General features: G+C 41.6%; 3 protein-coding genes across 4 annotated transcripts in view; 2 read left to right on the top strand and 1 right to left on the bottom strand.

Annotated features, from left to right (window-relative positions):
* The first annotated feature begins 501 nt into the window (after positions 1 to 501).
* Positions 502 to 36,693, top strand: LOC114663036 (tetraspanin-8-like). The gene is made up of 8 exons (XM_051927466.1): positions 502 to 617; positions 5,908 to 5,967; positions 9,518 to 9,637; positions 15,092 to 15,166; positions 17,426 to 17,521; positions 20,356 to 20,475; positions 24,575 to 24,658; positions 36,621 to 36,693. Exons 1-8 carry the CDS (start codon positions 558 to 560, stop codon positions 36,681 to 36,683), a joined length of 678 nt encoding a protein of 225 aa, XP_051783426.1. The 5' UTR covers positions 502 to 557; the 3' UTR covers positions 36,684 to 36,693.
* A 6,560-nt stretch (positions 36,694 to 43,253) lies between these two features.
* On the top strand, positions 43,254 to 57,187 carry LOC114663142 (piggyBac transposable element-derived protein 4-like). The gene is made up of 3 exons (XM_028816927.2): positions 43,254 to 43,837; positions 53,399 to 54,142; positions 56,111 to 57,187. Exons 1-3 carry the CDS (start codon positions 43,384 to 43,386, stop codon positions 57,091 to 57,093), a joined length of 2,181 nt encoding a protein of 726 aa, XP_028672760.1. The 5' UTR covers positions 43,254 to 43,383; the 3' UTR covers positions 57,094 to 57,187.
* A 13,059-nt stretch (positions 57,188 to 70,246) lies between these two features.
* Positions 70,247 to 72,089, bottom strand: part of LOC114664474 (uncharacterized) — a 15,245-nt gene continuing 13,402 nt past the window's right edge. For both annotated transcript variants that reach the window (XM_028818590.2, XM_028818597.2), the window contains exons 3-4: positions 70,761 to 70,895; positions 70,247 to 70,595 (exon numbers count right to left, since the gene is read on the bottom strand). In XM_028818590.2, the coding sequence (XP_028674423.1) occupies positions 70,339 to 70,595; positions 70,761 to 70,895 (392 nt within the window). In that variant the 3' untranslated portion in view covers positions 70,247 to 70,338. The remainder of the gene's footprint in view (positions 70,596 to 70,760; positions 70,896 to 72,089) is intronic.

Raw genomic sequence — 72,089 nt, forward strand, 5'->3', positions numbered from 1 at the left:
AATCAAGCAGTTGTTAGAATATCATGTATTCAATGGGATGTGTTATTTTATATTGCTTGTTGGAGCCTCATGACAGACTGCAGTTCCACTCTAGACGGAGATACCTGCATGCATGTAACATGCCTATCTTATCTATCTATTGTATTCATAATATAGCTTAGTTTTATACTTAAATAAATATATATATTTATGTATACTTAAATTATATATATATATATATATATATATATATATATATATATATATATATATATATATATATATATATCTTTCTTACTTATCTAACCTATTCCTATCTATTCCTACCCATCTGTTCATTCAAGTTTCTTTATAGACTTTGTGTTAGTTGTTCTGTTAATGGCTGCACAACACCATACCTAGACTGTCCATCAATGGACCATCAACCATCAATGATACAGAATAATAATAGATTCCAATAAATGTGCCATCGTAATACTGACTTCAGCTGTATCTCTACCTGCAAGGTGTAAGGAGCTGAGAACAGACAGCTGTATTACCAGAACCATCATCCCACCCCATTTTCAGAGAACAGGACAATGGCTGGTGTCAATGAGTGTATGAAGTATTCAATGTTCTATGTGAATTTTATGTTCTGGGTAAGTCATATTGTAAGTAATGGTAATAGTTGCACATATAAATTGCACATATAAATTATTTTTTAAAAATATATATTTTAATCAGTGGGGGCACCACCGAGCCCCAAACCATAGACCCAATAATATTCACCATAGTCGTCATCTTATTCTTTGAGCTTCTCCCATATTAGAGGTCGCCACAGCAGATCATCTGTCTCCATCTATCCCTGCCTTTGCCTTTTACATCATGTTCTTCCACACCGACTGCCATCATGTCCTCCCTCACTGCATCCATAACCTCCTTTTTGGCCTTCTTCTTTTCCTCTTGGTTTCCTTGTTTCCTCTTGTCTTCCTCTTCTCCTTGTCCCTCACAGTCATGGGTGTAAATAAGGGATTGAGTGCTCACCCATACTAGTTCACCTATATTGTATGGTTCATGAGATGTTTAATGTCATAAGAAGACTTTTGTTTTACACTTGCAGTAAAACTATTTTGTAAAGTCAGCTTAAAAGTAGTCTCCAACCGACTCAGTATTCCAGAAACAAACATAGATGGGGATACATCAGTCAGGACCTCTGAGCAAAGGTGACCAAAGCAGACATCTGAAGGTATCCTAGCCTTACATCCATGTGTGAGGTAGTGTGGAGTATATCCAGTACTAGAAGTGCTGTATGCAAAAGCAACTTGAGCCAAATAATCATGTCCTTCACCAGAGCAAGATAGCGAGACAACTGATCTGTCAGAGTTCTGTTGAATCTTTCAACCTTGCCTTCTAACCTTGGATTATATGAAAAGGTACCAGTATTTTTAATACCCAAATGATGACAAAGTAGTCTTAGCAGTTCAGACTCAAACTGCCCCCAAGGTCTGTAGGTAATATTTCTGGTACCCCATGTTCACAAATGTAATGGTCGAATAGGTAATTTTCTACTATAGTAGACTTTTGATCAGGAGAACCTAAAGATTAACACATTTTGTAAAATGTCCTGCACTACAAGTACATGACCATTACAGGCAGCTCCAAAGGATTGGCCATGATACATCGAAATGGATGGACAACAGGAACACCTCCCATGGGTGTCCAGTGTTTGGGCACTGGGGATTTTTGTCTTTGACAGGCATAGCATTGCTAACACCAAGTGTCTACGTCTGTGCTTGGTTGGCCAGTAGCATACTCTGTGAGCCTCATTAAGCACTTGGCAGGGAGAAAAGTGACCAGATAGAGGACCACCATGCAAATGTTCCAGGAGTTCCAGCACTAAATTATTGGGGACAACTACTTGGATCCCTTGTGTTTGCATATTTTGGGCTGTATCTATACCATATAGGATTCCAGCGCAGGCAGGCGATGTAGTGTAGTTGTTAAGGCTTTGGACTTCATACCCTGAGGTAATCCCACAACTGTTCCTGTGTGATGCTAAGCAAGTCACTTGACTTGCCTGTGCTCCAATTGGAAAAACCAAAAGAAATGTAACCAATTGTATCATAAATGTTGTAAGTCACCTTAGATAAAGGCATCAGCCAAATAAGTAAATAAAAACTGTATCATCGATTAAGGTGAGACGTTCATACTCGGCCCAGAGTCGAACCAACGTTGGTGATGATGAAGATGATTCTTCACGTGCACAGGTCTTTTCTCAAAACAAGGCATCCAATTAATCAAAGTGCTTATATCTAGTTCTATTTTTTCAGGTTGTCTGACATCTGTGTCATTGTGAAATAATAAATCAATGACATTGTGGTTTGGTGGCATTCCAGCAGACAAGAATGGTTCATTTCACCCAGCTGGCTCAGTTGTGAGCAGCATTTATGGAGTGTCAGCAGTATCGCAATTAGAGTTGGAAGAAGGTCTTTTCCAACAAACACTAAATACAGTGAAACACATTCAAAACCATACAAATAATGAATGTTTTTCCTCTCCTTCCACCACCAGTTGAGTGTCACCTGATGCCTTACCTCGAGGAGTCAGAATCGACTCCTTTTATGCTGGACACAGAACAGCTTCTGGTGACCCGACATGACTTTTGGGGAGTACTTCCAGGTTGTATGAGAACAAGGGTAGTTCTTCCCCAACAGCACACTCTTGCATCACCCAGAGTTTCCCATGAACCCCTGTGGGGGGTGGAACTTCTCTTCACCTATGTCTTCTGCTTGTCCATCCCCAGGCACCTTCCATTTTATCCTGAAGTCATGCCATCGTCCAGCGGGGACGCCCATCTGTCCTCTCCTATTATGGCACTCACAATACATTTTGCACATAATTCACAACTTTCTAAATGGGTTTTCTGTCCTGTGAGGTTAATGCTACTGTACCGCATCACTAATTCTTACAGTACTATAACCAAAGTCTATCCTTATCCCTTAGTTCGGTAAACACTTCTGGAGACTCTACCAAAAAATGAAATTGCACTTGTGCCTTTTACAGAATGGTTTCAGTATTTCTGGGGCTAGCTGAAGTCATTGGAGATCTGTAGCCTAATGAATCAGAAGAGTCTAACCTCCAAAGGTCATGCAAAATGGCAATTTCTCCCTTCGGGGTTACAAAAAAAAGATACAGACAAATTTGCCATAGATGTTTTTGCATCTCCCAAAGCTGATTTTTGAGTTGGTAGAACAACCAATTCCAAAGTCTGGAAGCAGGATTAAGATCCATAGAAGAGGCCTTCCTATGGATAGCAGGAAAGTAGTCTAATCTAATAAGCTAAAGGGACATTCCTTGTGCCAGAAGAAGGGAGAAGGAGCACACCAGTACAGGTTGATAGTGCTAACCATTTTATCATTTCTGTATACAGGCTTCTCACAGGCTACTCATCAAGGTATTTACTGGGTGTGATGGGCAAATCTGATGTTGTTCACTGAACAGGTTCTCAGAATGAGGCTTTATTAAATAAATGTTGTTGTTGTTGTTGTTACTGAGGACTGAAGTATAAGCTTTGTGTTTTACTTTCTGGGACAGTGGCTGTACAGCTGTCACTTATCAGGCAAAAGTAACAATGGCTGGTGTTGATCACCCCATTTGCCAAAAGGGGCACCTTATAAACTTTCTGTGTAATCTGCCTACTCTTCAGTTTGGCTTTTCTAACTCCCTTTTTTTCCTCAGGTCTGTGTTTCACTTCCTTGCCCTTATTTGTCTGCTCAGTTTTTCTAACAAACCTTTTTAGAGCTGAGAACTTTATCATTGTACTTTGTACAATAAGCAACAACAGCTATGTGACACTGGGCTAGACTGAGATAGACACCCTTCTTTAGTCGGGTTTAGGTTATACAGAGCCTTTAACAGCTATCATAATGTCAAGGTGCTTTTTAAAACACAAATACACCCCACTGTGAGAGCAGCACACAGTTTTTGGTTGGTATGCTGGTGCAGTGGTTAGTGCTCCTACTTCACAGCTGGCTCAAGTTCCAGGCCCAGGAATCACCCTTAGTGAGTTTTATTACATTCTTAGGGCACTTAGTTTTTTCTTTGAGATTCCAGATATATGTAAGTTAAGTTAATTGGCCATTTTAAATATGTTATGTTTATGAATCTTCTGATGGACAAGCACTCCACTCAGGGAACATTTCACCCTTACGCTTGATGTTACTAGGATACGTGCTGCCTCCATGTGACCATTAATTGAATTATGAATTAAGTGGTTAGAGATTATCATTAGTAGTAGTAGCTCTCATTGACACTATCTGTTGATAGCATCACTATGCTTTTACATTTATTTACTTATTTGATGCCTTTATCCAAGTCAACTTACAACATCTATGATACAATTGGATCCATTTCTTTTGGTTTTCCAATTGGAGCACAGCCATGTCAAGATGCTTGTTCAGGGTCATACCGCGTCAGTGGTGGTATTTGAACCCACAACCTCAGGGTTTGAGGTCAAAAGCTTTAACTACTACACCACACTGCCTGCTTTTGATTGACCATGAGCACTATAGCCTGGTATCTATGGAGTTGCACCTATAATTTTCAATCTATGCCATTGACTTATTGCTTAACCCTGATGAAGCTGTCTTTGTTCCAGTTACAATAAACACATAGCACTCTTATGCTTTTACCTCAGAGCTGAGGGTGGCAGAGTTAAAGATGCTTAAAGGGTTGGCTCAGGTTGGATGGCTGGGAGACAAAGTCAGAGAGGCGAGATTGTGTTGGTTTGGACATGTGCAGAGGAGAGATGCTGAGTATATTGGGAAAAGGATGTTAACGATTGAGCTGCCAGGCAAGAGAAAAAGAGGAAAGTCTAAGAGAAGGTTTATGGATGTGGTGAGAGAGGACATGCAGGTGAAGGGTGTGACAGAACAAAATGCAGAAGACAGGAAGAGATGGAACAAGATGATTCGCTGTGGCATCCTCTAACGCACAGGTGTCGAACTCCGGTCCTCGAGGGCCGTAGTGGCTGCATGTTTTCATTCTAACCATCTTCATTAGTGAGCCATTTTCACTGCTAATTAACTTCTTTTGCTTTAGTTTTAATTAACTTGACTCAGGCCCCTTATTTGTTTCTTTTTCCTTAATTAGTAGCCAAACAAGCCACCATATGACCAGCTTACCTGTGCCCATCACACAATATCTGAAAATAAAGAAAGGTGAAGGTCTCAGTAAGGTTGATCTCTCAGGTCACCAAAACATTTTGACGGTGTTCTTAGAAAAAACAGAAAAAAAATCGACAAATTTGGAAATGTCTGCTGTGGTAGAATGAGAGCAGCAACAAGCCATTGAATTAAATAACGGGCTTAATTAAGAGCAAGAATCAGCTTCTCATTAAGAAACTGTTTGGAGTGAAATTGGTTGGAGTTTGATATCCCAGTTTAGCTGGTCATCTGTTGGCTCGTTTCATGTCTCATTTCTGTTTGGCTGCCATTTAATGAAGAAACAAATCAATTCAGAGGACTGAATCCTTAAAAACAGGGCAATTGAAATGAAGGGAAAAGGAGTTAATTAGCAGTGAAAACTGGTCGCTTATTAGGAAAAGGGTTAGAATGAAAACCTGTAGCCACTGCGGCCCTCCAGGCCTGGAGTTCGACACCCCTGGTACGGGAGCAGCCAAAAGAAGAAGAAGAAGAAGACTCTTAACCTTTAAACTCAGTTCCATTATTGTGTCTTCAATCAGGCTCTCTTTCTCGAATATTGCATTTTCTTTACATTTCTGAGGTGATTCATTGTGTGATATGTGCAAAAACAATGGAGATTAGGAAGAGGGCACATCATTTTACACAGTACTGTGATTCTGTCACTTTAAAATCAGTCTGTGATATTTCTTGTGCAGAAAGAACAGACAATACATAACAATGTATTTATTTGTTTTCCTTTATGTAGCTCGTTGGATGTTTTGTACTTGGATTTTCACTTTGCCTGAGAATGAACATAAATAGCCACGTAAGTTGGCAGCTACTACCTGCCTCACTTTATTTCTGTAACTCCTTCTTTGTGAAGCTTAGGTCATTCTCTTTCCGATGGTTGGCTTTGTTGTTCTCATAGTGCTAAATTCATTTGTGATAATGAAATGTGTTCACTCGCCATCTACTTGGACAAACTCCTTTCATGCCAGTGTTAAAGTCTTTAAGTTTGTGTTTTGACACCATGTTGTTGGTAGCAGACACCCAACATCTTTTGTGATTTTACTCCAACAGAGAGGGCCAATGATTGATCCAAAACATCTCACCTGAATGAAAAACTTTTAATACTGAATTAAATTTAATATAATTTTTATCATATATCATGAACAGTCACAAGACAAGGAGAAAAGAAACTACTTTTAAGGGCCGGCCATTTGCTGCTCTGCTGGCCCAATATGGCTAATGTTAGATATGAGGTATTATTGAAGAACTGTATGTTGGAGAACTGATCCTATTTTTGATATCTTTGATTTGCTTTTGAAACAGAATAAAAATAAACACAAAGGTAGGTATACAGTATTTCTCCATCATTTCTTTTTATTTTACAGGTATTGAGTAGGTATACAGTACTGAATTGGTCATGTTTAGTCCATTAGGTGCTCAAAATTTCCTCCAACAACATTGCATTATTCCTGGAACCTGTCCCTGACACTGTGACACAGAGCAACACACAAATCTTTAGCATCAAAATCCATAAATGTTTGCAAGATGAAGTCCTTCAATCTGTTCATTGTGTGGGGCCTTCCTCTCAAAAACCCTCTCCTTTACTACGCCCCCAAAAATAAAGTCCATAGGTAAGTATGAAAAAATACTGTATACCTACATTTGTTTCACCATGTATAATACTATATTAAAGCATATAAAATAATCTGCTATGATTCCTGCAAGGCTCACAAAACTCAAAATAAAATGATTCCTCACAACTAGGCATCAGTGAGGCCAGACAATAAAGTAGGCCTTAGCCCAGACTTGAGGAGCAGGCTTCTTGGCCTGCACAGAGCAAAACAAGGTTAAGGGCTTCAAAATGCAAAATTAACTATGAAGAAGAGGGAAAATGTGGAACTTCTGACCTACAATAGCAAAATGGTTATATTTAAAGATTTTTTTTGGCAAACATTCAAAAACAAGAACAAAAACAAGAGGATCAAAACATAGAGTTGAAAGGCAAACCAAAAACAACCAACACCAATTCCTAGATGCAGTAATCTTAATACATAAATCTGTCTTAAAGCAGAGTTAATAATAATAATAATTCATTACATTTATATAGAGTTGGACCAGACTCTATTACTACACCCTCTGAAGTACTACTTGGAATATATTGCACTGCACAATGGGAAGAAAATGGCAATTAACAAATTAAATGAGTCAGAGCATTATTACCTTTAGAAGTGTAGGCCTGCCATTTAGAAAAACTGCACAAAAAAATCAAAGTATCAGTGAATGTCATGGTGTCCAACACAGTCCAAAGGCAATTGGAATCTGGAAGAAGCTCTGATAGGAAGAGATCTGGCAGACCCAAAGTCAAAGCCCAATCAGAAGACAAGTTTCTGAGGGTCACCTGCTGGTGTGATCACAGACGCCTCACAGACAACAAGAGCTTCAAGCACAGCTTAACACTGCAGTCGAAAAAAGCAGATCTCAGTTTGTACTGTGAAGAGGAGACTTTGTGCTGCAGGTTTGACAGGGCGAGTGGCAGGAAGAATGCCATTCCTTAAAGGACAAAATAGGGCCTTGAAATACCAGCTGTGGACTACTGCAGACTGGAAGAAAGTCTTACGGACCAGTGAATCAAAATTTGAAATCTTCAGTTGCCGTTGACTTGGTGAAAGGATGGGTGCTCAGTGTGTGACACCAACTGTCAAACATGGAGGAGGACGTGGGATGGTCTGGGGTCCTTTTGCTGGAGGCAGAGTTGGTGACTTACACAGAGTGACTGGCATTCTGACTCAAAATGGGTACCACAGTTTGGCTGTTATATCAGCAAAAGGTGGCTACTGTGATGAATCAAAAATGTGAATAACATTTTGTACACTTAATGATTCCTTGACTTATTTTTTTATTTGCCATTGTTTATTTGTTCTATGTCAGTGTAATATTGTCCAAGTAGTACTTCAGAGAGTGAAATAACAGTCTCTTCCAACTCTGCAGACAGAGGTTTTAATTTTAAGTTTTAAGTAATCAACACAAGTTAGGACATCTGTGCAAATTGTTTGCTTCAACTTACAAGGCTTAATTTGCTTTAACTGCTGCAGAACATTAACCTTTTAGCTGTTCCCTAACAAAGGCCCATTTGTAATATTCTGTAATTGCCTTTTTTCAGTTTTTGCAAACTTAAACTTTAAATTTAGAAATAGAACGCCTTTATTGTCATTGTAAAAAAAAAATGACAACAAAATTAAGAGCGCAACTCCAACTGGGTATAACAAGCAAAAATACTGTAACACATGATAATATACACAAGAAGAACAACATAAAAATAACGAAATGTTAAAAACAATGATTATGCTAAAGGATACTGCACATTTAGCCCATTTTATAGATAAACAGTATATTATATGTAAAATATACAGTTAAAAAGAAATTAGATTAAATTAATCTATCAGTAATAGAATAAATAATACCATTTCACTGGTGAGTAGCGGCACAAGAGCAGCAGCAGTATGTATGAGTCTATTTCCCAGCAATGACCAAAAACCTGCTTTAATTTGATTATTTTTGTTCAATGTATTTATGGATAAATTCGTCTGTCCATGCTTTCAAAGATCTATAACGCCGACTAGTGGGTAACAGTTCAAACAGATGGTGACCAGGATGTGAAGAATCCTTAATGATATTTGAGACTCTGTTGAGAGAGCGGAAGTAAGCAATGTCTTCCAGGGAGGGCAGACAGCAGCCTGTAATTGTCTATGCTGTGTTTATGACTCTCTGGAGAGCCTTCTTGTCTTTTGCTGTGCATCTGGTGTAACACACTGTGACACAGTTTGCCAGGATGCTGTCAATGGTTGAACAATAAAAAGCCCAAGTTGTTTTTCCTGAGCACTCTCAGAAAGTGCAGTCTCTGTTGCACTGTTTTTGACTGTTGCTGTGGTGTTTTCGGACCAGAAAATGTTCTCTAAGATGTAGGTTCCCAGGAATTTGAAGGTGTGCACCCTTTCCACATGGTCTCTGTTGATGTAGAAAGGAACCAGTCCTGTGCTGTGCTTTCTGAAATCCACAAAGAGTTCCTTGATTTTTTGTGATATTCAGTGTTAAGTTATTCACTGAACACCATTCTGTCAGTCTCGGGACCTCGTCTCTGTGGGCCGACTCACCTCCTTGTGAAATAAGCTCTATTACAGTAGTGTCATCTACAGACATAATGATATTATTTGTGGGATGGGTAGGAGTTCAGTTATATGTATACAGAGAATAAAGTTTGCAGTTTGCTGCTTACCTTTTCACCTGATACCTGTTCACCTGCATAGTGGGGTACAAAGTTAAATAAAATGTCCCCCCAGTAACTTGTGCTGCTTCTTTTTCTGTTATAGGTCCTTTCCTCAGACATTCCTACTCTTGACCTTCTGATCGCTAGTGGATTTGTGATCACTTTGCTTGGCTTTCTTGGTTGCTTTGGTGCCATTACAGAAAGTCGATGTATGCTGCTTCTGGTAAGTGATAATGTTGTGATGTCGGATTGTGTCAAGGAGCTGTCTTGTGTGACAGAATCAGAGTAGGCTAGAAATAGCACAAGGGACACCAGAGAGCACCATACTGAGACAGGTTTACAATATTTAGGGTAGGCACAGATCCCATAAGTGACTCCATTAGGAGCCGTAAAAAAGGATATACAACAGTCTAGTGCCAGATTGTAATTTGGGGACAAAGTCTCGATTTCTAGGCAAGAAGTTCAGCCAGAAATGTAAAGAAAGAGTATAGTGGAAACATCCTAAGTGCTTCGAGGTCAGTATGTGAGGAAGCCACTGCATGCAGTTAGATTGTGGGTAACTTGATTGAATAGTGAGGGCTAGAAAAGGCATTATGCTTTTCTGTTTATTTTCTTGTTTGTTGAATCAGTGTAACCTTTTTTTCCAGATGTTTTTGATTAACATTTCATTTTTGCATATATTGCAATCATTTGGTCTTTTTCTGATAGGTCAGGCTGCCCTGTAGATAACAACAACATATGTATAAATACCTATACCTATACGTATACATACTCATGCATATAAAAGGTATTGAAACACTGTATGTATACATACTGTGTACTAATATGTCAGAAATACAATATAGATGTGCATACTCATATACATTTAAAGACGTATATGTGTATACATTGTAAAGATGAAGAAACAGGTTCAATACCATTAAGCATTGAAAAGTCAGGTGACAACCCTGTTTAATGAAGATTGATGAACAAAAAGCAAAATAAATGGCACACAAGGCTGCAAAAAAACAGCATCAGCTTTAGGAAATAAAGACAAAGAGTCCTAGTGCTCAGGAAGGTCATCAGGTCCAGACTGAACATCAGGGCCACTGCTGGCCAAATGGGTGCCCTAAGCAGAAATTTACTTTTGTGCCCCCTCCCCCAAATATTACGGAAGTAAAAATAAAATTATAAAAAAAACACCTACTATAGGGGCCAAAATAGAACTTTATTCAAATAAGGTGTGCTTAGCCTACTCTGCAATATATACGTTTATATTTTTGTTTATTTGTATATGTATATTATTAATATTAATTTATTATAATATATAAAAACGATTTTTTTGAGCAGCTGGGATGGTGCCCCCCTGGGAGTTGGTGCCCTACGCAGACTGCGTACTCTGCGTATAGGAAGCGGCGGTACTGCTGAACATGGACTTCCAGTGGCTTGGATCCTTTTTTGTTGGCTGGGCTGTGTATGAGAAAGGAGAAAGTATTAATGATGGCAATCCCTCCTGGTCTGGGGTCATTTTGCTTACCTTGTTAGGACCCTGATAATAGCATGACAACATATACCTACTAAAAACTAATGTATATATACAGTATATCCATCCATCCATTTTCCAACCCGCTGAATCCGAACACAGGGTCACGGGGGTCTGCTGGAGCCAATCCCTGCCAACACAGGGCACAAGGCAGGAACCAATCTCGGGCAGGGTGTCAACCCACCGCAGGACACACACAAGCACACACTAGGGCCAATTTAGAATCGCCAATCTACCTAACCTGCATGTCTTTGGACTGTGGGAGGAAACCGGAGCGCCCAGAGGAAACCTACGCAGACACGAGGAGAACATGAAAACTCCACGCAAGGAGGACCTGGGAAGCAAACCTGGGTCTCCTAACGGCGAGGCAGCAGCACTACCACTGCGCCACCGTCCCTCCCTATTCAATAGATATATATATATTATAATGATTTTACTACTCATGAAGTGAGACACTGCCTAAAACAGACCATATGACAAATAATAAGAATATTAAACAATGAAATAAAGACAAAAGAGGCAAAGATCATTAACCTAAACCTAAAATGCAAAACAAATTGAAAAATACTTAAATAAATTCCGTAGGCTGATGGGAATTGACCATGAGATGAAGTCATACAGGGTGAAACTCCAGAACAGTCATTAAACAGGCTAAGGTATGTGTAAAGCAGCTAGCACAGTCAACAAAGCCAAAACAAAGTGAAAAAAGAGTGTACTAAATTTGAAATTGAATATTGCAATCCCAGAAAGAACGTTTCAAAACACAAAATACCAAAATTCTACAACTCCAAAAGTTAAGGCTAAGACTGAACTGAAAGTCAAAACGCTACATAAAACAAAATGATAAGGGCTAAAGAATGCAAAACCTGAACAGCAAAGGGAAGCAGAAGAACACCACAAAGTTAACAACACTATGCTTGAGCTGTGGCCGAAGGTGCCTGATAAAGTGTACAACAGTAGAGTCTAACTGCAGTACCTGAGTCATTTTACCAACCAGTCATTCCTGATTTGAAAGCTCTGGGAAATAGAAATCTGTCTCAATTTGACACTTTTCTTCAGAGTGAAATTGCTGTGGGTTTCGGAGACAGATCCTGTGATGATAAGTAAATTCAGGAAAGCCTCCAGGAATAAGCTGTTGAGTCCTATTAATCTGGGAAGAGCTTCAAAGTCATTTCGAAGCCAGTGAGCTACAATCTGTGCTTCATTGTACAATCAGAAAACGCGGGAGCAGTACTTAAATCACCATGCATGCGGTTGTATTGTCAGAATTCAATAGAAAAACTCCCATAAAGTTACAAAAAAATCTGGAAAAGCAGATGTAGATCATTAGGCTTCTGCTGCCTCGGCTTAGATCATCGTTCATGACTGTATCATTAAAATGACATTCTATAGCAGAAAAGAAAGGAAGAGACTAGTGTTTACTAGCAAGAACACAAGAGCATACCTCAGGTTTGATCAAATGTACCTGGATAAACCTTAAATCTTTAGGAGCAAAGGGCAGTTGGATCAAAAATGGAACTTTAGGGCCAAAATGGTCCCTGTTACATGTATTTAATGGATAGCTAACTCTGTCAGAAAAGAAACTCCTCCTAGGAAGTCACAGCAGTGGTGCGTATGTCTAGCTTTAGGGAAGCAATGCTGCAACAGGACCTCAACAACTTTCCATCACTGAAGGTAGTATGAACTCTGCTCTTTCACCCCATAATGGCGATCCTTCTTGAGATGGCAATGCAGAGACATAAACTAAGGATTACAGGCAGACAGATCTACGTATGAGCTAAATAGCAGCCTTCCATTTTTTCAGTAGCAGGTCTGGCTTTTAGCTTGTGACGGAGTTCATTGGACAACAACAGATATCTTATGCTTTCACACCAAGCAATTTGCCAGGTCTGTCCATGAGCTGAAGCTGAAATGCAGTGTAGTCATGCAGTAGGATGATAACTTGAAACACTCCGGCAACTCTTCAGCCATAAAGTAAAAGGAAACAAAGGCAATGCTTGAGAATTGTCTAATCAAATTCTAATTGCTATATCCCATTTAGACATCGTAGCAGGATTGGAATCAATCAGTCCAGGTTCAGAGATTCTCAAATGTGACTAGATGGTAGGCACTGTACAAAGTATCCGATGCCACACTCACACTCAGAGAAGGTGACCAAGTTAGAATCTGTAATATAGGAGGAGAACTGGAACAGCCAAAGGAAAAACCAGGCAAAGAAAGGGGGGAATGTGTAAACTCCACAAAGACAATTACCAGGTCCAGGAACAGTAGAACATTACAACAATCGAAACAAGAACAGGCCATTCAGCCCAGCAAAGCTCACCAGTCCTATCCACTTAATTCTTCTAAAAAAATTGTCGAGTTTTGAAAGTCCCTAAAGTTCTACTGCCTGCTACACTACTTGGTAGCTTATTCCAAGTGGTTCTCTGTCTGAAGAAAAGCTTCCTAATGTTTGTATGAAATTTACCCTTAACAAGTTTCCAGCTGTGTCCTCCGTGTTCCCGATAAACTCATTTTAAAATAACAGTCTCGATTCACTGGACTAATTCCCTTCTTAATTTTAAACACTTCAGTCAGGTCTCCTCTTTTTCCTCTTTTGCTTAAACTGTATAGACTCAGCTTTTTTAATCTTTCCTCATAATTCATCTCCTGCAGTCCTGGAATCAGCCCAGTCGCTCTTCTCTGGACCTTTTCTAGCGCTGCTATGTCCTTTTTGTAGCCTGGAGACCAAAACTGCACCCAGTACTCCAGATAAGGCCTCACCAGTGTGTTAAAAAGCTTGAGCAGAATCTCCTGGGACTTGTACTCCACACATCAGGGCGCTAAATAATCTGACATTCTGTTAGCCTTCTTAAAGGCTTCTGAACACTGTCAAGAAAAAGGATCTGAAGCTATGGAATAAATTATATCATTTTGTTATCTCCAAATCTGAGACCATGGTCCTCAGCCGGAAAAGGGTGGAGTGCCCTCTCAGGGTTGGTAGCGAGATCCTGCCTCAAGTGGAGGAGTTCAAGTATCTTGGTGTCTTGTTCATGAGTGAGGGAAGAATGGAGCATAAGATTGACAGGCGGATCGGTGCGGCATCCACAGTAATGCAGGCTCTGCATCGGTCTGTCGTGGTGAAAAAGGAGCTGAGCCGCAAGGCAAAGCTCTCAATTTACCAGTCGATCTACGCTCCTACCCTCACCTATGGTCATGAGCTATGGGTAGTGACCGAAAGAACGAGATCACGAATACAAGCGGCTGAAATGAGTTTCCTCCGCAGGGTGTCTGGGCTTTCCCTTAAAGATAGGGTGAGAAGCTCAGTCATCCGGGAGGGGCTCAGAGTAGAGCCACTGCTCCTCCGCATCGAGTGGAGTCAGATGAGGTGGCTCGGGCATCTGATTAGGATGCCTCCTGGACGCCTCCCTGGTGAGGTGTTCCGGGCACATCCAACCGGGTGGAGGCCCCGGGGAAGACCCAGGAGACACTGGAGGGACTATGTCTCCCGGCTGGCCTAGGAACGCCTCAGGATTCCCCCGGAAGAGCTAGAAGAAGTGGCCGGGGAGAGGGAAGTCTGGGCATCTCTGCTCAAGCTGCTGCCCCCGCGACCTGACCTTGGATAAGCAGAAGAGGATGGATGGATGGATGGATGGATTTTTGTTATTTGTTATTTTTATTAATTTTTTGTGAACATTTTGATACTCATGGTGAAAAATATGCACTAATGAACAGGGCAAATACATTTTATGGACACGAAGAGTGATTCAGATTCAGATCTGATATGCTGTAACTCTATACCAATACTCTGAATATGTAAAGTTAATAAATATGAATTCATCAGAAAGATGCGACTTAATAAGCAGCCATGATTGTGAATATACCAGCTACTTGCCAACTGCTGACTTCAGATCGTTCCCGCTGCAGAATGCCCGTGATTTTGTCAGCTTGCAGTGTTTTGTATGAATTTGTCATTACGTTATAACATGATACAGGAGCCACAAAAGGCCAAATCAATGTCACCTTAGTAAAACATTACCTTTGAGTAGCAACATAATCAAACTTATAATGAAATAGTCCTCTAATGAATTCAAACATTCCAAGTAAGCTGTTAGTATAGATTTCAATGTAAGTACATTTTATTTGTTCTGAACCAATTTTTCTTTCTCTTCCCAGTTTTTTGTAGGCCTACTCATCCTCTTCTTGCTTTTGTCTGCAGCTGGATTTAGTGTCATCATTTTCAAATCCAAGGTATGCATTTAAGTTTATTCTTTAACAACGTTCTTCTCTGCAAAGAGCGATACTACAGTACAGTACAAATCAGGCAAGTGTCCAGATGAAAGGGGAAGTGCTCACAATTGTTTTTTATTGTGCTTTTTCAATTGAACCCCTTGCTCTCTTCCATTGTGTGTCTTGGATCCCATCAATCAAAAACAAACTGAAGTCCCAGGTCTTCCCAAACCAATAATCATTTCAAAATCTTTATTTTACTTGAAACTTTTTGGGAATAATGTCTGTAATTCAGAAGGAAATTTTTGATTTGTATTTTTCAAACAAGTATATCCTTTCAGCATTTCCAGCACAGCCACTATCTTCAGTTATCTGCTGTTTTTCTAAGAAAGAGCTGTAGCAAGCTGGAAGATCTACACAAGTGTCTGACAAGGTGCTAATAAAAAAGAAATTCAAGACAGTGACTGCGTCACATATCTATATATTAGGCATAAAAATGTAATTGTAAATAAAAGGAAATGGTGACTATATGAAAATATTAAGTATCAAAAAATGAAGAGAAAACCTAAATTGAGCAGGGTCTGGTTCTTGCATGTTGTGTGTGTTTGGCTCACCCTCTGTTACGGTTTCTCTAGTGCTTCCTCCCTGGTTTTAATTTCTTTTCCTTCTTTTTGCTTATTCTGTATTTTAAAATCATTATTATTATTATCCATCCATCCATCCATCCATTTTCCAACCCGCTGAATCCGAACACAGGGTCACGGGGGTCTGCTGGAGCCAATCCCAGCCAACACAGGGCACAAGGCAGGAACCAATCCTGGGCAGGGTGTCAACCCACCGCAGGACACACACAAACACACCCACACACCAAGCATACACTACGGCGAATTTAGAATCTCCAATCCACCTAACCAGCATGTCTTTGGACTGTGGGAGGAAACCGGAGTGCCCGGAGGAAACCCACGCAGACATGGGGAGAACATGCAAACTCCACGCAGGTAGGGCCCGAGAAGCGAACCCGGGTCCCCAGGTCTCCCAACTGCGAGGCAGCAGCGCTACCCACTGCGCCACTGTGCCGCCCATTATTATTATTATTATTATTATTATTATTATTATTATTATTATTATTATTATTATTATTATTATTATTTATTAGCAATGGTACCTGGCACTGCTATGGCAGAATAAAGTCAGGTGCAGTCACTAAATTAAGTTTCTCTGGGAGAATAACATTTCAGAATGAAGCATAGCTTATGGTCTTTGCCTGTTCAGATAGGGAATCTGCTAAATTTGTCAGGGGTATTTTCAACAGTGTATTCTGCATATTGCACAAACCTATTTTCAGCTTTATATATTAGATTGTGTGATTTGTGTTGCTAAATATGTTTTGATTTTCTTTCTTGTTTCATTACATTGTTTTTGATTTAGTATTTTGTTGTTTCTTTATCACTTTTTCATTTTTTGTACTATTTAAATGTCAGTTCTGTTAGTTATTTATCTAATCTATTGAATGTTGAGGCGAGGGGGATGGGGCCCCCAGATGAAGCAGCTGTAGGGACCACAATCAGTCAGGCTTGAGAGGTTGTATTCAGTACTTAGAGACATTTCACAACTGCTGTTGTTTTGTTTCCATCCTGTGCTTCCCTCTCCATATTGGCAAGTTTTGTTGGTCTTTTGACATTTTTCTTTTGGATTTCTCTTTTTTCAATTTTGCTTTGGTCATTAGTTTAGATTTTTGGATTATGGGTATTGTGAGTGCCATGGAGGACAGACGGGTAACCCTGCTGGTCAATAGCATGATCTCTTGCCAAGATGGAAGGTGCCACAGGCTGGATGAGCAGAAGCTGGAGGCCAAGAGCAGTTCCATCTCCCATACCTTAGATAGCAGTTGTCAGCTGGAGGCATCCTAGCTTGGACAACCTCAGGGAGTGCAACCCTGTTGGAGTCCCTGGATATCACAAGAGGGAGCTGTTGGGAGAGGACTGCCCTGGTTCTCAAATAACCCATCAGTGCTGGATATGGATGGACTGATCCCTTTCATCATTTCCAAAATATACTAAAGCGTCAATATGTAATACAGAATTGACGATACAATATGACTTACATAATTGTTCCCAGATTTGTTTCTTTTTTCTATGGACAGCAATAATTACATTAGATATTTTTCATTAGTCCATCCATTTTCTAAACCCACATGCCCAGTTTACAGTTAAAGGGAGATAGATCCTGCAGCACATGGGCTTCATGAATGTACACATCCATGTTCCTTTCTTTCTCCAGATCAGACAGACAGTAGCAGAATCATTACGAGCATACATTCCTTTAAACCAGCAACTGCGGGACTTCCAGGACAACATCAATAACTTGCAAGAACAGGTAAGCTGTCTCTCTTGAACAGCTTCTATCTATCTATCTATCTATCTATCTATCTATCTATCTATCTATCTATCTATCTATCTATCTATCTATCTATCTATCTATCTATCTATCTATCTATCTATCTATCTATCTATCTATCTATCTATCTATCGTATCCAGCACTGACAGGATAAATTAAGTAACTTTTGAAATCCCAAGTTTAAAATTAAATACAACATGACAGGCTTCCTTGACTCCTTGTGTACATCCGACTGCTACTGGTAACAAAGCTGTCAAACAGATCAAGGCCTACCCACAAGATTCTCTACTGAACAATATTAAGAGGGCCCCCTTGTGGACAGATCACAGGCGCACTCACAGCTTTTTCTGTTCACTGATGTTTAAGCATCTGTTTTAGCATCGGAAGTGTGGAATACATTGAGCAGCACTGGAGGAGGATTAAGGGCTGTTAATGTAATTGGGTGAGTGTCAACCCACTTTCAGAAATGCGGTGCTCATCCTCTGTTCTGAACTCTAAAAATGTCAATGCAAAATCCTTAGATCTCAAATATTAGATATTTAATGGTGTAATGAAAACAAAGAGACATGTATAAAACTTTGGGCCACCAAGGTGAACCCCATATATTGTGATGGCTAAATGTATAGTTAGACTAAATATATAGTAAGACTAATAAATAATGTCTTACTCAGACAAGGGGCTTCTTCAGATAGATAGATAGATAGATAGATAGATAGATAGATAGATAGATAGATAGATAGATAGATAGATAGATAGATAGATAGATAGATAGATAGATAGATAGATAGATAGATAGATAGATAGATAGATAGATAGATAGATAGATAGATACTTTATTAATCCCAATGGGAAATTCACATTCTTCAGCAGCAGCATACTGATACAATAAATAATATTAAATTAAAGAATGATAATAATACAGGTGAAAAAAAAAAAAAAAAAAAAAAAAAACAGACAATAACTATGTATAATGTTAAATATTAACGTTTACCCCCCCTGGTGGAATAAAGAGTCGCATAGTTTGGGGGAGGAACGATCTCCTCAATCTGTCTGTGGAGCAGGACAGTGACAGCAGTCTGTCGCTGAAGCTGCTCTTCTGTCTGGAGATGACATTATTTAGTGGATGCAGTGGATTCTCCATAATTGATAGGAGCCTGCTGAGCGCCCTTCGCTCTGCCACAGATGTTAAACTGTCCAGCTCCATGCCAACAATAGAGCCTGCCTTCCTCACCAGTTTGTCCAGGCATGAGGCGTCTTTCCTCTTAATGCTGCCTCCCCAGCACACCACTGCATAGAAGAGGGCGCTCGCCACAACTGTTTGATAGAACATCTGCAGCATCTTATTGCAGATGTTGAAGGAAGCCAGCCTTCTAAGGAAGTATAACCGGCTTTGTCCTTTCTTGCACAGCGCATCAGTATTGGCAGTCCAGTCTAATTTATCATCCAGCTGCACTCCCAGATATTTATAGGTCTGCACCATCTGCACACAGTCACCTCTGATGATCACTGGGTCTATGAGGGGTCTGGGCCTCCTAAAATCCACCACCAGCTCCTTGGTTTTGCTGGTGTTCAGGTGTAGGTGGTTTGAGTCGGACCATTTAACAAAGTCATTGATTAGGTCCCTATACTCCTCCTCCAGCCCATTCCTGATACAGCCCACGATAGCAGTGTCATCAGCGAACTTTTGCACATGGCAGGACTCCGAGTTGTATTGGAAGTCTGATGTATATAGGCTGAACAGGACCGGAGAAAGTACAGTCCCTTGTGGCGCTCCTGTGTTGCTGACCACAATGTCAGACGTGCAGTTCCCAAGACGCACATACTGAGGTCTGTCTTTAAGATAGTCCACGATCCATGCCACTAGGTATGAATCTAATCCCATCTCTGTCAGCTTGTCCCTAAGGAGCAGAGGTTGGATTGTGTTGAAGGCGCTAGAGAAGTCTAGAAACATAATTCTTACAGCACCACTGCCTCTGTCCAAGTGAGAGAGGGATCGGTGTAGCATATAGATGATGGCATCTTCCGCTCCCACCTTCTCCTGATATGCAAACTGCAGAGGGTCAAGACTGATTCAATATGGTGATGCAGCCAGTTATCAATGTAGCAACCTGGAAAGGTGGGCTCAGGAGGGCGGGACCCGAACGTGATGTCAGAGGTTTAAGGACCGTCGATCATCCATTCTGCAGTGGGAGGAAGAGAAAAAGCAATAGGCAACAGCACCATGACAATGGTTATTTGATTTGATTGGCTTAAACTCAAGCTCTTAAAGTTGGACAATAGGGCATATATGGACAAGGTGGATTATTCCCATTCAAATCCATTTTACACTAATGGAAGAGAAAATTGAAAATACTGATAGAAATGAACTGAGAATCCTTTTTGACTGGATAAGGGTGCAGAGCACTTTCCGCCAGTAGCATTGACTGAAAGCTGTGTTGGTATTTTCAACTGCACCTCAGCTGTTCCACTGCACACCCAACTGTTGAATGCTTCCAGAATTTGGAGTCCATTAATTGATGATGTTTGCTTAATAATTTGACTTCACAAGATCTGTTTTTAAGCTCTTTATGATGCTAAACTACAAAGACAGGCCATCTGTGAAACTTAGACACCACCTATAAGTGGATTGTCAGTTGCTCACTATTTATATTCCAGGATGAAATTTGTTTTCTCTTTCCTCCATTTTCACTTTTGTTCACTTTCTGCCAGCAGTCTGATATTATCTTTTGCTCCTTTTGCTAATAAGGGTCACAACCTAGAAAGTCGATCTCTCAAACAATGTCCTGTTTGGTTGTTCTGTTTCCTTCAAAAGGCCAAGTGTTGTGGACTGATTAATGGCCCCCAAGACTGGAGCGAGGGGGCACCGGACACATGTAACTGCAAGCCTCCTGACACCTGCACAGTGTATCGCAACAAGAGTGTCTTCAAGGAGGTAAGTAGAAAAGCCTGCTCATTTAATGTTTGGGAACATCTAATCTATTGGCCTCTATTGGCAACAACTGTATGAGTAAACCATGTCAGCTGATCAATACATTTAGTTTTAGAAGATGGCGAGCCCACACTTTGCCGTTTTACAAAGTCATTTAAATTATTAAGGAGAAGAATTAAAACAGAGTGCAAGAAACTAATAGTATGATAAACATTACAAGAGAAGGGCTTTAAAAGCTTAAGATGGTGCAGCTATTAGTCATTTACTGCTATGTAGTGTAGTGAGTTTAAGGTCTTACTATATGCCTATAAGTGACTAGTAGATCTGTTATAGGTGACTCTTGTGTAAAGTCACATCAGTGCTTTGGAAATCAAACAAAGCCATATTTAAAGTCTTGTTATACAGTATAGCAGTAAGGGACGAATGGATGAACTATACTGTACTTATCCCAAATTCTAAAGAGTCAGTAGCCAGTTCTAAACCTTATTATATTGAAATAAAATAATGGTAACCATCAAGGTATAACAAAACCCTGCAGCTGCTGTGGCCTTCCAGAACTGAAGTTAAGGACCTCTGGTTTAGAGTATTAATCATCCCAGTCTAATATCAAGTCAATGAAGCTCCAGGAATCTCAATCTGTTCAGTTAGGAAGTCTAAACGATTGTGAATCAACTTCATCTGCTTTGGTGCAAATGTAAGTGACAACGGGTGACCTGGAGAGGCAACAGCAAGATAACCCCTTAAAGGGAATAGTGGCCACAGACCATTGTTCTCTCCTTAACCCTCCTGAGTGATTCTTCTCTAGTTTTGTGCTTTGCTAGTGTCCTTGTCACTACTGGTAGCATGAGGCAGTACCAGGTTGCACAAGTTGCTCAGCTCTTCCAGGATGGCACATCCATATGTATTATTGACAGAAGGTTTGCTGTGTCTCCCAGCATAGTCTCAAGAGCATAGAGGAGATATCAGAAGATGGTCTGTTAAACAAGGATGGCTGTACAGGCCCATCAAAGAGCATCAACGCAGCAGCAGGACTGGTATCTGCTCATTTGTGCAAGAAGAAACAGGAGGACCACTGCCAGGGCTCTACAGAATGGCCTCCAGTTGGCTACTGGTATGCATGTTTCTGAACAAACTGTCACTAACAGACTCCATGAGGGTGGCATGTCCTCTAGTGGCACCAGTTCTTACGGCCCATCACTGTGTAGCTTGATTGGCATTTGCCAGAGAATACCACAACAGGCAGCTGGCACCCTATGATCTTCACAGATGAGAGCAAGTTAACACTATGACAGACGTGAAAGAGTCTGGAGACATCGTGGTGAATGTTATGCGGCCTGCAACATCATCCAGCATGACTGGTTTGAGGTCAGTAATGATCTGGGTAGGCATATCTTTGGAGGGTCACACAGACCTAAATGTGGTAGGCTACAGAACTCTGACTGCTGTTAGCTACCGGGATGAAATCCTCAGAGCCACTGTCAGACATTACACTGGTCCATTTGACCCTGGGTTCCTTCTGGTGGAGGACAATGCCTGGCCTCATGTGGCCAGATTGTGTAGGCAGTTTCTGGAAGACAAAGGCATTGATGCTGTTGACTGGCCCACATGTCCTCCAGACCTAAATCCAATTGAGAATCTTTGAAACGTTATGTATCGGTACACCCAATGATGTCCTGATCCAGGTCTGGGAGGAGATCCTCCAGGACACCATCTGCCATCTCATGAGGAGCATGCCCAGATGTTGTCAGGAGTGCATACAGGCACGTGGGGGCCACACACACTACTGAGTCACATTAAGAGTTGCCGTGATGAAATTAATGCAAGTTGGATCAACCTATGGTATCAAGTTTTGATTTTGATTTTCATTGTGAGGTTGAATCAGCCCTCTGGGTTGGTGATTTTGGTTTCTTTTGACCATTGTTACATCATTTTGTTCTCAATGAATTACACAGTATTCTGCGGTGAAGATTTTCAACTTGAATATTTCATTCTTAGAGATCCAATGAGTGATTTAAGTGTTCCTTTAATTATTTTGAGCAGTGTATAAATATATAAATATATATATATATATATATTTTATAAACTGCTCAAAAAATTAAAGGAACACTTTGAAAACACATCAGATCTCAATTGGAAAAAATCCTGCAGGATATGTCTACTAATGTCTACTAATATGGACTGGGTAATATGTTAGGAACAAAAGGATGCCACATCGTTTGATGGAAAGGAAAATTATCAACCTACGGGGAGCTGAATTCAAAGACACTCTGAAAATGAAAGTGAAGAAATGATGCAGCAGACAGGTGAGTCCATTTGCTGAAATGTTATTGTAGCAACTCCAAATCATACTCAGTAGTTTGTATGCCCCCCCCCCCCCATGTGTGTATGCATGTGTGACAACATTGGGAGGGGGGATTGGCATGGTCCTAATGAGACAACGGATGGTGTCCTGGGGGATCTCCTCCCAGATCTGGACCAGGGCATCACTGAGCTCCTTGGACAGTCTGAGGTGCAACCTGGCGGCATTGGATGGACTGAAACATAATGTGACATCCAAAGATGTTTTATTGGATTGAGGTCAGGTGAGTGAGCGTTGGGGCCAGTCAATGGTATCAATTCCTTCATCCTCCAGGAACTGCCTGCATACTCTCACCACATGAGGCCGGGCATTGTCAAGCACCAGGAGGAACCCAGGACCCACTGCACCAGCATAGGGTCTAACAATGGGTCCAAGGATTTCATTCCAATACCTAATGGCAGTCAAGGTGCCGTTCTCTAGCCTGTAGAGGTATGTGTGTTCTTCCATGGATATGCTTCCTCAGATATACCATCACTGACCCACGACCAAAATGGTCATGCTGAACGATGTTACAGGCACCATAACATTCTCCATGTCTTCTCCAGACCCTTTCACGTCTGTCACATGTGCTCAGGGTGAACCTGCTCTCATCTATGAAAAGCACAGGGCCCCCACCAGTGGTGGACCTGCCAATTCTGGTATTCTATGGCAAATGCCAATCGAGTTCCACGGTGCCGGGCAGTGAACACAGGGCCCACTAGAAGACATCGGGCCCTCAGGCCACCCTCATGAAGTCTGTTTCCGATTGTTTGGTTGGAGACATTCACACCAGTGGCTGGCCTGCTGGTGGTCATTTTGTAGGCTCGGGCTGTGCTCCTCCTGTTCCTCCTCCTTGCCCAAAGGAGCAGATACCGGTCAGTCCTGCTGATGGGTTAAGGACCTTCTACGAGGGGCCCTGTCCAGCTCTCCTAGAGTAACTGCCTGTCTCCTGGTATCTCCTCCATGCCCTTGAGACTGTGCTGGGAGACACAGCAAACCTTCTGGCAATGGCACATATTGATGTGTCTGCCATCCTGGAGAAGTTAGTCTACCTGTGCAACCTCTGTAGTGTCCAGGTGTCACCTCATGCTATCAGTAGTGACATTAACTGTAGCCTAATGCAAAATGAGTGAAAAATCAGTCCGAAAAGATGAGGAAATTGATATTTTCAACTGTTTAGCTATTTTTTAGAGCCATTTCCTGATTTGTTTGGCTCAGCAACCTTTTGTGACACATCACTACTGTGTTCTCGGGTTTTTGCTATTGTGAAGGATGACTAAGGGAGTTCGGCCCACATGTCACTTCATATTGATACTCCAGTCAAACAGGAAGTCATGGCTGACCACTTAAGTGTCCCTACTCACTCAGATGAGTTTAGAAATGGAAAATGTGAGTAAGAATATACTTCAGTTGGATTTTACATATGACTTTATGGGGTTCCAAGAACTGTGGCACACATATATTTGAAAAAAAAATGTCTTTTATGATAAGAATTTATATTTTCTTTCAATTATTGTCCTTCAATGAAACTTTTGAATTCTATTATATTTTGAATGAAAGATCAAAGAGATAAAGACATTTTTCACATCCTTTTTTGTATTTATTTTCCAAGAATGTTGGTGGAGGGCACTATGTGCAGTAGTTAACCTGCATGGTCAACTTTGGCTGACAGCACAGTTCACTGGAGTCATTGCTGTTTCTTAAAAGGTGAAATGGAGCACAGACAACACTAAGCGGGTGCCTTTTTTGTTTTGTGTTTTCTAGTCTTGTGAGATGTTTGTGGCGAAACTTCTGCAGAGGAATTTGGCATTGATTGTGGCCATGGTCTTTCTCCTCACCGTCCTCATGGTATGGATTACTTAAGTTTTGCTCTCTCTTCATTTTCATACTTTTAAGTGTGGCTGTATATGTCAGAGTTTCCGGCAATGGACTGGTGTGTCCTATCTAGGGTTTGTTCCTGCATGATGAATAGGCATTGCCCTCCTATGACCCTGAATGTAAGTGTTTTGAACCTGGGAGGATATAAGGATGGAAAATAACTTTCACTCTCACATCTGGCATGTGCCCACTTTCATCGAAGGCCTCGTTAATATTCATGCTAAGAGTCACTTTTCAAATTTAGTCAAAGCAAGAGCTCTTCACTGTCCCCATGCTTGTATCTAAGGATATTGGTGCCCTTGGGGATTGAATTGTTTTATGTAGTCTTTTGTCTTATGATTACTGCCCCCAAACCGATGGGATACCAAATCCAACTGGGGGCAAACTACACTTTGCAACTACCAGGCATCACAGTCAGGATGTACTTGTTAGGAAATTAACAAAGTTGACATGATCAGGGGGAAATAAATGGCCAGGAGATGAACTTATAACTAAAGGAAATGGCAAGCAGGAGTCAGAAAACCAGAGAAGCAGAAGAAGGCCAGGTCTTCTTGGTAGTGCCTTTAGCTACATAACACTACTACACAAGAAAAACAAAAGAAGGAGATCTATAGAGTAAGTTTGGTCAGAACTAGGACACTGTAAGCTGGGTGCAACCATCTTATACAGGAAAGAGAAGGTCTTGTACCTGTTCTGCTAGAGATCAAAATTGATTTTTAGGGGCCAGAGGACAGGATGCAGTGAAGCACCATACCAAAATTTGAACAAGTCAGAATGTATATTTGACAAATGCAAAATGTTAACAAAAATTCTAACTAAGCTAAGGGACAACACATACACAAGGACAAACACTGAAACATACACTTGATAGGAATATCCACCATCTCGGAAAACCGGAAGTGCACAGTGCTGGCCTTTATAACGTCACATAGGTGACATCTTGCACCACACATTCCCAGCCACCTCTACACAACAACACCATGATAACCTTAAATATTAGGTGGTCCAAAATGGTGGTGTGAATGGGAAAACAGTGATGGGGTCATTGTGAGACATGAATTAATTTTAACATCCTAAAAAAACACTATGAAAGTGAAATTAAATGTTAGATTTGGGTTCCCCAATTTTTAAAACCATAAATAATACCCAAACCTGCCTTGAATGGGTGCAGAAAACACCTTAGAAATTAAAAAAAGCCAAGCAGGTTATAATAATAGCATCACATGGTCAGCAGTGGCCATTGGCTGCACATCTGTGACAAAAACACACAGAACAGTTTTGCGAGGAATGGTGACATAACCATCACAAAGAAAAAATAATCAGCATCAGCCAAAACAAAACTTACCCTGGGTCATAATTACACAAAATATTTTGCATAAAAACATTTAGATTAATGAAAAAGTAACTCTGAGAATTATGAGAGTGGGGGAATGGAGTGAAACTATGATGGAGGTGTTACCCCAAAAGTGACTGAGTTTAAATGTGCAATGTTCACCCTCACTGCTGGAGTGCCCTGATTCCATAAACTGTGTGTATATACTGTAAGGGAGAAAGTAGGCCACGGAGTCGCAAAAAAAAATTGGGGTGCCAACCTGGCCACTGCATTTACTGCAATGGTCCAAAAAACAGAACAGAAAAGGATACAAGATGTAGCAAAAGAAAGGTGGCATGTTAAGAGCCTATTTGGGTTATCAAAAAGTTCAGCTCTGTCGTGTGGGTCCACATCAAGGACATCGCTCATGAAGGAACTGCTTTTCTGAGAATGAGACACCAATTTCTGGGAGCTCTCAGATTTATATGGTCCCAACTAGCAGAGGTAGGGATTAAGTGGGAGGGGGCAGGGTTTAGATTCCATCAATGGGCCTGTTCTCAATACTGCAAAGGAAAAGAGGGACAGTACTGTTAGCTGTAGCTCCCCCTCTTGTCATGGTGGGGGTATTGCATACCTCAGGTGCCCATCTACGACACTAATATATATATATATATTATATATATAATATAATATATATAATATATATATATATATATATATATTCAGCAGTATATATAGTATATATATATACTAGTGGCTGCGGTGGGTTGGCACCCTGCCCAGAATTGTTTCCTGCCTTGTGCCTTGTGTTGGCTGGGATTGGCTCCAGCAGACCCCCGTGACCCTGTGTTCGGATTCAGCGGGTTGGAAAATGGATGGATGGATGGATATACTAGTGGGCTTCGCCTTCGCATGCCAACCCCCCGGCGTGCACTACGTGCCAGACACTTTGCGTCTCTGCTGCTCGCTTAGGTGGATTTCACTTTCACCAAACAACAAATCTTTTAATTCCCTTGGATTCGACTCTTCATTGGGAAGAAACACTACTTTTTCCTGATGGCAACATGAATTAGACGATTTACAAATCTCTGACTTAAAGTTTAAATCCGAACAATATCTACATACTTCTGTTATATCACCTATGTCCATATATTCAATCTCTTTTCGCTTTTCCATTATTTCACTGAGTAATAATTTCTGTTTGTTTGCGCTAATGCAATCTTTACTATCATTTTTTTGAGACTTTTGAATTTTAGTACTTTCATTACCTCTAACCTTCTCTGAATGTGTATCGCGCCAATGTTTTTGAATTCTTTACGACGTTCTACTTTGTCATCTACTCTTTGTCTTTTATTTCTGACCCCGGGCGTGGTTAAATCTCTTGGCACAAAGTCTCATCTCATGGGACATGAAATTATCTCTCTGAAAAAGTCTTGTCTCGTCCCAGGATTTTTTTATATAATACTAGCAAAATAGCCGTGCTTCACAGCGGAGAAGTAGTGTGTTAAAGAGGTTATGTAAACATATATATATACATATACATATATACATATATATACATATCTACATATACACATATCTACATATACATATATATACATATATACATATACATATACACATCCACATATATATACATATATATATACACATATCAACATATATATACACATACATATACACACATACATAAACACACATATATACATATACACATACATACATAGTGCGTTGTAACACGGGCTGTGATTGTTACGTGGGAGGGAGACGACAAATCACAGCTTCCCGCTTTCTAATCGGGCCTGTGATTGGTGCTTTGACTGATGCCCAGATCCCACAGTATCTCCCCTTTGGAGAGGCGTTAGGTAAGTGTAATTGAATAGCGGTGCTGCAAGTTTAGCTTTACACCTGATTTTAAGACTTATTGACTGAAAGGGGCTTTCATGAAAAAAGTTAGGGCTCTGCTACAGGATACACCCTCCACAAGTTAAGGAAGTAAAAATAAAGGTATATATTTCTGTTTTATTTAAACCTTTTAAGTTTGTATGCGGGCGGTATGGTGGCGCAGTGAAAGGTGCCAGTTAGGAGACCCGGGTTCGCTTCTCTGCGTGGAGTTTGAATGTTCTCTCCGTGTCTGTCTGGGTTTCCTCCAGGTACTCCGGTTTCCTCCCACAGTCCAAAGACATGCAGGTTAGGTGTATTGGCGATTCTAAATTGTCCATGGTGTGTGGGTGTGTGTGGGTGTGTGTGCCCTGCGGTGGGCTGGCACCTTGCCCGGGGTTTGTTTCCTGCCTTGTGCCCTGTGTTGGCAGGGATTGGCTCCTGTATTTAGGATATAGCGGGTTGAATAATGGATGGATGGACATTTGTATGCATAGCCCCATTTGCCCGTTTTCGTTTTTTTTTCTTTCTTCAGTAATATTTCAGCAAACCCGGAGCTTGTCAGTTCAAATCCTGGTACTGACACCACTGTGTGACCCTGAGGGAGTCACTTCACCTGCCTGTGCTGCAAAAAACAAAAGTAATGTAACAAATTGAACCTCAGATGTTGCAAGTTGCTGGAATAAAGGCATAAGTAAAATAGATAAATATGTATTATACACATATGAACTATTCATTTATTTTCAGTTAAGTCATCTGCAGCAAACCTTTATAAATGAGGGTTTCTCCTTTTTAGATAGTGCAAACTGTTTCTTCTTCATTGAGGTTTTCTCTTGGAGAGCTTTTTTCATTTCATTGAAAATTAAAGCAGCAGCTGCCAAAATATGTAGCTTTCTTATTAATTTTTCAACATTGTGTAAAATAACTTTATAAAGTAACATAAAAGGTTTAAATACTGGGTATCCTTTTACACTAAAATATTACTAAAGAGATACAAAAAAAGTAAAATGCATATGTTGTTTTTCTTTAAGGAGATTAAATATTACTGAAGAAAGAAAAAAAAAAACTAAAACAGCCAAATGGGGCTATGCATACGAACTTAAAAGGTTTAAATAAAACAGAAATATATACCTTTATTTTTACTTCCTTAACTTGTGGAGGGTGTATCCTGTAGCAAAGCCCTAACTTTTTTTGTGAAAGCCTGTTTCAGTCAATAAGTCTTAAAAACAGGTGTAAAGATATTGACAATAAGCTACGCAAACCCACCAAGACATGGAATCGTTTAAATCAAGGCGCGAGTCGAAAAACACCATCCCATACTATTAGTTAACGATTAACACATTTCTATATGTATTGTAAGCATACAATACAACTGATAATATGTTGCGCTTATTTATCTGGTGTACTGATATTGTTGCGCGTTTAACGGCTGAAATCTAATGTGGTTTGTGCCCTTCAGAATGAAAACAGTTTGCATTTACCTTTTTAATAAAAGGCGAGCTTTTAAGCCTGAGAAATCACCCCGTAAATGCACACGTTTAATTGCACCTGTGTTAATATGTATGCTTTCACAGTATTAAAAGACACTCAACAATTAACGTCATTTACCTTCGTTCCCGTGTTTGAGTGGTGCTGTAAATCTCTTCCTTGTTTTCAGTTCACGTGATTATGTAGGAGGCGTGATGACGCGATACGTGACTCCGCCTCGTCCATTACAGTATATGGACAAAAAAGAGGTTCCAGTTATGACCATTACGGGTAGAATTTCGAAATGAAACCTGCCTAACTTTTTGTAAGTAAGCTTTAAGGAATGAGCCTGCCAAATTTCAGCCTTCCACCTACACGGGAAGTTGGACAATTAGTGATGAGTGAGTGAGTGAGTGAGTGAGTGAGTGAGTGAGTGAGTGAGTGAGTGAGTGAGTGAGTGAGTGAGTGAGTGAGTGAGTCAGTCAGTCAGTCAGTCAGTCAGTCAGTCAGTCAGTGAGTGAGTGAGTCAGTGAGGGCTTTGCCTTTTATTATTTATATATATATATATAAATACTGTAGCAATTTATAACTTTCTAAGCTTTTGAGGCAGCAACTTCATTTTAACATATTTTATACCTTATGGAAAACAGCAACATTTCAGTAGTGAAATATTTTTTATTTGACCAACAGAACTAATTTAATGTGCATTTAAACAAAAATAGACAGGTGCATAAATTTAGGAGCTCCAAAGGAATAATCCCATCAATATTTAGTAGATCCTCCTTTTGCTGAAATAACAGTCTGTAGATGCCTCCTATAACCACTGACAAGTCCCTGAATTCTGGCTGGTGGTATTTTTGACCATTTTTCCATACAAAATGCCTACAGTTCAGTCAGGTTTGATGGCTTCCAAGCGTGGAAGGCCTGCTTCAAAATCAATCTATACATTTTCAATGATGTTCAGGTCTGGGAACTGGGATGGCCATTCTAGAATATTGTACTTGTGTCTCTGCATGAATTCCTTGGCAGATTTTGAACAGTGCCTAGGAATATTGTCATGCTGAAACCCCGGTGTAACTTCAACTTTGTGACTGACTCTTGAACATTCTTGTCAAGAGTCTGCTGATACAGAGAGGAATTCATGTGGCCTTCAACTTTAACAAGGTTTCCAGTACCAGTACCCAAGCCACACAGCCCCACAGCCCCCTTCACCAAATTTTACAGTAGGCAGCAAGTTCTTCTCCTAGAATGCTGTGTGTTTTTTCACCATGAATAACACCTCTGGTTGTGACCAAGTAACTCTACCGTAGTCTCATCTCTCCAAACTGTTTCTGGCTTGTCCAGATGTGCTTTTGCATACCTCATGTGACTCAGAAAAGGCTTTTTGTGCATCACCCTTCCATCGAGCTGTTCCCGGTGCAAAGTGTGCTGAACTGTGAAACAATGTACAATGACACCATCAGCAGCCAGAAGTTCTTGTAGCTCTCTGGAGGTGCTCTGTGGTTTGTTCTGTGACTATTCTAGCCAGCCTTCGGCTGTCCCTTTCAGACGTTTTTCTTGGCTTACCACATCTTTCCTTCACAAGGACTGTTCCTATGGTCTTCCATTTCCTAACAACATTTCTGACTGTGGAGACACAGTCCAATCCTTTGTGATAATTTCTTGTACCCTTTCTCCTAATTTTTAACGACGAATTATTTTTGTTTTTAGGTTAGTAGAGAGTTCTTTAGAGGTTCCCTTGTTGCCATTCTCTAAGAGAGAACCAAGGACAAACACAACTAGCAATTACCTACGTTAATTAACCTTTTTTATGATTGGTTGTATCTGCCTTTGTAGTTTAAGGTCTAATGAGCAGAGGTGGGTAGTAACGAGTTACATTTACTTGAGTAACTTTATTTAAAAATTGTACTTCTAAGAGTAGTTTTACTGCACCATACTTTTTACTTTTACTGGAGTACATTTGTGAAGAAGAAACGCTACTCTTAGTCTGCTACATTGGGCAACACTCGAATCGTTACTTTTTTTCCATTAGATACAGTACGCTATATTTTTGCCAGAGAGAATCCGCCAGTTGATCTACTGCATAACTGTTTCACCAATCAGACGTAGCAACAATAATCACATGGCTCCGTTTCACAAATCAGTTGTAGCCATGCAGTCACATGACCACAAACAAACTGTCGCATCCTAGCGGCACAAATTCCTCACAGACAGCAGACAGGGAAAGAGAGAATACTGTACATGATAAATGAGAGCCAACTTCTGCTGAAGCTTAAATATAAGTTCACTGAGTGAAGAACAAGCATGTTTTAACCAAACATGCACAGACACAGCCAGTCAAGGTAAAGTGAGACTTCTTGTATGTGCACAAGCTGCCTTGGTGTAATGTTATTTTCTATCAGCTGTGCTGTCTGGAGGGCAAGTGAATATGCAGTATTATACTGTCAGTGTACAGCAGGGGTGCCCACACTGTTTCCGGCTTGCGAGCTACTTTTAAAATGACCAGGTCGAAATGATCTACCTACATTAAAAATGCTATATATATATACAATGCATCCAGAGAGTATTCACAGCGCATCACTTTTTCCACATTTTGTTATGTTACAGCCTTGTTCCAAAATGGATTAAATTCATTTTTTTCCTCAGAATTCTACACACAACACCCCATAATGACAACGTGAAACAAGTTTACTTGAGATTTTTGCAAATTTATTAAAAATAAAAAAATTGAGAAAGCACATGTATATAAGTATTCACAGCCTTTGCCATGAAGCTCAAAATTGAGCTCAGGTGCATCCTGTTTCCCCTGATCATCCTTGAGATGTTTCTGCAGCTTAATTGGAGTCCACCTGTGGTAAATTCAGTTGATTGGACATGATTTGGAAAGGCACACACCTGTCTATATAAGGTCCACAGTTGAGAGTTCATGTGAGAGCACAAACCAAGCATGAAGTCAAAGGAATTGTCTGTAGACCTCCAAGACAGGATTGTTTCGAGGCACAAATCTGGGGAAGGTTACAGATAAATTTCTGCTGCTTTGAAGGTCCCAATGAGCACAGTGGCCTCCATCATCTGTAAGTGGAAGAAGTTCGAAACCACCAGGACTCTTCCTAGAGTTGGCTGGCCATCTGAACTGAGCGATCGGGGGAGAAGGGCCTTAGTCAGGGAGGTGACCAAGAACCCGATGGTCACTCTGTCAGAGCTCCAGAGGTCCTCTGTGGAGAGAGGAGGACCTTCCAGAAGGACAACCATCTCTGCAGCAATCCACTGAATGGTAGAGTGGCCAGACGGAAGCCACTCCTTAGTAAAAGACATATGGCAGCCCATCTGGAGTTTGCCAAAAGGCACCTGAAGGACTCTCAGACCATGAGAAAGAAAATTCTCTGGTCTGATGAGACAAAGATTGAACTCTTTGGTGTGAATGCCAGGCATCACGTTTGGAGGAAACCTGGCAACATCCCTACAGTGAAGTATGGTGGTGGCAGCATCATGCTGTGGGGATGTTTTTCAGCGGCAGGGACTGGGAGACTAGTCAGGATTAAGGGAAAGATGACTGCAGCAATGTACAGAGACATCCTGGATGAAAACCTGCTCCAGAGCGCTCTTGACCTCAGACTGGGGCGACGGTTCATCTTTCAGCAGGACAACAACCCTAAGCACACAGCCAAGATATCAAAGGAGTGGCTTCAGGACAACTCTGTGATGTCCTTGAGTGGCCCAGCCAGAGCCCAGACTTGAATCCGATTGAACATCTCTGGAGAGATCTTAAAATGGCTGTGCACCGATGCTTCGCATCCAACCTGATGGAGCTTGAGAGGTGCTGCAAAGAGGAATGGGCGAAACTGGCCAAGGATAGGTGTGCCAAGCTTGTGGCATCATATTCAACAAGACTTGAGGCTGTAAGCTGCCAAAGGTGCATCGACAAAGTATTGAGCAAAGGCTGTGAATACTTATGTACATGTGATTTCTCAGTTTTTTTATTTTTAAGAAATTTGCAAAAACCTCAAGTAAACTTTTTCACATTGTCATTATGGGGTGTTGTGTGTAGAATTCTGAGGAAAAAAATGAATTTAATCCATTTTAGAATATGGCTGTAACATAACAAAATGTGGAAAAAGTGATGTGCTGTGAATACTTTCTGGATGCACTGTATATATAATATATATATATATATATATATATATATATATATATATATATATATACAGTGATCCCTCGCTATATCGCGCTTCGCCTTTCGCGGCTTCACTCCATCGCGGATTTTATATGTAAGCATATTTAAATATATATCGCGGATTTTTCGCTGCTTCGCGGGTTTCTGCGGACAATAGGTCTTTTAATTTCTGGTACATGCTTCCTCAGTTGGTTTGCCCAGTTGATTTCATACAAGGGACGCTATTGGCAGATGGCTGAGAAACTACCCAACTTACTTTCTCTCTTCCTCTCTCTCTCTCTCTCTCTCTTGCGCTGACGTAGGGGGGTGTGAGCAGGGGGGCTGTGTGCAGCTGCTTCCTGAAGGACATGCTGCACGGAGCTTCGCATACTTAAAAGCTCAAAGGGCACGTATTGATTTTCTGTGGCTCTCTCTCTCTCTCTTCCTGCTCCTGACAGAGGGGGTGTGAGCTGCCGCCTTCAACAGCTTTGTACCGGCGGTGCTTCGCATATTTAAAAGCCAAAAAGCTCTATTGATTTTTTTTTTGACTGCTTGCTTTGCACTCCTTTGAAAAGGAAGATATGTTTGCATTCTTTTAATTGTGAGACTGAACTGTCATCTCTGTCCTGTCATGGAGCACAGTTTAAACTTTTGAAAAAGAGACAAATGTTTGTTTGCAGTGTTTGAATAACGTTCCTGTCTCTCTACAACCTCCTGTGTTTCTGCGCAAATCTGTGACCCAAGCATGACAATATAAAAATAACCATATAAACATATGGTTTCTACTTCGCGGATTTTCCTATTTCGCGGGTGGCTCTGGAACGCAACCCCCGCGATGGAGGAGGGATTACTGTATATATATATATATATATTTGCAGTTGGAGATCCACAAAGGGAGAAAAAAACGAATCACGTATCATAAAATAGTTTTTATTCCTGAGCTTTCAACCCCTGTCAGGGGTCTTCATCAGAGGATAATGCTTAGACTTACAAGAATCAAAGGCGATATATAGCAACACATTCAGTGGGGGGTGGGTGGAGGTGACTAAGTCCGTATGATCAAAGGGGGGGGGGGTATCGTTAAATGAAAGTGCATATGTCCTTCTTAAGTTGGCATATGCTGGGTTTATGTCCAAGTGTCTGTTGATGGCATTTTCATCTGATAGCCAAGACTCGGCCAACTCTCTGGCGCTTTTTTGTTCTGGCCTTAAATTTTACTTTCACGTTGTCCCAGTTGAATGTGTGTCCTGTCGATTTAGTATGTGCATATATCAAAGATAGTGCGTCCTTTCTTCTGACTTTCTTCTGACATTAATTTTAAATTAATGAGAGACACTATCTGTTTCAACTTTTCACCTCGAACGGATACTCAAAATCATTCATTAATCGGAGTCTACACAGCAGGCGCCAAAGGAATCAGCATACAAGCGACGTAAATCAGAACCCCCACCCCACCTGGCATTCACTCCCGTATCACCATAATGTGTCAGAAGGCACGGCACGCACCCTGACCAAGTGGGGCATCAAAATAGCACATAAACCCACCAACAATCTGCGCATGGTCCTGTTTAATGCTAAAAACAAGAAATCGACAGCCGAAACACGAAACGCAGTTTATAGTATTCCATGCAATTCTTGCTCAGCTGTATACATAGGACAAACGTCAAAAAAAAATCTCAACACGTGTACAGGAACATCGCAACGCTGTCAGAAGAAAGGACGCACTATCTTTGATATATGCACATACTAAATCGACAGGACACACATTCAACTGGGACAACGTGAAAGTAAAATTTAAGACCAGTACAAAAAGCGCCAGAGAGTTGGCCGAGTCTTGGCTATCAGATGAAAATGCCATCAACAGACACTTGGACATAAACCCAGCATATGCCAACTTAAGAAGGACATATGCACTTTAATTTAACAATACACCCCCCCCCCCCCCTTTGATCATACGGACTTAGTCACCTCCACCCACCCCCCCCCCCTGAATGTGTTGCTATATATTGCCTTTGATTCTTGTAAGTCTAAGCATTATCCTCTGATGAAGACCCCTGACAGGGGTTGAAAGCTCAGGAATAAAACTATTTTATGATACGTGATTCGTTTTTTCTCCCTTTGTGGATCTCCAACTGCAAATATGCAAACCGTATCACAGACCTTCTCTTCCATTCATATATATATATATATATATATATATATATATATATATATATATATATATATATATATATATATATATATATATATACACACACACACACATATACAAGATAATATGACATACATGGTGTTTATGGTAACGTCTCATGCCCATGGACCTGGTGACACTTACTTGCCCCAGTGTCCTAGGTTGAGTCTTACCTACTACATGCTTGTGGGGTTTTCTTTCGTATCCCTAAAAGATGTCATGTTATGTTAGTCTAAAGTTTCCTGTGTGTCTGAGTGTGAATGATTGCATGAGTACAAAGAAAATGGTCATGCACCTTGTATGAAGCACAGCAGAGGCTATGTTTATCGCATTGGCCAAGATCATGCCAGATCAAGAACAATTAAACAGTTCAACTTTTCTTACAACTGTATTTAATTACAGCCTATAAGGTCAAATTAAGTTTACAGCATGGCTAGTTATATGAGTAACCCCATATTTTGTGCCTTATAATAATTCGTAAAAAAAAACACATAAAATGGTATTGCCGAAAATGATGAATGGCAACATAACTATCAGAAAGAAAAATATATAATCTGCATCAACAAATGGAAAACTTACTTTGGGCCAAAATTGCACAAGATAATTTGCATGAAAATATTTGGATTAATAAAAAAAGTAACTCTGAGAATTTGGACAGTATGGGTATGGAGTGAAACCTTGATGAAGTTGTTACCCCACATGGCAGAGAAATGTAATGTCAGGTTGCACAGAAAATATTTGTACAGTACATTCATAACGAGATCCCACCCAGCACACACACAAGAGTGAAGCTTGACTCCCTTATTTCAAAGTGGCTTTACCAGAAGTTAGTCCAGTCACTCGCATTCCTGTTGTTTGATTTGGGGTCTTTTTTGATGATACTAAGGCACAATGAACATTTTAACACTTATTTTGCTTTCTCCCACAGATCATTGGACTGGCCTTTTCACTGTCACTCTACTGTCAAATTTTCAGTAAAAAGAATAGATAAATAAATTTGAAAAAGATCCATTGCTGTTCCTGTTTTATTTGTGCTGTGTATGCCTTGTTTTCACCCTGGACTCCTGATTCATTTAGTGTGAGAGAGAAGGCGAGCATCGACCAGAGGGCTAAAAGAGGTCTTTACTTGCTTTGAATCCCCGAAGATTACTTGTGAAAATGGGTGTGGCAACGCAATGTACCAGTGCATGCTCCCCAACCTGAACTGACCTGACCTGTCAATTCAACAAATTGTATCTTTAGGAGAACACGATTATATATTTTTTTATTGTAAATGTATTATTAATTACTTTGCTGCAATAAATGTACATGTTATTATTTTAAAGATAACATGTTTATCATAAAATCAAAATGAACGGAATGTCGGATTGAAGTTATGCGATCAGTAAGGGGCTTGTATATGCGCGGCCTTTTCTGCCTCAAGCTCATGGCTGCTATGATTTCTGAAGACCACCAGATGTCACGGTGTTCAATGTTTTCGCAACCTCGGAGTTGGCTCCTTGGAACTTTGGATCTTTTTTCGGCACAATCATGCAAAAGCCTCAAAAGCTTCAAGAAGCTTCGTGCGGCCAGCACTAGTTTTATTGGTAGTTTTGGAAGCACGTCTCCATTACTTCCAATTGCACTCTGCTCTTTCGTTACTCCTGCTGCTCGGGTAATTGCATTGCCTTGTCTGCTCATTATTTATTTGAATTCACCAGATAACTAGAATTTTAAAGAAGGCGGGGTAAAGCATAATTGAGTGACGTATGCATGACGCGTGGGTTCCGTTTTGGCCCACGTGATGCATTACTTGTTGCAAAGCGAGCGACAGAAAGAGGTGGACTGATGCTCGATCGGTCTGGAAGGATGTTTAGGAGTCTTGGTGAGTACCGACGCCAGTGCGAGAAGATGGCAGGACGAGCGAGAGCTGGAGCAGCGCGAATAGGCAGCTTGGATAGAAAGGCAACGACAGCCGCAGCAGTATAGCAGAGAAAAAGAAATACCACGCGAGCGGGTGTTCTAAACTGAGAGAAATGAGTAGGGGATGGCAAAGCATAGCGACAGTAGGAGGCAGGATAAGACGGAAAAATGCTAAGCGAGCGACGGCCCTCGACGGTAATGGGGGCAGGCAGGACAAGCGAGCAGGAGGCCAGATGACAGCTAAAACGTGCTGGATTTGTGCACCAGTTTCTTACTGCGGAGAACTGGAGCAGAAGTCAAGAGTTTCTGTGATAAGTGAATGTAAATAGTATACAGTACGTTCGAATAAGCATAAATAACATGAGTAGAAATACATTTATTTTCTGTCTTATTTTTTACGTATATTTTCCACATCACCTGCCCATACATTCATTATTTAACGTGCATCATCCAATTACGCGAAAACTTTGCCACAGCATAGCCTACTGTGTGTGAATCAAGTGCAAGGCTGAAACCAGCTCTGCATGTACGCTGTTGTGGTTTAAAAAGTGGTCTTCTCCCTGCATGTCTCCAGTGCCAGCACCTTATCTGGGAGTCCTTTCTCCAGACACCAGGATGCCCTCACGTTTATACTATAAGCACACTCATAGTCGCACCTTTCTGACTGCTAAACCTGAATGACTGTGTGTTTATAATGAGCACACCTCTTACAGTACCCAAGACTCTGCTGCACAGACCATTTGGTGGGCAAGTCGAGAAGGGGGACTTTACATGATGGAATTTTGACATTTAAATCCTAGATACAAATCAGTGTCACTTTTTATTTCTGTGATTTAAATCTTAATTGGACATCTGGATGTCACTTCAGGTGTATTGTAATATTCACAAACTTAGCAAAAAATGTGTGTCCCCTCTACTGCATGTACACATTATTGTCCTAATGTAATACATCTTAATGAGATGAAGCAGCAAATAAAGTAATTTCCAGTGTAATTACCACCTGAAATTCCAAATAAGACCTTAACAGCAGGAGTTCACATCAGAGAACATCACTAGAACTTAAATGCTAAGTATAAGTAGTTTCATTATATGCTGCATGGTTTTTAACTTCTAATAATAATTCCTTACATGTATATAGCAGTTTTCTCACTACCCAAAGCATTTTAGTGAGGGTTAAGGGGGAGGCACTTCAGCCACCATTAATGTGTAGCATCCAACTGGACAATGCAATGGCAGCCATTTTTGTGCCAGTATGCTCACCACACGTTAGCTGTTAGGTGATGAAGTATTGAGAGACATATAGCCAATTAGATGATTAGGGGGCCAGAATGACTATGCCATGGAGGACAATTTAGCCAGGACGACCGGAACCACCCTGCTGTTTACAAAGGATGCTCAGGGATCTTTTATGACCACAGAGAGTCAGGACCTCAGTTTTAAGTCTCAACCAAAGGATGTCACAGTTTTTACAGCACAGTGTCCCCATCACTGTACTGGGGCATTGGGATCCACGTTCAGACCAGAGGGTTAGCGCCCCCTGCTGGCCTTACCAGCTCCTCTTCCAGCAGCAACCCAAGCTTTTTCCTAGATGGTCTCCAACCCAAGTACTGGCCGGGCACAAACATGCTTAGCTTCAGGTGGATGACCTGTTCTGAAGTGCATGTGGTATGACTGCTGGACAGAATGAACACAAAGTTAAGAAGCACCATCATTGCTTGATTCGATAGAATAAACACCTTTGTCTGAGTTGCCCTGTACTTCACAGAATTTCAGAAGTGCATTATTTCAGAACATTATACAATTTTGAAAGTTGGATTCTTTTGTCAGTACGGACTTCAGCAAATTTATTTGGCACTTTTTCTGTGTCCATGTTCAGTGTGGTTGATAGAAAGACAATACTGCAACAAACAGATGCACTTAGAAATCAACAATATTTCTCACTTATTTCTTTACCTTTACATGGTAGCGGCCAATATCCATCTAGTGTTGACCATCAGTACAACTGGCGATATTCAAAATTTAACCCCGGTACCAGAACACATACTTTGCACCAGGCAGCATCAGTCTGTCATGGTAGGCAAACCCAGCCTTCTCCCAAACCTCAATGGAACACTTCCATTAATAAAAAAAAATCATAAAATAAGCCCCTCAAGCAGTGTTAAACTTACATCAAAAAATTGTAATTAAAAAATCTAGTTTTTAAATGCAGAACCGCAGAGCAACCTGGGACGTCAAATCCTTCTGACTCTATAATACATAATAAGTAACACAAAACCTCATCTCCTTTTATATTTTATTGCTTAATATGCATAAGTACTTCAATATTTTTGTCAGCTGAATTTTTACAAGTCACCATCTTGATACATGAAAGGAAGCAATGAATTAAGAGAGCCATATCCACATGACTCATTGTAATGGACTGCTATGCACAATATCAAACAGCTGCTGTCTCATCTCCAAAAAAAACAGAAGAAAAACGTTTGGCCTCATCCTTGATCTTGTCGAGAAGTGCATCTGCAGTAGCAACACTTCAAATTCTGTGTGAACCGTCGCACGCCACAATTCCAGAAAACACAGATAATGACGAAGGGAGCTGTAAGGATATGAGCACGCTTTGCCAACCCTTGTGGAAATTCCCCAAAAATCTGCACTCTTCATGTCCCCTGGCCGCTGAACTCGTAGCAGCAACTCAGTGAGAACAGCTTAATTCTTTCTTTTTATTTCATTGTGCTTTTCTGTTTGACATCGGGGACCCTCATTATGTTCCATTCTCACCCTGTGAAATATTCTCATTAGTGCACATGCACTTAAAGCAGAGTTTCTTACCCTTTTTAAATGAAGCAAACCCTTTTTTGTTGTTCTTACTGCCCACCTCCAAAAAAGAAACGGCTCAAAAAGGTACAGTCTATTTAACAGTGAAGTGAAATATCATTTCTCTTTTTTACAGTCAATTTCATAATAAATGGGATAGCTTAGCTGCATATCTGTCACAGCGAGATTCTCATGACCACTACCCTCCCCTTATTGCAGCTATGATGCGACCACCTAGTTAAAGACCCGTTACTTAAATGTTCCTGTTGGTGTCTCTTATTGAACTTCACACCATGCTACCTCCATATCCTGGCTTCATCAGCAGGCATGTCAATATCTTACTGTATACAGATGAAGCACCTGCTCTTCTCATTCAAATCCTTGACCGCATTTGTAACGTTGGCCTACTTTCCTGTTTAATTTTCAGCCCTTCTGTCTTCAAAACTCATAGAACAGCAGTATTCTAAGTTCATGTCCATAGTGTTTATATTTTCTTTCCTGAAAGTGCCTACTGAATTGCCCTGCCACACAAAACCCCAAACTACAAAATCTACAGTTTTATAATTACAAACAGCAGCAAAATGGTAACCCTACTTGAAGAAACACTCAGTATGAATCCAGAGCTGTGCAATGAATAACTTGCATTAACAGTGTGACAGCAGATGACCCTATACCAGCGTGTGACCCGACAAAGGCAGACACAGGAGGCACTTATAAAAGCACAAATGTTCTTTATTTATTCTTCGCTCATGTGGAACGTCTTCCCTGTTCCCACGAGCACACAACACAGTCCCCAAAGCACAAAACACACCACAATTTTTTTCCTCTTCTCTCTATCTGCACCACTCCTCTCTGGCAAGCTTCGTCCACTACCACCCGACTCTGGCTCCCGGAATATTGTGTGATGGTCTCTTATATAGGTCACCTGGAAGTGATCCAGGTGCTCGTTGACCTACTTCCGGCAGCACTTTCTGGGTGTGGCGGAAGAATCGCCCATACGGGCTCAGGTATAGCCCCCGCCCCCGGATCCCAACAGGGCTGTAACAAACTCCAATTCCCATGAAGCCTTGAGGGAGTCCAAGGTTCCGTTGCCATCTAGCGTTCGGGGGAGGTGATGCTCTGTCCACATTTGCTCCCTCGGTCCTTCCAAGGCAGAGGCGTCCCGGCCAGGCAAGGGCACTGGCTATCCATAACAACAGTCAATTAGCATGAACTAATGTCTTTAAGGAAGTGTTTAAAATGACATGTAGGAAGGCTTGCTGACCAATGAATGCTCACAATTTTGTCGTGTTACCAAAACTGTCAATGATTTTACTATGAAAGTTGGTTGTCTCAGTGCTTTAATGGGTATATCTGTTTATAGCTGGTATGCAAGCTGAAGCTTCACTTCTGTGTGCTGGGTATATCTCTGGTGGTGCTTTTGTAAAAGAAGTGTCCCACTATAGTGCAACTCCTGCTAAATACCACACTTTATTACCATATGAGATTATATGAGATTAAGGCCATTCACCATGTCAATGTGGGCTTGTTTGTGCAAGTTTTATACACAATTTACATAACATTTCTATTATTATTAAGTTATTAAGCAGTTCGCATACGTTTGCAACCTGAGATTTTTCTTCTTTTTTTGCATATAACAAAGACATATGCTTTGCATTTGCCATTCCTACAGATTGCACATCACAAACATTAACAGTGCTATCTTTTTTTCGTGTCTGCCGTTTCTATAGGAGGGTGACAATGAGTTAAATTCCAATGGAAGTTTTTCAAACGTTGACAAGCAATAAGCAAAAGGTATCACTGAAAACCACAGAAAACAAAACAGCAAAAAAAAAAAAACAGTACGAGGAAAGTTCGAAGAAAGAATTTTTTTTACAATGTTTCTGTTTGGGGATCGTTGTGCAAACGTGCACATCTGAGCTGCGACCACAGATCTAACTGCTCTGTAGATGATTCATTCAGGCATTTCAAGGTCACTTCGTTGTAATGAAAGCATCTGCTGAATGTACTTCGTAGTAACGCGATTTCTATAGACTCGTGTCATATGGGGAAACTGTCGGGACCATAACAATACTTTGTTGTAATACTCTCTCACCTCGGTCTCTCTCCTCTCTCTGTGCCGCTGAAAAGCCCCGCCCGCCAAGCGTTCTGAAAAGTCTGAGTGAGTCTCCGTTGCCAGCAGTTCTCTCGCGGCCCGGCTGTCAGACAGCTGCGGCCCGGTAGTGGGTCGCGGACCGGTGGTTGGGAACCCCTGCATTAGAGGATCAGCTCAAGTTGGACGGTTGGGAGACAAAGTCAGAGAGGCGAGATTGTGTTGGTGTGGACATGTGCAGAGGAGAGATGCTGAGTATATTGGGAGAAGGATGATAAGGATGGAGCTGCCAGGTAAGAGGAAAAGAGGAAGTCCTAAGAGGAGGTTTATGGATGTGGTGAGAGAGGACATGCAGGTGATGGGTGTGACAGAACAAGATGCAGAGGACAGAAAGATATGGAAGAAGATGATCCACTGTGGCAACCCCTAATGGGAGCAGCCGAAAGAAGAAGAAGACTGATTGTGAAACTGGTTGGAATGAAAATCTTTAGCTACCATGGGTCCTCCAGTACTAAACTTGAGAACCACTGCTGCAATTTTTTTAAGATGCATTGAGACTACAGCTGGGCACAGTGCTAAAATGTCACTTATAGACTTGTTTCAAAGGCACTCAAGTATGCTAGACAAAGGAGCAGGGTTCAGCTAGTTAGCAACCTGTCTGTGAAATATAATTGTGTGTTGCCTTTGTAACATTAAAATGTATTCAGTTACAGTTGGTATAGTTCTAATGTATTCCTGTTTTATTTTTTAGAGAGAAGCTTCTACCCTTCACATTAAAGATGTCACATAATACACTTTGTAGTTGCCTATAGGTCTGGGACAGAGCTGTGGATATTTAAAGGGATTTTCCAAGTGAGTTGGAAGCGATAAGGCTATCCCACTGAAAATGGTCTCACTCAGAGATGATACCATGGAGCAAAGGGTGGCTTGCATCAAGAAAGAGGACTGTGAGTGTGATCCCATCCAGCTGCCATCAGGGGTTCACTCCGTGAAGGTGATGGACTGTCCAGAGGTGATGTGTGCGTTTAAAGAGGAGGAATCTGGCAAGAGTTTCATTCAAATGAAAACAGAGGATTCAGAGAGCATTTCAGGTGGTTTTGATGGGCAGAACTATGAAACCTTAAACAGTTTCAAAGAAGAAGTGTCTTCAGAAAGTGAGATTAATTTACAAGTGTGTCCATCATCATTAAATGAGAAGACTTACTTAGAATACAATGAAGGCATACAGTGGTTTTCTCGAGGTCATTCTGGCACACGGTTTCCTGAGTCTGAACTTGCTGAAGAGATATATTATAGTCGGGAAATGGAAGAAAAGTCATGTCCAACACAGCATGAGACAAGTAAGTGATGCAGTTTTAAAAATGACCATAGTTTGAAACTCCTGAGGGTTAGTCGAGAGTAAAAACTTTGTGCATGATATAAGACTGGTCAAAATATATTTTCACTTGAGTATAGTTTTCTTCTTGGCATCATTTCTTGTAAAACAAAATGAAATGATTGCAGTTTCTAAATTTTACTCCTATTTTATTTGCAAGATACATTGGCTTTTTGAAGCTGAAATATTTGTCTCAGATATTTCACTATATCCTTTATCTTTGTTGTTTTTTCTTTTTGTGACCATTTTTTAATTTGAATTCAGAAAGATAAGAGAACAATTAAAGATTGTTGTTGTAGATTTTCATAGAGACACCTGAAAGAGAATGTACATGCCAGCACTCCATCCCAGAGCCATATATCGAGGGTTAAATAAAATTTGAATTTATAACAAACTAGCTATCCCCGCATAGTAGTGAAACAGGACAAACTTTAAAAATCAATAAACAAAAAGGTATCGCTAGCTAAGCAGAGGCAAGTTACGCTCCAAAACACAGGGGTAGACCGACTCCCTACTCCTGACGTCACTCTTTCCTTTCCCCTCAGCCCGCAGCCTCTGTCTCGGATTAGCGCAAATATATCGCTCCTGCAAGCGAATTATGATTCTTAGTGTGACGAGAGAAGTCACAAAATCAACCAGAATGTTCAAGCAAATTATAGAAAAAAAACCTGATCTAAATCCGTGAAGTAGTTCTCTCATTAGCTAGCTAAACGGAGGTAAGGAATGCCCCAAGGCTGGAGCTGGAGCGTGAGTGAGGAGGGCCCCTTTTTTGTTCTAGACTTAATAAATAGCACCTGGGGAGACAAGAGTTTTTTTTATCAGTGGCCAGGACTGGGGGAGGAGGAGGAATGGAGGGTTTAAACACAAGGAGGTCAGATGCAGGACATACGAGGGCGGGACCCAAAAATAAATGAGAATTATTTTCTGGGGTGTTAGTTCTGACGTTTGCCGCTAGGTGCGTGTACTAGACTGCCCTCTGCATCATTTGGCCAAGCGGTGTCCTTGAAGTGCTCAAGCGATTGCGTGATGCAGTGCAGAGAAAACGATTCAAATTGTAGCAATCAGGCGAGTGACTTCTGCATCACAACAATGCTCCCACCCACACAGCATTGAGTGTGCAGCAGTTTCTCACGAAAAACAATATGACAATGGTTTCCCCCGCCACTCACTGGACCTTGCACCCTGTGATTTTTTCTTATTTCCAAGAATGAAGAAGGACTTAAAGAAAAGCATTTTCAGGATGTAGAGGAGGTCAAGAAGCAAATGATGGAGGCACTTAGGCCTATCACTTTGCAAGAGTTTCAAAACAGTTTTGAACAAGGGTATTGTGACTCAGGGAGAGTATTTTGAGGGTGATTATATTTTGGAAATGTTCTGAGAAATATATGTTTTTTTTTTTAAACAAAGATTCTCGTTATTTTTGGGTCCCCCCTGATATGCCCATAGGTACAATTCAAAATGTTTTCCCTGATCTGGCTAGGATTAAGATGGAGTATTTAATAGCCTTAATAGTCTTTTACCACTTGATTTAAAAAAGAGCTGATGGATGATCTGACCTGACTCCAAAGGGAGGAAGGTGGGAGAAGAGGAAGCATTGAAGTAACAAAATTTACATGAGGAATATTATTCATTTTAATGATTGCCAAATGGGTCTGAAAGGAGAGAAAGAGAGAGACCGTATTCCAGGAGAATATTGACTGTTTAACTTCATTGAACAAGGTGTGGAAATTTGACAGTACAGTGTCAGTAATGGAAGGTGTAATGGTGATTCCTAGATATTGGTAAGAGTTAACAGCAGCAATAAGGGAAGGAAAAGTGAGATTGACAAGCATGGTTTATAGGGAGGAGTACAGGTTTGCCCCAGTTAATTTTATATCCCAATAAGAATTTGCATGTGCGAAATAATGTTAATATGAGCAGTATGTCAGAAGGATCATTTCCTAGTAACAGAAGAATGTCATCAGCATATAACGATACCTTATGGACTGTATTATAGACCACGATTGGGGAAAAGGTGTACAATTAATGGAGGGTGACAGCCAAAGGCTACAGAGAGATCATAAAAAGGAGCTGAGATAATGGACAACCCTGCCTAGCACTCCTAAACACCTGAATGGGACATGACAGATCTGAATTCATTAAAACTGAAGTCATAGAACACGCATATAGCAATTTAATCATGTTAATAAATATAGTATTTGACTCATAACTCTCTAATAAATACAGTAATTCCGATCCATCCTATCAAAAGCCTATTCTGCGCTGAGTGAAAAGAGCGGTCCTGGGGCTGAGAGCAAGGGAGCCACAGTTTAAATGTGCAACAGCCAGCTCGTGTTGTCAACTGCATAGTGAGAAGCCATGAAGCCAGTCTGGTCAGAGTGAATCAGTTTTGGAATTATGTATTTGAGCCAGAGAGCTAAAACATCCATATTACTAACCGAGAATGGTAAACCGGATGGCATGGACACAGGTACACGGCAATGGGACCATGAGACGTATTGCGCAGACGCGTACAGCGCACGTCTCATACACCGCAAGCGAAGTCGTATCCACCGCGCACGAAGGAGTGACGGCCCAAAAACGAAAGAGCTCAACTGACGTGAATGAGAAATGAAGCAACACCATGTGCCCATAGCTAACGACTACCGACACGGCCACACAAAAAAGAGGATTCTGCGCTGCAGCCCAGATTTAAACGGAAGAGGCTACGGAGGCCCCACAGGTCCACAAAGATAGTACGGAAGGCGCGGGAAAGTACGAAAGGCAAAGGCGCCTACACAGTATAGTGAAACCCGACATAGTACGGAAGGCGCAAGCGTCACTGTCACATTGTGAGTGTCACTACTGCGGAGTGAAGGCACAGGTGTCACTGCCATATTGTGAGTGGCACTACTGCGGAGTGAAGTTAGGAATAATGTGCTGCTTGGGATTGTACAAACCGCTGAACGCTTTACACCAAATTCAAACACTATACAGCTCAACGATACAAACACAAGCCCACCTGGATAAGATCAATGTACGCAGGCGCCTACAACGCGCGTCTGAGACTGCGGAAGCAAAGCAGGCACGGGTTCAAAACGAACGCGGAAGCAAAGCAGGCACGGGTTCAAAACGAATGAGCTCAACTGACGGATATACAAACACGAGCCCGCCTGGATAAAATCAATGAACGCAGGCGCCTACAACGCGCGTCTGAAACGCCGCGGGCAAAGCGGGCACGGCTCCAAAACGAACGAGCTCGACTAATGTATTTCGGGATACCCAACGCCGGGGGTAGGCGAGCGAAGCGAGCAGGGGGCAGAGCCCCCTTGTTAGCTAATAACTTGCTGTCTGAATTCATTAGTGACAATGGACGATAGCTGGGACACAATGTGAAGAGGAATGATATAAGAGTTTATATTGGGGTGTAGATTGGAGGAGGAGAGAGCTGTATTGATCATTTGAAACAAAAAGCTTCATACTTGTGGCCAAATTGTGGAACATACTTCTGGTTGTTTACTGTCTGGACCAGGGGCTTTGTTTTCTGCAAATGAGTTTAAGGTGATTTTCATTTCTTCATTTGCGATTGGGGCCTCCTTTGTGTGAGTTTTGACACATCAATAGATTTGAAAAAAGGATCCAACGCGTTTGACGATGGGAGGTCACCAGAAGTGAAAAGTTCAGAGTAAAAGTCAAAGAAAGTCTTATTAATAAATTTCCAAGGGATGATTTGTAAGTTTACCTGGTTTCAACTTGACTTGGGAAATAAAGGCCAGTGAGACACATCTGCATAACCTGAGTGCTAATAGATAGATAGATAGATAGATAGATAGATAGATAGATAGATAGATAGATAGATAGATAGATAGATAGATAGATACTTTATTAATCCCAAGGGGAAATTCACATACTCCAGCAGCAGCATACTAATACAAAAAAAAATATTAAATTAAAGAGTAATAAAAATATAGGTAAAAACAGACAATAACTTTGAATAATGTTAACGTTTACCCCCCCGGGTGGAATTGAAGAGTCGAATAGGTTGGGGGAGGAACGATCTCCTCAGTCTGTCAGTGGAGCAGGACGGTGACAGCAGTCTGTCGCTGAAGCTGCTCTTCTGTCTGGAGATGACACTGTTTAGTGGATGCAGTGGATTCTCCATAATTGATAGGAGCCTGCTGAGCGCCCGTCGCTCTGCCACGGATGTCAAACTGTCCAGCTCCATGCCTACAATAGAGCCTGCCTTCCTCACCAGTTTGTCCAGATGTGAGGCGTCCTTCTTCTTTATGCTGCCTCCCAGCACACCACTGTGTAGAAGAGGGCACTCACCACAACTGTCTGATAGAACATCTGCAGCATCTTATTGCAGATGTTGAAGGACACCAGTCTTCTAAGGAAGTATAGCCGGCTCTGTCCTCTCTTGCACAGAGAATCAGTATTGACAGTCCAGTCCAATTTATCATCCAGCTGTACTCCCAGGTATTTATAGGTCTGTACCCTCTGCACACGGTCACCTCTGATGAACACGGGGTCCAGGAGGGTCCTGGGCCTCCTAAAATCCACCACCAGCTCCTTGGTTTTACTGGTGTTCAGGTGTAGGTGGTTTGAGTCGCACCATTTAACAAAGTCCTTGATGAGGTTCCTATACTCCTCCTCCTGCCCACTCCTGATGCAGCCCACGATAGCAGTGTTGTCAGCGAATTTTTGCACGTGGCAGGACTCTGAGTTGTATTGGAAGTCCGATGTATATAGGCTGAACAGGACCGGAGAAAGTACAGTCCCCACAATATCAGACCTGCAGTTCCCAAGACGCACATACTGAGGTCTGTTAGTAAGATAGTCCACAACCTATGTCACCAGGTATGAATTTACTCCCATCTCTATCAGCTTGTACCTGAGGAGCAGAGGTTGGATGGTGTTGAAGGTGCTAGAGAAGTCTAGAAACATAATTCTTACAGCACCACTGCCTCTGTCCTAGTGGAAGAGTGATCGGTGTAGCATATAGATGATGGCACCCTCCGCTCCCAACTTCTCCTGGTATGTGAACTGCAGGGGGTCGAGGGCGTGGCGTAGCTGTGGCCTCAGGTGGTGAAGCAGCAGCTGCTCCATGGTCTTCATCACGTGATGTCAGAGCGACAGGCCGGAAGTCGTTCAGCTCATTAGGACGTGATACCTTTGGGACTGGGGTGAAACAAGATATTTTCCAAAGCCTCGGGACTCTCCCCTGTTCCAGGCTCAGGTTGAAGATGCGCTGTAGAGGACCCCCCCAGCTCCGATGCATGGCCTTCAGCAGTCGTGGCGATACTCCATCTGGACCCGCTGCTTTGCTGGCACGAAGTCTCCTCAGCTCTTTGCTCACCTGTGCTGCTGTAATTGTGGGGGGGGTGTCACTTGTAATCCATGGCTTGTTGTTAGCATAGCAGCGTACAGTTCTTACTGGAACTACAATGTCCATACAGAAGTTGATGTAGTCAGTAGTGCTGTCAACAACCTCCTCAATGTTCTCACTATGTCATCCCTGCAGGATATCTCAGTCCGTAGTTCCAAAGCAGTCCCTCAGAGCCTGCAGTGCTTCAGGGGACCACTTCCTGAATGAACGTGTGGTTGTAGGTAGCTCCCTCTCTCTTGGTTTGTAGTGAGGCTGAAGCAGAACCAGGTTATGATCTGCTTTCCCAAGCGCAGGCAGCAGGGTTGCGCTGTATGCGTCTTTAACATTTGCCTACAGTAGGTCAATAGTCCTATTTCCCCGGGTGTTACAGTCCACATACTGGGAGAAGGCAGGTAATGTTTTGTCCAGCATCACATGGTTAAAGTCTCCAGCGATTAGCACAAGTGCCTCAGGGTGCTGCGTTTGTAACTTAGCAACAGTAGAATGGATGACGTCACTCGCTGACTCCACATCTGCCCGAGGAGGGATGTACACAATGACAGTAATGACGTGTTCAAACTCTCTGGGCAAGTAATAGGGACGCAAACTTATGGCCAACAGTTCGATGTCCCTGCAGCAAGTGAAGATTTTGACGTGTACATGTCCAGAGTTACACCACTTTGTATTGACATAGAGAGCAAGTCCTCCTCCTTTGTGCTTCCCGCAGGTACTTGCGTCTCTGTCCGCTCTAACTGTGCTAAACCCGGGTAGCTCCACGTTAGCATCTGGGATGTTAGTTGTTAGTGTGGACGAAAAAGGCACACTGAAAAGCAGACAGATAATAGTTTCTAAATTCTCCTGTTTATTAATTTGGAGTCACAGTAAGTAGAGATTCAAAAGAGTATAACTTATTGCCGCAAAGCTGAATTGAACCCTGATCAAAAGCCAGGAGGGGTTTTTTATACTTCAGCATCTCATGATTAATAAGACAGAAAGAACATCCTTATCAAAACAGTAAAGTTAAACAATATGTCTGTTGAGCTAAGCATTATCTGTGTTTTGGAAGCTAAGCACAGGAGAGACGCCTTTGCATAAACTACATGTACTTTCTGCAGCCTTGTGACCTTGTCCCTGAAACATTCACTCTGAGAAAGGGAAAACAAGAAACAGCTTAGATTTTATTCATGTGGACACTATTTCTCCTGAACCCTGGAATAACATATTTTGTTAGTTCATAAGCCAAAGCATCTCTCACTGGCAAGTTACAAAATAGTTATTATAAAAATTCTAATTTACTAAACACACAAAATACATGGTGCTGAGGAGAACATTCTTCTTCTGCATTAGCCACGTTTCGCAAAACTGCCGCTCATACACAAACGAGGCGAGCACGTCAACACAACAACACCTAGGAGAGAGACGCCCAGAGTAGTTCAAAATTCCCCATCGTAATGACGCGATACATTTTAAAGGTCTCACATGCCATCTTCTGTGCTGTGTTTTTTTTTTTTTTTGCACCTTTGCAGCAGCATTAGAATGTATTTGAGCAGTAGAGAAAAAAATTAGGGAGACTGAAGAAAAAAAAGGTCTATTTCATGATTAAAGTGGAAAACTCGACTTTAATCTCATACTTTTTTTTGTCATTAAAGTAGACCGTTGTAAACGTCATCTTAAAGCTGTTAATCGCTACATGTTTTTGGGACTTCCTTCTGCACTGATAGCAGCGGCAGGCAGCAACTGCCACACAGAACACATTAAATTTATGATATTTCAGCTCTCTGCACATTTAGAATCCTTAGATTTATACTTAATGTCAAGTTCATAATAAAATGTGTTAAAGCATGTATGTTACATTTTACAGATTAATCGTTAAGTTCTTTTAAATTATTAATATTGTCAATAATTACACATGAGGGGGCGGCACAGTGGCGAAGTGGTAGCGCTCCTTGATGTTCCCTGCCTGGAGTTTGCATGTTTTCCTGGTGGCTTTCCACAGTGTGCTCTGGTTTCCTTTCAAGGACATACAGGTTTGGGGATTTAGTGATGTTAAAGTGATGCTAGTGTGTGTGTGTGTGTACTTGTATTCACCTTACGATGAGCTGATGCCCCATCCAGGGATTGTTTCTGTCTCGTGCCCGATGTTTGCTGGATTGGGTGTGTCCCTAGATTGATGGATGTAATCATTAAACATCAATCCTTTTCAGACCCCAGGACAACCTGGGTATGACATTAATCTGCATCCAGCCCTGCATGTAGGCCCCCCAACCTGCAGGGAAAATCCTGGGGGTTGGCGGCAGAATTGGCACTCCAGCCACCATAAAAAACCTCACATTGGTTCCATTCCATCTGAACTAGTGTGGTGCTGAGGTGTCACCTGTTGCATGGCTGCAGTCAGGTCCTAATCTGGGATCCTGAGTTGGTTTGTCATGTAGTGGGTGTGGCGATCTGCTGTATCAGCACGTGTTCCTAACCTCTCTCCTCTTTTCAGAGATACTGTGGCAAGGTGCCCTGGGAATTTAGTGGATGTTTCTAGCAATTCAAAACACAATGAAGCCGAATGTTGTTTTCTCACCGTGATGATATCTCGTAATGCCACTTGGTGGAATTCTCCAGATTTACATAAAGTGCGCACGCAAGTATCAACAGAACACTGCCTGCGTAGAAGTAACATCTGTAGGCGCATGCATCATGTGAAGTATAAACCCGGCCTTAGGGTCATGCCTTGGATGGCAAACACAATTTGTAAAAATAAGGCATCTGTTGGCTCTGACCTCCAGTGAGGCCAGCAGTGTGAATGTGCAAGAAGTAGATGAGGCAGGAGAGAGAGTGTGCAGCTGTGTAGAAGGAACCATAGAACATCAGTTCAGTAGCAATCTGAGCCACAGAATAAACGGTGCTCACCCCCTGGTCCTTGTGATACGTACAGTGGAACCTCAGTTCACAACCATAATTAGTTCCAAAACTCTGGTCGTAACCCGATTTGGTCGTGAACCGAAGCAATTTCCCCCATAGGATTGTATAAATACAATTAATCCGTTCCAGACCGTACGAACTGTATGTAAATATATATTTTTTAAGTTTTTAAGCACAAATATGGTTAATTACACCATAGAATGCACAGCGTAATAGTAAACTAAATGTAAAAACATTGAATAACACTGAGAAAACCTTGAACAACAGAGGAAACTAACACTGCAAGAGTTCGCGCTATAGCACTACGAACCCCTCGCTGAAAACACTTTAATGAGTTTTAAGCACAGGGAAAAAAATTAACATTTGAAAAATCCGTAATTTAATAAACCACCAAGAAAAGTAACATTGCAACAATGCACGCTACGAACCGATCGCTGTAAACAGAAGTGAAAACAAAAACAATCCCTGTGCATTCTTTAACTGCCTTCTCTGCCTTATGCGTCCAGCCCCCTGTCTCTTGCTCGCATGTGTGTGTGTGTCTCTCTCTTGTGCGCCTGTGTGTGTGTGTGTCCCTCTCGCTCGCGCGTGTGTGTGTGTCCCTCTCGCTCGCGCGTGTGTGTGTGTCTCTCTTGCGCGCCTGTGTGTGTGTCTCTCTGATGCGCCTGTGTGTGTGTTCCTCTCGCACGCCTGTGTGTGTGTCTCTCTCGCGCGCCTGAGTGTGTGTGTCTCTCTCGCGTGCCTCTGTGTGTGTGTGTGTGTGTGTGTGTGTGTGTGTGTGTGTGTGTGTGTGTGTGTCTCTCTCTCTCTCTCTCTTTCTCTCTCTCTTGTGTGTTGTGCTCTCTCTCGCTCTCTCTCTCTCTCTCTTGCTCACTGCACAGGGAATGCACAGGGAGAGACTGAACACGTGCGGAAATCATCGACGCGCACAAACCGAAAGGGAAACTGGCTTGTTCGTATACCGAGTGTGTGGTCGTGAACAGATGCAAAAGTTTGGCGAACTTTTTGGTCGTAAACCGATTTGTACGTGTTCAGAGACGTTTGTGAACCGAGGTTCCTCTGTATCTATATGCCCCTCATGGTACATCAAACCCTCCATAACAAGGAGATGGAAGTCCTGAAATACAGTGACTTCATTAACTGAGGTGCTACTGTATTCCCTCAACCATAAGCAGTTCATAAGACATTTCTGGGGTGGGTTGAGTCCATCATAAAGATGCTCAACTTAAATTAATTTTTCTTACACTTGTTTCCTTTGTGGCCTGATAGCAAGATTCACTGCAAAAGATATTGTTGATCAGTTATATCCTGAAGAGGACTTTCCAGAGGAGTTAGAAAGCTGTGAGGAAGAAGAGTCTGAGGAGGAGGAGGACCACGTGGAGCCATCAAGTGAGCAGCACTCATCAGATGACAATGAAGAAGAAGAGGAGGAAAATGAAGGAATGACTGAGATCTTTATGTCCTGGAATGGTGAAATGGGCTGGTCTCCAGCACCTTATGCACGTGAGGGTGCAGGCGGGTGGGCTGTTGAAGACGTCCAGCGGAGGACTCCCGGGCCAACTAGATTAGCAGTGGCCAATACAGTCAACCTTTTGTCAGCCTTCCTGCTTTTTTTTCCAGCTTCCATTGAAAGAATTGTCATTGAGATGAGCAATCTAGAGGGGATCCGGCGGTATGGCGAGCGATGGAAGAAAATTGATGAGTCTGAGCTACGTGCTTATCTTGGTCTTCTGGTGCTGGCTGGGGTGTACAGATCACAAGGTGAGGCTGCCTCCAGGCTGTGGCATCCGGAAACGGGAAGGCCAGTGTTCTGTGCAACTATGCCCCTCAAGAGGTTCTGTGCCCTGTCGGCAATTCTACAGTTTGATAACCGGGAGTCAAGAGCTGCACGGCGGGCTACGGACAAGCTGGCAGCCTTCAGGGAGGTCTGGGACAGATGGGCCAAGAAGCTGCCGCTGATGTACCACCCTGGGCCTGATGTCACACTGGATGAGCGGCTTCTTGCATTCAGAGGTAACTTCTATTTTAGCTCTTTCTTTATTTAATGTAAGACTCTTTCAGTGTAGTAAATAAAAACTTAAGTGTAATTCTGTTTTTTTGCTCTAAAGTCTGAACCATTCTTAATTTCAATGTATAGTTAATTTTAAAAATAAAGTGCAAGTTTTCATCCGCTTAGAAGTTTTCTGATTGTTTTCTTATAGAACGTTGAATCACATTGAATTTAATTTGGCTTTTTAAATACTGATCGATGAGAAAAAAGACTCTTTAATGTCAAAGTGAACATTGATTTCTTGAAAGTGGTCTTCATTAATTAGAAATGTAAAACACAATATATACTGCTCAAAAAATGAAAGGAACCCTTTCTAAAAAGAGTACAGCATCAAGTCAGTGAAACTTTTGGGCTATTGATCTGGTCAGTTAGGTAGCAGAGGGGCTTGTTCATCAGTTTCAGCTGCTTTGGTGCACTAGAGGGGCAACAATGAGATGACCCCCAAAACAGGAATGAATGGCTTAACAGGTGGAGCCCACTGACATTTTTCCCTCCTCATTTGTTTTGTCACTCGTTTTGCATTTGGCTACGGTCAGTGTCTCTACTGGTAGCATGACGTGACACCTGGACCCTACAGAGGTTGCACAGGTAGTCCAACTTCTTCAGGATGGCAGGCACATCAATACGTGCCATTGCCAGAAGGTTTGCTGTGTCTCCCAGCACAGTCTCAAGGGCATGGAGGAGATTCCAGGAGACAGGCAGTTACTCTAGGAGAGCCGGACAGGGCCCCTCGTAGAAGGTCCTTAACCCATCAGCAGGACTGACCAGTATCTACTCTTTTGGGCAAGGAGGAACAGGATGAGCACTGACAGAGCCTACAAAATAACCTCCAGCAGGCCGGCCACTGGTGTGAATGTCTCCGACCAAACAATCAGAAACAGACTTCATGAGGGTGGCCTGAGGGCCCGACATCCTCTAGTGGGCCCTGTGCTCACTGCCTGGCACCATGGAGCTCGATTAGCATTTGCCATAGAATACCAGAATGGGCAGGTCCACCACTGGCGTCCTGTGCTTTTCACAGATGAGAGCAGGTTCACCCTGAGCACATGTGACAGACGTGAAAGGGTTTTGAGAAGCAGTGAAGAATGTTATGCTGCTTGTAACATCGTTCAGCATGACCAGTTTGGTGGTGGGTCAGTGATGGTCTGGGGAGGCATGTCCATGGAGGGACGCACAGACCTCTACAGGCTAGACAACGGCACCTTGACTGCCATTAGGTATCGGGATGAAATCCTTGGACCGATTGTCAGAATTTATGCTGGTGCAGTGGGTCCTGGGTTTCTCCTGGTGCACAACAATGCTGGCCTCATATGGTGAGAGGATGAAAGAATTGATACCATTGATTGGCCCCCGTGCTCAATTGCCTGACCTCAATCCAATAGAACACCTCTGGGTGTCACATTGTGTTTCGCTCTATCAGACGCCGCCAGGTTGCACTTCAGACTTTCCAGGAGCTCAGTGATGCCCAGGCCCAGATCCCCCAGAACACCATCTGTCGACACTATGGCAACGTCAGGCATGTATACAAGCACATGGGGGCCATACAAACTACTGAGTACGATTTGGAGTCGCTGCAATGAAGTTTCGGCAAAATGGACAAGCCTGCCACATCATTTTTTCACTTTGATTTTCAGGGTGTCTTTGAATTCAGCCCCCAGTAGGTTGATCATTTTCATTTCCATCAAACGTTCCTAACATATTACCCAGTCCATATCAGTAGAGTTATCCAGCAGGATTTTTTTTTCTCTTTGAGATCTGATGTGTTTTCAAAGTGTTTTTTGAGCAATTTGTGATTCAATGTTGTATAACAAAAAATGGGAAACTTCCAAGGGGTTGAATACTACTTTAGGCACTGTATATCTTCACATCTATGTAGAAAATAGATAATTAGCTGCGAACCGAATATCATTTACTCTTCCTGTTTGCTACAGGTCGCTGCCCTTTTCGCCAATACATGCCAAATAAGCCAGGCAAATGTGGAATTAAATTGTGGGTGGTCTGTGATGCACAATCCAGTTATGCCTGGGACATACAAGTGTGTACTGGAAGAGCAGAAGGAAAAGCAGCAGCCTCCGAGAAAAAACAAAGCCAGCGCATCATCCTTGATATGACACGGGGTCTTGGGGGTCATAATGTCACCTGTGACAATGTCTTTGTCTCATGTGAGCTTGGCCAGGAGCTCCTAAAAAAGCAGATCACTTTAGTTGGCACCATGCAACGAAACAAGCAGGAACTGCCTGCTGCTTTAACCCTAACCAGACACAGAAAGGTTTTCTCTTCCGTGTTTGCTTTTACTCCCACCACCACTCTGGTTTCTTACATTCCAAAAAAAAAGACAAATGTCGTACTGTTGAGCACCTTTCACAAAGATGCCCAAGTGAGTGACCGGGTAGACAAAAAGCCGGTGATGATCCTTGACTACAACAGAAACAAAGGTGGGGTGGACAATCTGGACAAAGTCACGGCTATGTACAGTTGCCAGAGGAAAACTGCACGCTGGCCCCTCGCCCTATTCTTCAAAATTATTGACATATCCACGTTCAATGCTTTTGTAATTTGGAGTGAACTCAACCCTAGCTGGAAGCCAAGCAAAAGGAACTGGAGGAGGCTCTTTTTGGAGGAGCTCGGTAAAGAACTGGTGACGCCTTTCATGCAGAGGCGGCGGTGTCTTCCCCACACTCACCTATCGGCATCCCTTGTAAGGGCCGCACAGAATTCAGAGTCGGGCACTTGTGATGTCCCACAGGAACCCAGAGCAAGGAGCAGAAAGAGGAGGAGATGCAATTTCTGTCCCAGTAAGAGTGACACTAAAACGGGCAGAACTTGTTGCCAATGTAAAAGATACATTTGCCAAAGCCATACATTGGAAATTCGTAGCTATTGCTTTGCTTGTAGAGAGTACTGCTGTAGATAGACGGATGCAATACAACTGATGTGTGGTTTTGCCCTAATGTTTGAATTGTCTTTGCCCCTTTTTTCAATGTGTGTTTTGTACAATGTTTGAAATGTGGCTTTACACTTCAGCAACAGGCTTTGCTGTGTTACATGCATTAAATGTTTTAGATGGTTATGTGCTCATTGCATATGCTGTGAATTGTTTGTTGGTTGCTGCGTGTCCATTTCAAATTCAGGTTATTACTTAATGGTTTTCTCTTATTGTGCTAAATTTACAAAATTATTCTTGATGGCTATGTGCTTATGAACATTTCAGCAAATCATTCATAGTTTCTATGTGCACATTTAAACATTTGTTAATTCCTCATGGTTTCCATGTGCTGGTCTTTTGCTTCATCAGGCCGTGATCTTCAGCTCTCTCTGGATCGGTTTGCAGCCGAGTGTGAAGCGGCTGGGATGAGAATCAGCACCTCCAAATCCGAGACCATGGTCCTCAGCCGGAAAAGGGTGGAGTGCCCTCTCAGGGTTGGTAGCGAGATCCTGCCCCAAGTGGAGGAGTTTAAGTATCTCGGGGTCTTGTTCACGAGTGAGGGAAGAATGGAGCGTGAGATCGACAGGCGGATCGGTGCGGCATCCGCAGTAATGCGGGCGCTGCATCGGTCTGTCGTGGTGAAAAAGGAGCTGAGCCGCAAGGCGAAGCTCTCAATTTACCAGTCGATCTATGTTCCTACCCTCACCTATGGTCATGAGCTATGGGTAGTGACCGAAAGAACGAGATCGCGAATACAAGCGGCTGAAATGAGTTTCCTCCACAGGGTGTCTGGGCTTTCCCTTAAAGATAGGGTGAGAAGCTCAGTCATCCAGGAGGGGCTCAGAGTAGAGCCGCTGCTCCTCCGCATCGAGAGGAGTCAGATGAGGTGGCTCGGGCATCTGATCAGGATGCCTCCTGGACGCCTCCCTGGTGAGGTGTTCCGGGCACGTCTAACCGGGAGGAGGCCCCGGGGAAGACCCAGGACACGCTGGAGGGACTATGTCTCTCGACTGGCCTGGGAACGCCTTGGGATTCTCCCGGAAGAGCTAGAAGAAGTGACCGGAGAGAGGGAAGTCTGGGCATCTCTGCTCAAGCTGCTGCCCCCACGACCCGACCTCAGATAAGCGGGTGACAATGGATGGATGGATGGATGGATGGATGGATGGATGGTCTTTAGAATGCCCATGCTATTCTAAAACGTAGGACATGCTGATATCTTGTGGAGATCTTTGGCACTACAGATTAAGATGGTTAAGCAACATAAAATAGGCTTGAAGTAAAAAACCTGATGTCCAGGGTGACTAAAAAGGCACGTTAATGCAAGATGGAGGACTAAAAGGCAGGTGATCAGCATAAAATGTATGTTAGAGGTTACCTGGATTTATGGATGGGCAACCAGACAACTAAAACTAATACTAACACATTAATTGTTGTAAACAGTTAATAAGAGCTAATGGGCATTATAGTTAATTGAAGATGATGTAATGTGAGCAGGAGCTCTTATCTGATTGGCTGCATTTGACCAAAGAGACACTTCTAAGGGTATAAAACAGCATACAGTTCAGTCACTCATTGACACCTTTGCTATGAACAGATGGATGACATTCCCTGCTCTCTGTGCCTCCAGCTCCTCTGAAGATGGACAAACTGTCTTTGAAGACCCCACCAAAATATTGTAAGACAACTGCACTATCCTACAGGCTTCTTCAGTTGTTTTGCCATTAGGAGTAAATGCAGCATTTAAAAGTAAGTTAAATCTATTCTTTCTTTTCTTATATATAAACGTCTATGCGTGGAAGTGTGTGTGTCTTTCTGGCCCGGAAGTTGGGGTAAGGGCTCCACATCTGAGGAAACAGAAAATTCGCTTAGCCGCTAATAACGCAAGCGAGGCCAGCATGTCAGCAAAACAAAACCTCTGAAGAAAGACAAAGTTGCTTAGCCCAGTGTAGTTGCTTTCAATTACCTGACATCTCTACATTTTAGTTTAGTTTATTTTCTGACGATTTCAATAGTTTGTAGGATCCCGGGCTTTTTACAGCATGGGCTTAACATGGCTAGTGTACCATAAGTTTCCTGTTTTTTTTTGTTCTTTATTTCGTCTTATACGATTTCTCGTATTAGAAATTTGTTAGTTTTTGCATACCCCTTTGGGTCAGAGCGCAGGGTCAGCCATTGTACAGCGCCCCTCGAACAATTACAGGTTAAGGGTCTTGCTCAAGGGCCCAGCAGAGTAGGATCTCTTTTGGCAGTGACGGGGATTCGAACCGGCAACCTTCTGGATACCAGCGCAGATCCTTAGCCTCAGAGCCACCACTCCGCCCCTGTTGTCGATATGTCCGCCAGGGTTGCTGGGAGGAGGGTGTAAATTGTAAATTGTAAATTGTCTTGAGTATGACTACAATTCTAAAAGAACACATTCCGAAGGTGCATATGTCCAGCAAGGGGGCATATCTACCATAAAGAGAAATCGAATTCTAGTTCAAGTTTACACGTACTGTCAAGCACATGTCTGCTCAAAAATGTATACAACAATACAATACCAACTAAAGGCGCCTACACACACGTATGGCCTTCTAGCAGGTTAATCCTGTTTGGATTACTTGTATTTTGCATTTAGAGGCAAAACTTTCAATCACAGTTGTAGTTGTAACTACTCCTCCTTTAGCTATTTCCTCTGCTCGAGTGACCATTGAGCACATTTACTTTTATTGCTGCTGTTATACTGTACAATCATTTTCCACAATCTGCTAAGTGAATGCGTGCCCTATCGGTAGATAATGTTATAAACTGTGTTCTGAAATCTGCCAGGTAAGGAAGACAGACTTTTGAAGTAAGGTAGTTCTGCTCACTAACCACAATGGAGGAGAGTGGCGACATGTTACATGTTGATTAGCACAAGCAAGGAAGAATTTCACTGACCTGTGTACACTTGACAGCAATGACCCTATAAAAATGAGTACAAATTCTTTATGATGCATTTTGAGAAGGAAAAAAAAAATCCTCAGTTGTGCCAGACAGTGTGGATTGCCTCCTAAGGAAAACCAACTAATCAAAGAAGCCATAATTTTAATGAAACTATGTTATGAACTATCTTAAGGGTGCATCTGTGCTGCAGTAGTATGAGTTACGCAACGTTAATGTGTTTAAAAGAGTCAATGATGACTTTTATAGCGTGATTAGACACACACACAGAGCATAGCCAGCCAGAACCCCTTCTTGTCACGTGTCATTCTTGCCTATTTTCTCTCTTTTTACATCTTGCCTGAAGAAGGGGCCTGAGTTGCCTCGAAAGCTTGCATATTGTAATCTTTCTAGTTAGCCAATAAAAGGTGTCATTTTGCTTGGCTTTTCTCTACATTCATAATGGCTAACACGGTACAACACCCTAGTACTACTAATAGCAGTCATTAAAGTTGTCTGTTGAATTTCTTCAGTCTCCCAATTGTCATTTCTGTCTGTCTCTGGCATAGTCTGTCACCAAGCGTTCAAACATGGCACATCAAACTTCTTCAAATCATTTTTTTACTCACCTTAATGAGAAATGATAGCGTCTATTAGGTAGGTGAAAATCTAGTACAGCATCCACAGGTCAGCGACAAAAATACATTATGAGCCTGAAGACATTGTGGTATCCTTAAGGAGGACAGAGGAACACAGAATTTCAAAGCGTAACCACACAAGGATGGACAGAGCACAAGGCAGACTGGGTGGTCGCACTTCATACAAGACATCTCAGTCAGCAGTTGGAACTTTTAAAAATGAGACAGGTACCCTGCCTGCTGGAAGGAAAAAAGGCCCTCACCTCCAGCCAAATCATGAATTTAATAAAGCAGACCAATGAGCGAGGGTAAATCAAAATGTAAAGGCAATTTGAAAATTATGTGGTTACCACAATAGATAGAGGCTGATGTAAAACAACATGTTTGCAGTGGCTTATGGGTAGTTTGAACACGCACAGCACTCTGCTGTTAGTCTAGTTGAAGCCAAAAGGAAATAAACATGAATGCAGAAATTCATCAGAATTCTTATTTTTTACTTTGGTACTCTTCAAGTTACATTCTTTATAAGGATAACACTAACAAGGTTCAAGTATAAGCAGTAGGTATACCCATCCATCCATGTCTCAAAAAACAGATACAAGAGTCATAAAAAGGTTTGGGGCAGCCACCCGTATAATATTCCCTGGCGGCAAAAGGGTAAATTGCTATTACTGATGTGCTCAGAACGAAGTCCAAAACAGAACAGATGAGTTTTGTAGAATATGGCAGCTTTAAAGGCCAGAAAGGGAAGTGATGTCATCAAGGGCGGAAGTGGAAGGGTCCTCTTCCATAGGCTCAGACCCGGACATGACATCATCAACAGGGCCGGGACTGGAAGGGCTCATCATCCATGGGTTCTACACTGGAAGTGATGTCATCAGAAGAGATGGAACTGGAAGTGACATCATCAGAAGAGCCAGCAACAGAAGTGACGTCATCAGGGCCAGGCGGAATTTCCTGTGAGCAGTCTGCAGGAAAGCAAGAAAAAATGGTCAGCGCACTCGGCCACCGCTGGTCTGGCGTGGAATTACTCTCATTTAGACCGTTTAGATGCATCCCATACACACGTGTGTGACAGCCTGTACACCTCAGGCGCTATATAAATAAAATGTAAGCAGTATGTATACCTGTATACTTCAGGTGCTATATAAATAAAATGTATACTATTACCACTACTACTCCTACTTACTACTACTACTACTAATAATAATAATAATGCAATAAGTGTGTCTTTCTCTGAATCCAGCGGGCAAGCTTCTTTTTAGTATAGTATGGCTGTGCAAAATCCAGTTTTATTTATTCACACTGGCTAAGGCAAAAATCACACTTACATTGAGCACACTGATCTCCGTTGGAAAAAGATGTGTTTCATAAATATTAGTAATGCAAAAGTCATGAGATTTGTAATGATTTTAACTACAGGTCCATTTGAACTAATAAACCCTAAAGTCAAATGATAACCAGTATATCATCCATTGACAAAGGTTGCCCAGTGCCAGTTTAATCTAGATGTCCTTTTGGAATCGTCCCGCATAGTGCAGACTGTCCCAAAAAGGAACTGTACAGAGAGCCAGGCTGTCTATAACCAGTTGGTGCGTTGTCACACAAGAATGTATTTATTTGGAAGCTCATGTTCTACTTGTGACCAGGGTTTCTTAGGAAGATACATAATGGATTTAGAGCCATGCGAAGTAAGATTCTATACAGAATACATTTCCACATATTGTTTGCCATTTCTATTATGGCAAAATGTCTTTGGTCTGGGCTCATTTTTTTCCCTTGATAGTATTATGGCTTACTTGTCTAAACTGCTTAAGTAGTAAGCAGTAAGGCTTCTCTCAGGGTTCATGTCTTCAAGGTTATTTGGTAGGCTTACTATCAAGGCAGAAGTGACCCTCACCCTTTAGTCATGACAGTCCACTTGTACTGTAATTTTATATTCCGTTAAGTTTGCAGGCAGGGCTTGGGGTACCACCTACGTTGTTCCTATAACAAATCTTTTTGCAATTCAGTTATGGTAATTGGTTAGGTGTCTAGATGGATCAGGAAGTTTCTTTTTATTAGTTCTGTTCATCCCAGCATAACTGGAACTATTGATGTTATTTCATTCCTCATTTGGCATATCTTGAATTGCATTTTCTGGTTCTATTTTTTGCCTCTTCCTTCTTACAACTGAGTTAGCACAAGGGACTGATACCTCTGTAATCCAGGCTTCCTTTGACTGTTTTACCTTGATGGCTACTCACAGTTTTCTGGTATCTGTTTGTTCTGTCAGTTACTACTGGTGTGTCCCATGTAACTAACACCTCCCCACTGGCTATTATGCGGCATGGATTGTGGTCCCATTGCCTTTTTGGTGCTGGTAAGTTGCATTTCTTGTAGATTTTCCAGTGAATGTCTCTGCTCACTTCTGTGTCAGAAAACTTGCCATCTTAAGGCCTTGAAACTGGAATCTACCATCTGAGGACAGAGGACGCTTCTGTTCCTGAACTCGTCAACGAAAGAAAAAGAACTGAGTCATCCCGAGGTACTGTGCTCTTACCTTCTATCTGTGCGTTATCGTAATGAAAGCAAGGTCGCCGCACCTGAACTTGAGAAGATTTTAAGAGACTGTGATATTATAAAGACTTTGTGGATGATTGCTTTTGCTTTTGCCTGAGTTTTTGAAGCCTCGCTATAAGGAAGTATCTGTTTTGTTGGAACGTTCCTACTGTGACGTTTGTTGCTGTCAAGAGAACCAGCTGTCAATCATTTGAGCTGTTGTCATGGCAATGTCTAAGCATAACTCCAGTGAAATTAGTAGTGAATTGAGTACGGACTCGAAGCCAGAAAATGTAATCGGAGATCTTAAAGGTCACATAAGTCAGAGGAAAGATAAACTTTCTGTGCTTATAGCTGAAATAGAAAGACTTAAAGATACTCCAGAAAATCATTCAGAAGTAGCTGAAAGACTTGAAAATTTTTGCGAGACGCACAGTGAGATAGAAGAGTTGAATCAAAGGCTAATATCAATGCTGAGTAAAGAAGGTGCGATTAAGAAACACAAAACTACATTCGCCGAAAGCTCTAAGAATTGGAGCGAATTTATTAATGTTACAAAGCTATGGCTGAAAGATGCAAATAGACTGTTAACACACACATCCGACGAACAGCTAGTTAATCAATTCGAAGATATGCAATTGCAAGAACGGAAACGCTCAAAGTCAAAGGAGCAAAAGGCTACTTCGCAGTTAAAGCACGCTTTAGATATTAAATGTGACTCTTTAGCCCAGAAAGGCGCTGCAGCAGCATCATCACCTTCTACGGCAGTTTTGGTTGAACAATCGACACTTGATAGAATCCTACAAAGGTTGGATGAACTCGAGTCGGAAAGGCAGGAACGACAGAATCAAGCTGAATATCAGAAAGCAATCATTGAAATGGCTAAATCGCTACTCAACAAAACACAGCTACTACTCCACCACCTCCAGCCAGGGCCGGATTTTCCTACAGGCTAACTAGGCTTCAGCCTAGGGCCTCAAGATCAAGAGGGGCCTACATTCAAATTGTTAGCAAAATTAAAATTACACTATTCTAAAAACAGTGAACACTAAAACACTGAACCGAAAATAAGGAGAAATTCTACGCATATGACTAATAAACAAACATAAAAATGTATTGGTTAATATCAACGCGTATTACGTATTTTATTATCTCTCATGTAATTTACAAACTTAAAAATGGAAGGTGAAAGGGCCTCATAAGTGGAATAGCCTAACAGGGGTAGGCAACGTCGGTCCTGGTGAGCCGCAGTGGCTACAGGTTTTCATTCCAACCCAATTGCTTAATTAGAAACCAATCACTGCCAATCTCAGACCTTATTTAATTTTATGGCTTGTTAGTTTGTGCAATGTAAGGCTTTTATATCGTAGATTTTTTTCCTTTCCAAGGATATCATCCAAATGATTTGAAGCCTAAAACAGATCATTTTCAGTCTGTCACATTTTTCTATTAAGTGTTTTATTAAATCAAACCGTGCATGATGAACACACACAGATGTAATTGGAAAAAAGCTAGCTGGAGAACTGCTGGCTGCTTTGTCTTTTACATCTTATTGCTAATAAGGAGCAATTAAAACACTGAATGCAGCAGTTTAAGATTGAAATAAGCAATTAAGGTTGGAGAACCTTAACAAGCGAGACCACTAAAATGAAGCATTAAAATGTCACTTAAGCAATATGTGCTTCATCAGCAATAATTGAGTTCTCGTTAAGGAACTGGGTTGGAACAAAAACCTGCACATACTGCGGCTCACCAGGACCGATGTTGCCTACCCCTGGCCTAGGGCCTCTTTTCATATAAATTCAGCCCTGCCTCCAGCTCAACACACCATCAATCAGATGAGTGACAGTTTCGAGTTTTGTTTGGCAAAAGCACCAATTATCAGTTAGGCAATTTTTTCTATTAACACGTTGTGTGCCGGCCATTTTGCAGCCTGTTGTCCTACTCATGCTTTACACTTCCAAACTGAAGCATTTCAGTTGGAACTCTAACTTGGCGGTGTGATGAGGCTCTCAGCATCAGACAGTAGTTACAGATCTCTAGGATTCTGTGCTGTTCATCTTGAAAGACGTATACAGACACATCTTTAAACACACCAAAGGCTACAATACAAAAAGTCTTCGAGTGGAACCTTCTCTTCAAATGTTGGGTCCAGGCTGTTACATCGTGGGCAGGAAGAATATCCTCCATGGTGCGTATCCAACTGTGAGTGTGCAGCAGGCCGACCCACCGACTGTGCATTGTGACTGAGGTTGTGGAGTACCTGCTCACATAAGCCCGAACAGCATGGAGGTTTAGCCACAATACTCATTAAAATGAACAAAAGAAATGAAGATGGCTCTCTTGCTTAGTGTGGAATTGCAACATCACCACCCCTTTTTGAAGTTTATGTGCTTTAATAACACCTTCAGTTAGTTAAGACTGCACACCTCTGCCAGTAACAAAGACACAGTACCTTTGGATGGTTAGTTTAAATACACTGAGCACGTTCATTTATTTAATATTAGATTTGGTTTGTTTTCCGCCTCATGAATACAGGTGGCTCAAATGAGTTCCAATCCTGTGGATGTTCATTTTGTGAATAAGTCGGAACTTGCTGTGAAACATATTCTGTCGCCTCATTTACATTTACCCCCAGAAAAACAAGTAAAAAAACATTGAATATTTTTCAGCAATAAAAATAAAATGTTATTATGTGTAACAGAAACATGTAAATATCAATATGTTAATATAAAAATAGTAGGAAAAGTTATGTCTAGTGTCCACTGCTGTAGTAATGCAGATTTATTACACGTCCATTTTGTGATACGCTTTGAGACGGCCGCCCATGCTCAGTCTGATGTTGCAGTTTGGACAGCAGACGTGTGTTTCTTTGCATACATTTTGTTAATATTTTTTTTATGTTACTTGAGCATGAGAGGGTAAAATGTCAGTGCCTGATCTGAATGATCATCACACCCCTTTCTGTTATTTTGGGTTACCACAGCGCAAGGTTTGGTGACTTTCACATTTCCCCCGATACGAACATTGACAGTGCATACGGGGGTCTTTCGGTTTTATTGCAATCATTTTGCCTTTTTGACCTGCATCTACTTGCACCGCGATGAACCTTCAGGTGACCAACTTCACCAGGCATTTCAATACGGTTCAGTTGTAGAGTGTCAGCGTCTGATCACCAATCCACATGGTCACCGCTACATTCGCTCGATTCGAGCAATGGTTCGCGTTCAGTTGGCTCTAAAATTGACTGTGCAGCTTCTCATTGACACGCCATTGGGCTTTTGTTTGACTGGTTCGGCCCACTCATGAATATTGATGAGTTACCATCCAGTAGCAAAACACATAGAAATATGCTGGACTTTTTGCAGCATAATTTTATTTCATCCACTAGATGGCAGCAGAATACTGTCCAGAGAGCTATTCGGGCTGAACACTGGAAAGTCACCTGCGGTACACTGCTTTACAGATTGTCACTCACATCGAGCACTGCCTGGAAATTTTGTCCCGGGATAGAAATTAGTTTCCATTAATTGCCAGGAAGTATACAGATTGATGGGGAAAATGGCAGATGTATCCATTTTAAATTAAATGTACAACACAATAAAGTGTGAAGAAGGCGAGTCTAAATGCTTTATAAATCCAGTGTGGCTTCTAAACATAAATAAATACAATAAATACCAATGGAGTGGAATATATGTACACATACAAGCAATGAAGAAATCAAAACTGAAAAACATTGGTCACCCAGGAAGAATAATTACAGCCACCAAATTAACTTATTTAAGAATGATTTTCTGAGCCACATAGAGTTTGTACTTCACTGTAACAACTCAGTTCCCTGAGCTGATTCCATTAGATAGATAGATAGATAGATAGATAGATAGATAGATACGCCAGCTGATTACATGTCTTGACCAATATACAGTACATGACTATTTTTATTATTATTATTATTATTTTTTAATCATTAGAATATAATAAATTAATTTTTCTGACAGGTAACAGCCTCGGTATGTAGCCACAAAAAGATTTTTGTTTTACTGCTGAACTTAATGTAGTGCTTAAGTCTGTGTATTTCAGATGAAAACTTGCAGACGTGGAAATGTTAAAGTATATACAGTATGGAATATTACACATGTTTACATGTGGAGTGAAGAGGCTTAGGGGGCGGGGCCTCTCACCTAACTATACTGAAAGGACCACAGAAAATCAGTATGCAGTGTTAAAGCTTCAGCACAGCCAAGGCTTGAATAGCCAGGGCATAAGAAGTGTAAAGCAGCCCATTAGTAGAGAGCAAGAGCAGGCAATATGTACTACTGTATATGGAAGGCCATAAAATAACAAATAGCAACTGAGGTTATGAAATATTATAAAGAGAGAGACAGAGAGAGCATATAATGTCAGAGTTATCCTTGATAGCCATCAGAACACAGCACAAGAAAGGCAAGTGAGGTCTCAGCAGGGGCAGTATATCAAAGGTTAACTACAGAGTAAGTGATCCTTCAACTGCCTGCATAAATAAATAAATAAACAAAATAAATAAATATGAAACTACGTCATCAAGTTGCTGACTCTATTCACTTTTCCCACCAATTCAGTAATTGTACATATATATATCACTTTATTGCCAAACAAACTCTACAAAACATTAAGTATACATCAAGAACAACACCGTGTTTAGGTGTACAGATTTTAGTGAATCTCTCTCATCAGTGAGTCAAACAACAGCTTGATTTTCAAAAAGGGTTTGTCGCGAATGTGCAGTGACATGTAAGTTGTTATCAACAAAAAGTAAACCTCTGACAAGTAAGCTGAAATGCATTTCTTTATTTGTGATTTGCTGTCCACTAGGGTGTTTCACGTAAAGGTTTTGTTGACGTGCACATCTCATCATCACACTCTTGAATTATGCTTTGACATGCAAGAAGTGTAAAGGTAACCAGCGTTGCACCCCAAATGATGGCACATGCACCCTGAATTGGGCTGTTGGATCAGGTGCCAGGCATGTTTTCTGGGCTTAGTCACAGTTACTTTGAACACGCAGTCACTTTTGAACAGATTAAAATCCTAGAAGAGATCCTCTTTTACCCAGTAAAACTTTGAAAATTGCCATAAAACTCTCTTAATAACCACATGTATTCAGAAATGGCATCAAAGTTTACCGGTTTAGCAAAAAAACATCATCCCTGTATGCTTCACTATCACTGTCATTTTCTGAAGAACTGTCGCACTCTCCTCTTCGTACACGTTCCATTCCAACAGCTCGTACTCAGCACTCCATGCTTTTGCCGCAAACACTCTTCCAACAGCCACTTTCTGTCACTTGCTGGAATTCACTTGGGAATAGCATTGGGCATGCAACTAGTGATGGCCACCTCGAGGTGATGGCAAAGGAGATAAATAGGACACAATTGGTTAGTCTAGTTGAAGGGACATTGCTTTGAAAAACCAAGAACAACTATTTATTGGTATATTTTGATTAATTCTGGGCCCCTTATGGCCTGTGGGACCCTGTCCTATAGCCAAGGTTAGCCTGTGTAGACGTCTGGCCATCGATGCATACTTGTACATAGAGAACAGATATCCAAAATGGTATAGTCGTTTTTACCAAGTAACTACTTCTTCTAAGTTTGCTGTCTATAGCAACTTTAGTTATATGTACTCTTTTCACTGCCTTTCTTAGATGACTAAATGCCATAGCTCCATGCCCTTCCTATGCCTCCACATAACCAGTAGAGTCTGGTGTTAAGACAGCCAACTTGCTTTGGAAAGTATTGCAGGCCTGAAATGCAGGAATGGATGGATATTAACAAATGAAATGAAGCTGACTAGACAAAACATGAACTATCTTGGGTTCAAACTGTCTGCAATGAAATAAAAGTCAAAGTCAATTTAAGAATCACTTTTTTGTATTTTGCATACTATCCCTACTTTTTCTGATTTGTTGTAGATTATATAAAAGGGTTTAACATGAGTAGTGGACCAAATACATTGTGGTATTGTATACGTACCTTGTAGGAATTGTAGGATACATTATCCCAATACAATGACAGTCTTAAAATAAGTTCAGCTCTAGCCTTTTATCAATTCATCTGTGAAATTCATTTTCTAGATTATCTAAAAGGGGCTCCCCATAAATATTTACAAGAATTTATATCGCTATAATTTATCCCACAACCAGTAACTGCACACTGCACGATAACATGCAGTGAATACACTTGACTTAGTTTTCATCCTCTTTCTCTGTACGTTTAGCATTCGTCTGCTCAGAGGTTGATACGCTTGCTACTTCCTGAGCAGCTCCTCTTTTCTCCACTCTAGTGGCCTGCTTCTTCTCTTCTTTTGTCGGCATCTTTTCGCATTAACACTGATTAAGTCAGTGTTTGTGTTGTAATTACTTACTACATTTTTCTTCATTTTTTACTTAAGCTGGCACTTAAGTGTTTAATCTGCCTCAAGAATGATTTAAGATATGAAGAGGTAGAGGAAGTGATGGTGAAGGTGGTAGGGAATGAGAACAGCGCCTGTACACATGCGCCACATGGCCGCCTTGCTGGCCACTGCCGAGAGTTGATTCTACAATAAAATAAAAATGAGTAATAAAAAGTATCACCCCGAAAGTGGACAGTAGAGGTCACGTAGTATATGTGTACCAAATTTCAGGTCAATAGGTCAAACGGTTTGCGGGCTACAGGTGATTTAAAATTGTGGACAGACAAATGAACAGCCACGGTAGCATATTACATAAGAAGATACCTTGGATAAAGTTCATTTGCTCCACTCCTCATTTTTCGCCGCAATGACAATCAACGGTGGCACCCACAAGCGGCTCTCCCTTTCTCATGGTAGTCTCCCATTCACTGATCTCTTTATTACTACTTAACCTTTTAACATGGATGGCATCCTTGAGGGCTCCAATGAGGTGCAATTCTGAGGGCTGTAGACTGATTAAAAAGAACAGTCCATTCGAATTTAACGGCCGCTCCAGTGTGGTAATCTCATTGACCTTTTTGAGTGGTCAGACTCATTCATGTTTTTGACACATGTATGATGTATGACACTCCCCATTAACAGTTTATTTTATTATGCTGAATACATGATCATGCTCTACAGTACAATTATTCCATGGACACAACCACAAAGAGCACTCACACTAGGCATCCTGCTGCTGGTAACTCCTGCTCAGAACTTCAACAAGCTGCCCAAGGACGGCTATAAAGTTGTTATTAAAGGCAGCTGTCTCTGCCGCCTGTGCTGCCCGCTCCTCTGCCTCTGCTGCCCGCGCCCTGGCCTCGTCCTCACGGAGCAGCTGGATGTGCCTCTCCCGCTGCTCCAGCAGCTTCTCCACGATCTCCTGGTTCTTCTGCTTCACTTCTCGCAGAACCTCACAGATCTCCCGTCTTCTTTTGCCTAATAATTGAGAAATGAATAACCAGACATTTATACATGCACACCACAGAAATCCTCAAACTAAGACGCACTTAGATTTGTACCCTCAAAGCGCTGCACAATCACACAACGCCACTGTCTGCTGAATTTGTTGTAAACATCATCCTTAAGAGGCCCAACACTTGCCTAGAATTGATCGAGGCTTTTTCTGACCGTTTGCTGGAGCAGTCGCCGTCTTCTGCAGGGGTGGCTGAGATATGTGCTTGCTGCCAGCTTTAGAACCACTGTGCTCTTTGTCGCCTGGGCATTGCTGAGATGAGCCTAGAAAATAAGCAGAGTGCACTTAGGACTGGGCCATTTAATACAAGAACTTGTCTTGTGATACAGTCCTTTTAGTGGCTAAGGTGATAAAAAGAACTGTCATTATATCATATCCTGTGGTTTGGGCTCATAACTAATGAAGCAATTTAGGAGATTTTAGTCGCAATTGAGCTCCAAAACTGTGCTGATATTCCCCCTTGGAAGTATGAAAGACTGGAGAAAGGTGCCGAGTATGTAAACACCATAGGTAAGATGTTCCTGACCTGAAAAAGAGCAACAGCACATGGCCACCGAGCAAAAAGCTCAAAAATGACCCCAAAAGCATATGGTGTTTTTATTTTTGAGGTTTCCTAATCTACTACATTGCAGCACTAGGTTCCAATAGACCGGTGGTTCTCTACCTTTAAGCATTGGGGCCCAGTTTTATTGATTTTTGTTCAGTGATGACACTTTATTTGCAGTAATTTTAATGTAAACTAGACAACATTCCCCTCCCTCCCTCCCCTATTATAGGATACATTAACAAATAGATGACAATGTGGCATAGTGGTTAGGGTTTTGGACTGCAAATCCCAATACTGACACGGTGTGATCAGGAGCAAGTCACGTCACCTGCTTGTGCTTAAACTGAAAAAAATAAATAATAATCTAACCAATTTTACCTCAAATGTTATAAAGCCTTATTCAGATGAGATTAGTTTTATATCAGGAGGTCGTGTAGACTGCGATTTACTGGCACTGCTTTACTCTGGCTCAGCACTTCCCTGTTCCCTTATAGTTAATATATTCATACTGTCAACGCAGACCAGTTCTATATATTAATAACTTTTATTAATAAGAACAAAATGCCCGTTTGCATGCCATACCTAACCGCTTTCCTATATAAAGTGTGAATATCAGCGTGCCGAGGTAATATAACACACACTACACATCCCAGTTATTCAGCATCCACCACAAGGAGTTCACTGGCAGCTCCTTTAACCGCAGAGACTGTGGGTAAAGTCATTGGTACCAGAGGACCTCTGTAACTTTAGCCCCATTCAAATCACTCAAATGAGAGAAATGTTGATGTCACAAAACACTGTCTTCGGTCAGTGTCCGCTAGTAGTTCATAGCTGGACGGCGCTCAAAGTACCCCAAAACACAGATAAAGTACAAAGTCTCTTGAAAGCAAAGTCACTAATTTTTATTGCG

Source organism: Erpetoichthys calabaricus, chromosome 1 (assembly GCF_900747795.2).
Source record: "Erpetoichthys calabaricus chromosome 1, fErpCal1.3, whole genome shotgun sequence".
Lineage (NCBI taxonomy): Eukaryota > Metazoa > Chordata > Cladistia > Polypteriformes > Polypteridae > Erpetoichthys > Erpetoichthys calabaricus.

Excerpts from the sequence above, each read along its gene's own strand:
- LOC114663036 (XM_051927466.1), top strand. The coding sequence starts at position 558 with ATGGCTGGTGTCAATGAGTGTATGAAGTATTCAATGTTCTATGTGAAT. Across the intron at positions 9,638-15,091 it reads GTCGATGTATGCTGCTTCTG|TTTTTTGTAGGCCTACTCAT; the intron begins GTAAGTGATAAT and ends TTCTCTTCCCAG. Across the intron at positions 17,522-20,355 it reads TCAATAACTTGCAAGAACAG|GCCAAGTGTTGTGGACTGAT; the intron begins GTAAGCTGTCTC and ends TTCCTTCAAAAG.
- LOC114663142 (XM_028816927.2), top strand. The coding sequence starts at position 43,384 with ATGGTCTCACTCAGAGATGATACCATGGAGCAAAGGGTGGCTTGCATC. Across the intron at positions 43,838-53,398 it reads TCCAACACAGCATGAGACAA|CAAGATTCACTGCAAAAGAT; the intron begins GTAAGTGATGCA and ends GTGGCCTGATAG. Across the intron at positions 54,143-56,110 it reads GCGGCTTCTTGCATTCAGAG|GTCGCTGCCCTTTTCGCCAA; the intron begins GTAACTTCTATT and ends TGTTTGCTACAG.